The 72,089-nt window shown below is 34.8% G+C and overlaps 1 non-coding gene and 1 pseudogene across 1 annotated transcript; one reads left to right on the top strand and one right to left on the bottom strand.

Annotated features, from left to right (window-relative positions):
• The first annotated feature begins 20,727 nt into the window (after nucleotides 1–20,727).
• Nucleotides 20,728–50,440, top strand: LOC101089693 (annotated as a pseudogene).
• Nucleotides 23,878–23,984, bottom strand: LOC111560750. Its single transcript, XR_002742724.2, has one exon. It is a non-coding gene; the product is annotated as a U6 spliceosomal RNA (small nuclear RNA).
• Nucleotides 50,441–72,089: the final 21,649 nt, after the last annotated feature.

The raw sequence follows: 72,089 nt of genomic DNA, 5'->3' as shown, positions 1-72,089 counted from the left end.
GAAACTCCATATTATTTTCTATAGTGGCTACACCGATTTTTTACATTTTTACCTACAGTGTACAAGGACTTCCTTTTCTCACATCCTCACCAATGCTTATTATTTTTGTCATTTTGAAAATGGCCAAACAGACAGATGTGGGGTGATCTCTCATGGTCATATTGATATGCATCTCCCTGACTATTAGTGATGCTGAACATCTTTTCATGTGCCTGTTGGCATGGGTATGCTTTCTTTTGGAAAATGGTATGCAAGTCCTCTGTCCATTTTTTAATCAGGTTGTTTGTTTTTTAATAGTCAGGTGTGTAAATTCTTTATATATTTTGGATACTAACTCTTTATCAGATGCATGATTTGCAAATACATCCTCTCATTCAGTAGTTTGCTTTTCCATTTTGTTGATAGTTTCCTTTTTTGTGCAAATTGTGTAACTTGATGCAGTCCCATTTGTTTATTTTAGCTTTTGTTGCCCTTGGAAACACAAAGCTGGAACATAATAAAACACAAAGAAGGTGAGAAAGGCGGAGCCTAAATATATGCCAGGAACCACTAGATGTTTTATTCATATTATGGCATATAATCTCAAAATATGATTTATTATTATTATTCTATAACATTTTCCACAAATATATTCAACCATAAATTAATTAAGTGCTCACACCTCTGGGAAAATTGCTAAGAGTTATGATATGAAATCAAATCACAAGTATATACATACATATTGTACCACTTAAGGTCTCTATTGTGAACTTATAAAATATTTCCAGCTGGTAGGTAATGGTAGTGTACGATTATCAAACACTAATATATTAAACAATGGCACCTTTAGTCATGTTCCAGTGGCACAATAAGCCACTCTTATATAATAAACCCCTCCAGTTTTATTGTAAAGCCGGGAGCTGTTTCACTATTGTGAAACACACGAAGTAGAACATTTATTGCTATTATGCCAAATAAATGAAGTGAAACAACAAAGAGGCCTTTAAATGAACTGTGTTTTATGGCTAAAGCACACAGAAGATTAAATGAAAAACCAACTTGGAATTCATTCAGTCCTTTTACTTATTCGTTTGTCTGTGTGAGAGCACAGTCCATTCTGAACAGGAAGAGAACCCCTAAATTCTAGTGCTCTCTTTACTATGGCAAAATTATGAAAGAGTGTAAACCAAGAGCGAAGAAAATAGGCATAGTATATAATCTGAATTATATAATTTAAATACAGAGATGGACAGGAATAAAAATTGGTTATTTTCCAGCTTCATACGGACACAATATAGACAAAGAGGTTTAGATTTCACGGGGAAAAATGCTAATATTTCAGTATAGAGCACAACCACAAATAACATATTTTTAAATACCCTATTTAAATCCCAAATTCTTGGGGCACTTGTGTGACTTAGTCCATTGGACGTCTGACTTTGGCTAGGGTCATGATCTCACGGTTCATGGGTTCTAGCCCTGTGTCGGGCTCTGTGCTGACAGCTCAGAGCCTGGAGCCTGCTTCACATTCTGTGACTCCCACTCTCTCTGCCCCTCCCCTGCTTGTGTTCTGTCTCTGTCTCTCTCTCTCAAAAATAAATAAACATTAAAAAAAAATTTTCAAAATTAAAAAAAAAACAGATTCTTAAAACTTTAGTTTCCAAACGTTTAAAAATGTAATTTCTTTGGGGGAGGGGGTAAACTGTGATTTTTCTTTATATCTTGATAAATATCTTCCTATTTCCTTAATGCATGTCCCATATTTTTTGCATTATTCTTTAGCATAAAAGGTGCATGTTCCCATAAAATCAAGTTGCTAATATGGGAATATTAATTTGTGTGGACCTGTGTCAATGTTGACGCTAAAAAAGCAGTATATACTGTCATAAACAGTTGGAAAAAATCAATTGTCAGACATATTTAAAATCTGTATGATGTGAGGATGGGTTTCAATGCTGTTATTGAGCTCTCTTTATTTATTTTTTTTAATTTTTTTTAACCTTTATTTATTTTTGAGACAGAGAGAGACAGAGCATGAATGGGGGAGGGTCAGAGAGAGAGGGAGACACAAAATCGGAAGCAGGCTCCAGGCTCTGAGCCATCAGCACAGAGCCTGACGTGGGGCTTGAACTCACGAACCGCAAGATCATGACCTGAGCCGAAGTCAGACGCTTGATGACTGAGCCACCCAGGAGCCCCTTGAGCTCTCTTTAAAATATAACAACCATAAACCAGTTTTCTGGGACCATAGCATTATCTATCCATGAGGCCAACAGCAGTGCTCATTAATATCTCTGCTGATTATTCTCTAATTCTTTTCTTTCACAATAATAAATTAGAGCAGAAATTTGCAGGCCATGAGGCAGCAAAAAACATCCATCCTTCTCAGTGCTGGCTGAGGTTTGTTGTCTCTGTAAGTATGTTTAACCCCTCCCTTTCCTGAGCCACTAGCCTTCATAAATGCACAAGAATTTGGAAAGAAAGAAAGAAGAAAGAAAGAAAGAAAGAAAGAAAAAAAGAAAGAAAGAAAGAAAAAGAAGAAGAGAGAGAAGAGGAGGAAGAGGAAGAGGGGAGGTAGAAAGAGAGAGCAAAGGAGAAGGAGGAGGAAGAGGTAGAGGGGGAATGGGGCAGAGGGAGAAAGTAAGGGAGGAAGTGAAAGAGGGAAGGAAAGGGAGAAAGGAAAAGAATGAATGTATCTAATCCCATTGCTAATTGTATATTTTTCTTTTCTCATTGCTAATAGTCTTGGGGGAAATGTGGTTTATTTTAAACATCTCCATTCTTCTTTCAATTCCTTTCTTTTCCCACTGTATAATTGTCCAGGATATCTATCAACCTCCCTCCCATTGAATTTGTCATTACTTTGGCTTTGGGTACAATATATTTTCCTACTTCTTTGCCATATTTATAGTAGATGCTTCCATCTCACTCAGTGTTTCATATTCTGATCTAAGGTTGATCAAGATAGTCGATCAACTTTATTCTCACCAGTGTTTGTATACCCCATATAAATAGTAAACAGGTTTTAAATTTTATTTTGATGTTTATTTATTTTGGGGAGAGAGACAGACAGAGTGAAAGAGGGAGAGAGGCAGAGAGAGGGAGACACAGAATCTGAAGCAGGCTCCAGCCTCTGAGGTGTCGGCACAGACCCTGACACTGGGCTTGAACTCACGCACTGCAAGGTCATGAACCTGAGCCGAAGTCGGACGCCTAACCAACTGAGCCAGCCAGGCACCCCAAAACAGGTTTAAATCTTTCCCTTTTGTTCTCTCTCTCTTTTCCATATTTTTTTTCTCCTAAAATAAAGAAGAGCATATATCCTGAAAAGAGTAATCTAGTACTGGCCTCATTGGTGGAATTTTTCAGTAGTAATTTAGGTAAAACAGTGTGAGGATTATGTACTTGTCCTATAGGAGCTAGAATCCAATCAGGGTTGTAGAGATGTACCTTATCCACTAAGTGACTGCAAACATGCCAGTTGAATAATTAAAAAAATAACTTGGCATTTTGCCCACCAAAAATCCAACTTAATATGGATTCTGGGTTCTCATTACTTCCATGAGAGCTCTATATGAGCCCAAATGTAGCAAAAGGATATATATTATTTGGAATAAAGACACTACTGTTTTCTGGGGACTCCCAGGGAAGGAATAAAAAAGGAAAAATAAAGGGAATTGACTTTTCCTTTATCTAGATTGCTTGAAAATAGGCTATTTTAGAGGTCTCCATTCTAAAATGGTATGGGTGGGGTATTTTCAGCTGAGCCTGATGTTTACAGCATACCATAAAGTGTTTGAACAACAACAACAAAAAAGATACAGCGTGAATGTGTGTGCTGTACATGAGCCGAGGGAGAGAGCAAAAGGGAAAGAGCCATGGAGAGAATAAAAACCATATGCTACAAAATTAAAGCAATGTCTGAATCAGGGAAGGGGGTTTTTGGAACTTGTACTATTCTTGCAACTGTTCCATAAATTTGGAAATAAAATGACAATAAAAATTTATCAACACATAAAAGTTTTAAAATATGGAAGGAAAAAGAAAAGCCACGATGACTTTGGAAAAATGAAGAGGACCGGATCATTTAGGGCTTTGTGTCCCTCCCCCACCCCACCCCCCCTCCACCCCCTCCACCCCACACCCCACCCCGTCCACCCCCCCCACCCCCCCCACCCCCGCCATGGGCTGGGCTTAGATTTTACTCCAGCTTTATGAAAGTCATTAACTGATCTGTAGTGAAACCTGATTTGATGGAGGAGTTTCAGATCATTGAGCTACAACTTGGATGCAATTTGGGGGGGGGATGGGGTTTGGCTATTTGGTTTTCTATTGTTTTCATTTTTCCCTAATAATTGCTATCAGCTGTGTAACATGCACCTTTTTTCCCAATGGAAAGCAAGCTTACTTGTTGACATCTAACTAGTTTATAGGTTTTCAATTGCTTTTAGTTTTTACGGCTGTGCACTTAGCAGTTTCTTCCTGCCTGCAGGACAGGCTCCAAAAGAGTTGAGTACAGGATTGGAGAAGTCTCACATTTTCCATCCTCCCCCTCTTTGTTTGATTTTCTGCTCTAGTAGCTGAGAGAAAGGATCTGAGAAGGAAGGCAGTGCCTTGTTGGCAGCTTTTGGGGGATACTTGTGTTTGTTTTTTAGAATCAGTGTTTCTAAATGATAGCAACAATATATCCATGGGAGTGAACAAGCTGACCCCTTCACGCTACATCTCCTTGCTTAGTTTAGGTTTTAGTGCATGGCTAAGAATTTGACTTTAGTTCTCATTTAAGTTGTCTTTGTTAAGCCAGCTGGATATTTTCATCATTAGTTAGTTATATTTAAATATATTTATCAATTTTAACTGAAAAGCACTGGTTTAGAAAGCAGCATAATTAAAATAGGCATTTGCAGGGCCCCTGAATGTCTCAGTCAGATAAGCATTCCTCTTGATTTTTGCTCAGGTCATGATACCACGGTTTGTGAGTTCAGATCCATGTTGGGCTCTGCACTGGCAGTGTGGAGCCTATTTGGGATTCTCTGTCTCTCTCTCTCTCTGCCCCTCTTCCACCTGTGCTCTCTCTGTCTCTTTTTCTCAAAATAAATAAACATTTAAAAAATAAATTAAGTAAAATAGATCACATAGATCTTTTTTTAAAGTTCAAAAACATTTATTATATATAAAAATAAGACCATGTCTAACATATAATATATACAATTATGGATACAACTGATAGGAAAACATTTAAATAGTAAGAAAAATAACAAAATTATACTGAATTTATATTATGAGAGAACATATGTAGATGGTTGATTTTTTTTCTTGCTAATTTTTTCCTAGAATCCTTTGTTCCAAACAAAATGTCACACGGAATGCAATCTAAAATAGATGAAATCTACTATGTTCTGGTACTATGTTATTGGTGGTTAGCCTGAAGCCCCACCTCTTCAACCCTTCCCAATATCCATCACCTGCACACATGCCTCAAATCACTTCAAAGCTCTGCAGAATAATCTTCAATACTTGTCTAAATAATACTCAGTGTTTTCCATAGCTCTCATTTTTCTTTCTTAGAAAACATGTCTAAAAATTAGTGTAATCATTGATTAATGTGATATTATAATTAAAATAACAATTTTATAAAAACAAAATTGCCATTGATATTATATTTAAGAAAAACATGATATAAAATGTTTGCAATAGGACTTCAATTTTCTAAAAGAATAGAAATATAAAATATATTGAAGTAGACAAAAATGTTAGCACTTTTGTTTCTGTGTTGTGTGATTTTGGAGTGCGTTTTACTGTATTTTGAAATGTGTATGTTTATTCAATTATTTCGTAATATGTCACATAACCAACACAATATCAGGAAAATAATGTAAACTTAGATCACTCTCAAAATCACTGTGAAACTTATGTTTAAATTTTATTTAAATTCTTTAACCCATGGGGACCTGGGTGGCTCAGTCGGTTGAGCAACCAACTACGGCTCGAGTCATGATCTCACAGTTTGTGAGTTCAAGCTCCACACCAGGCTCACTGCCATCAGCACAGCACAGAGCCTGCCTCAGATCTTCTGTCCCCGTCTCTCTCTGCCCCTTCCCAGCTTGCACTCTCTCTCAAAAATAAATAAACCTAAAATATATATATAAATAATAAAAGCTTAAGTTAAAAAAAAAAAAAAACAACTCTTTAACCCAAACTTCATTCTAATAAAATTGGTTTTGGAATTACAAAATATTATAGTTGAAGGACACAGTGTAGATCTTCTACTTAAGGCTGTATAAAATCAGTGCTTTTGAAAACATTGTCATGTCCTTATATAATGAAACACTTCAGGAAATACCACATAGTATCCTTTGACTTTAGATATTTATAATCACATTAGAATTTTAAAGGCTAAAAAATTAGAGATTTTTAACTGTGCTTCATCAATTTTCCAAATTTGTTTTCATTTAACACTCGTACTTTTTGGTAGACAAGATGTGGTATTAGTAATATTGCTATAAACTGTACATTTTATAGGTGAGAAAACTTAAATAAAAGAATGAGGTTCCCTTTTACCACTGTGGCCTGGGTTAAAAAGAAAAATATATATTTTAGCTTTTTAGCTACATTTTTTACACTTTTACACTTTTTACACTTTTTAGCTACAATTGTGTACCATGAAGGAAAATTGATAGATAACTAGACATCTTTTTTTACTAAAAAAAGAAAAAAAAATGAGGCTCCCTGCCAGAGATTACATAATATGGGTGGAATAGGAATTAGAACAGAGGCTTTTAAATTAGGGTTTATAGTCTGTAGATACAGTCTAATGCTTAGTACTCAGCGCCAGCAGTTCCAAAAAATCTAGGGGCACCTGGGTGGCACAGTCAGTTAAGCCTACAACTCTTGATTTTGGCTTCGGTCATGATCTTACAGGTTGTAAGCCCCTCATGGGGCTCTGTGCTGACAGTGCAAAGCCTGCTTGGGATTCTCTCCCTCTCTCTCTGCCTCTCCCCAGCTTGTGTGAGCTCTCTCTGTCTCTCAAATTAATACATAAACATTTAAAAAGAATCCAGATCCTGAATATTTAGGACTTAATTGAAGGGACACTAAAAATTTTATTGTATTTCGACAAATAGTTCAATTTTATTTAAAAATTTTATTATATTTGCCACAGGCATCAGGAATTATCACAAGTTCATATACTGTCATCCTATTTTGAGTATTAATCCTAAAGAAATGGCTTTCATGCTACATAAATAAGCAAGAGTTGGTAATTGGGAAAGAGAGAAAGAAAAAAGGTGAATATAAAAATCAATTTAAAAATAATTATAAAGAAAGCTTATAATGTACCTGCATATGTGCTTAATTCAAATATATTTTTCTTTACCTTATTCACAATATTTCTTTATTCAAATTTTTTTAATTTTTTTTTCAACGTTTATTTATTTATAGGACAGAGAGAGACAGAGCATGAACGGGGGAGGGGCAGAGAGAGAGGGAGACACAGAAACGGAAACAGGCTCCAGGCTCTGAGCCATCAGCCCAGAGCCTAACGCGGGGCTCGAACCCCCGGACCGCGAGATCGTGACCTGACTGAAGTCGGACGCTTAACGGACTGCGCCACCCAGGCGCCCCTATTCAAATATTTTTAACTCAAATTCCAGAAGGACATTCAAGAGACTGAGATGGTCCCTTTATTTTTTTTTTCTTTTCTTTTTTAGCAGTGTTTGATTACATAGATACCATGATGTCCTAAGGAATTTTGTTCCTGACATCTACCATTTTATGGGAAGAAGATCCCCACATGCTTATGAAGGATTTCATAGCTTATATTTCCCTGTAAAATCATCATTTATATTCACTTTTGTTTAATGTAAATAATGCTATCTTAATGATGTCTTTACCTTCAAAAGAAATGGTTTTGAAAAAATAATTCATATAAGGAATAAAATATATGAAAAGAAAAAATGTTGGATGAACAATTTAGATAAAATTTGTTAAGAATCAAATTGAATATAAATTGACAGAGCCATTGTTAGAGCAATCTTCAGTTTGTGTTATCGTTCAGTTGTATTAGTTAGATAAAGTTACTATGACAAATGTATATTGGCTTAAACGTAATACATACTGATTTTTTACTGATATTGCCATCCAATTTTGGTGTTATTGATCAGTGGGTGGCTCTATTCCACATGTTGACTCAAGGATACAGATTTCTTTCTCCATGCAGTCTTTTTTATTTCTCAGTGCCCTATTATCAGCATGCAGCTGTGGGGAAAAGACAACTATCCCCTAAAAGTCTTAGACTGAAAGAGCACATATGATTTCTACTCATATTACAGTAATAAGAACTACTCACAAGGGCAGTACTAGCCATGGGAACTGGAGGCTTATTCATATAGTCCTTGGCTGGATGGACACTTTTTCGCTACAATTGTAACCATGAAGGGAAGATTGCAAATTGGTAGACAACTAGACACACTTGCCACTAAAAATATATACCAAGTTATGCATGATAATTGCAAACAACCCTTAATAAACATTTGCTTTTTACTAATTATGGTTATTTATGTTCTAAAAAGCTTAAATGACACCATGAACTGAACCATTTTTTTTAAATTTCAGATTTTCAGATATTAATAACAACATCTACCTAAAATGCATGTATATGTGTCTCATAGCATATCTGGACTAAAGTAGAAGTTATTGATTGTTCCTTTAAATAGTGCCTAAATGGACTTATATGTGACCTTCCTAGCCTCATTTTTCTTTACTATGGACAGTCACCCTTCTCTGAACAGGCCATTACTCTCTCACAAATGTACAGGATGATAAAATGAATTCATTTTCTTTGCCTGATAAACTCCACGTTACCCTTAAGTAGACCACTCAACTATTACCTACTCTATAAAACATTCAATGGCATTAGACAGAATGGATGCATTTCCACCCTGCACTCCTACAGCACAAAGCATTAAGTAACTAGTGGCAAAACCTAAAAGAAATTAACCTCCTAAAACAACTCTTTCTAAGGAATACTGCTTAATAGCACTCACTGGGGCAGATTACATTTTTCAAAAGTGGCCACAGGAATATTGCGATCTTACATAATCTTACAGAAATGGGGCAGAATCTGTGCAGAATTCTGCGCTTCAAGGACTATATAGAAATGATGTTGTATTACTTCCTAGTTTAGGTCATAAAGATGGTATGGCTTCTCCTTCCCTCCCTCTCTCTTTCTCTCTTGAAGAACATTTGTCCCTGGAGATCAGCCACCATTCTGAGAGAAAACCCTAAGTAGTCCTCCCAAAGAGAACATATGAAAAGAGAAACTGGAGGGGTGCCTGGGTGGTTCACATGGTTAAGTGCCTGACTCTTGATTTTGGCTCAGGTCACGATCTCACAGTTCATGGATTGAGCCCTGCTTTGGGCCGTGGGCTGACAGTAAAGGGCCTGCTTGGGATTCTCTGTCCCTATGTCTTTGCCCCTCCCTGGCCTCTGCGCACATGGGTTCTCTCTCTCAAAACAAATAAATAAGTTTAAAAAAAAAAGAAGAAAGAAGAAACTGGGGACTTCTAGCCAATAGCACTAACACTTAGACATGTGAGTGACATTGACTTCAGATGATTCCAGCCTCCAGGCTTCAAGTCTCCTATCTGTGCCCCAAGATTTTGTGGAATAGAGACAAGCAACCTTGCTGTATCTTGTCTGAATTCCTTACCTTCAAAAATCTGAGCATAATAAAAAGTTGATTTAGGGGCGCCTGGGTGGCTCAGTCGGTTGAGTGTCCGATTTCGGCTCAGGTCATGATCTTACTGCTTGTGAGTTTGAGCCCCGCATCTGTGTGGAGCGCTATGCTGACAGCTCAGAGCCTGGAGCCTACTTCGGATTCTGTGTTCCGCGCTCTCTCTGCCCCTCCCTCGCTCATGCTCTCTCTCTCTCTCAACAACAAATAAAACATTATTTTTTTTAAGTTGTTTTATGCCACTAGGTTTTGGAATAATTTGTTAAATAGCCAGAATTACTGATATTTTAGACACAAAACCAGATAGATTGACACACTTTGGATACTTATTAAATATTAAGAAGAATTAGAGATATTATGGGATCGTAAAGAGCTTAGCTAAGAACAACTAACACATACGATGTATTTAAGCCATAAACACATTACAATATTGATAATATAAGTATAAAATATCCCAAATCAACAAATTTAAAATCTTTGTGTTCTAATAATAATTTATCTTCTCAATAAGGAATTAGCAAAAAATCCCTAATGTGGTTCATCAAATGAATATGTCTTTATTCTGATCACATTCAGATATTTTCTAAGTTTTGTTCCTTCTCTATATGTCCATTCTTTGATTTTTTGACCACGTGCAAACTTATATTGGAATATCCCTCTCATGTATAAGACCCATATCCTCAGTCTTCATTAATAAACATCACAAAGTTCACTAAAAGTACCGTTTCAATCAATTAATTGCAACAAACTGACTGACTGCCTCTAACAGTTTCTGTGAAATAGCTGGCCACTTACTACCAGTTAGCCTTCGAGTGGTTCTCCTTTGTATCTTTGTGACCTGGCAGCTTTCAGATCTTAGTTCTAAGCCCAGGGTCAGGATACCATGTTCTGCCTATGCTGTGCTGATGGTCAGGATTAACTCTCATTCTGTTCAGCAATGAAAAGTACCTTCCTGTGTTAGAGGCTAATGATTGACTTTCCCGATTGGACAGCACAGAGATGCTGACCCTGTCTGTAAGGCATTGTTAAATACCTGTCCTGGCTGAGGAAGCTTTGGAAGCCATCTCTTTGACTCAGTCACCTCCTCTGCAGTAGGGATCATCAAACCCAATTATTTTTTATTTTGTTGTTATCCACTTGGCTAGAATCTCAGCTTCATAAGAGCAGAAAGCCTGTCCCATTGTCATGTCCACAATGCTAAGAACAATGTCTCTTATACAAGAGATACTCACTAAATTTTTTAAATGAATCTTTCATATGGAAATCATAAAGTTAAAATTAGTATCTGGTAATAGCACTGTTCTTTTAATTCTCCCCAATTATTCAGTCTGTAGTTGTTTTTTAATCTTTTCAGACATCCAGTTTTTAACTCCTCTCTTTTCTCTCAAACTATAAACCCTGCCATATGTTCTTTTTTTTTTTTTTTAAATAGGCTGTTCTCCACATGGGCCACTTCAACCAAGCCCCTGTTTCCACCCACAACTACAATATGTAAAACAGAGAAATGTGTCATTGAATACATAAAGCATTGTTAGCTCCCAAATTCCCAGTTTCCAACCTTCATGACCTTTTAGAGTTACCAGACAATTGTTCTGTTTTCCCAATAAGTCCAATCAGCCATTTTCTAGGCTATTTCAAGCCTTCTGCACCTACTCAATTCCCCCCTACATACACCATTTCTATTCACTCTGGATAGATGAGCCCTAAATGACTGACAAGATAGAATCCATCAGGCTCTTCATCATTTATCTGTGCTCTTGTGGAAACTTGTTGCTATCCTTCCATCCATCTGTCCAACCATCCTTTTTTCATCCCTAACAGATGAAAATGTGTCTCCCATCACATTTGCTCCAGATCAAACCTACCATCTACACCAGCCTCTTCTTCACTACAGAAATCTAACAAATTAATCCAAATGTTTTACTGTTCAACCTTTCACTTTTTGTTGGCTCTTCACTTCAACACTTAAATACAAACTTTCTTGCAAATTTTGTGAAAAAACAGATTCTTTCTTCCTTCTGTACCTCCCTGTAAATGCTAGCCTTTCTCTCTATCTGCTTTCAGAAATCAGCTTCTTGACTTGAGGTTTCTAATGAACCCCTCAAACACTTCACTCTCCTTCTTCCCTTCATTCCAATATGACCACCTCTTCATTGAGATAGTCACCTACTTATGGTGAATGTGGTTGGCATTAATTGGTATTTTTATATTTTATCACTGGACCACATGGTAAGTTTTGATAGTTTTAATTTTGCCTTGATGTTTTCACTTCCATTGATTCAAGTTATACCACTCTGTTTTTCCTGTTACCTCTCCAACCACTTCTTAATTTTCTTAATAAGTTTGATTTTTTCTTACTGCACCTTCAGTGCTTGCTGTTTCTTTGTGTCTTATACTATTTTCCTCTCTCCATTCTAGATGTTTCTCTGGGTGATATTGTCTGTATCCTGTTTTAATTATTATACCTGAATGCTGTGAAATTCTAAATACAAACGTTCATCCCAGATCTATATAATGGATTCTAGACCTCTATATCCAACTACCTAATGGACATCTACAGTGGGGTTTTCCACAATTCTTACAATTCATCTCAGTTCTCACAAGTTCTAATTATTACAAATTCTAAGATGACCTCATAATTTATATATCTCCTAAATTCTGTTCATGCCTCCATGCCTTAAATAGTTAAAGCATTTAAAAGATCTTTCTGTGGTTATGATATTTCTAAACCAGACTTAAATGCAGGAAATTTTGGTAAAATTGTGCAAAATGCATTCTCTACATATGTTGCCAAGAATCAAGGCACAGACTCCCATCTGTCCTAAGGAGCCACTGACCTTGAACCAATGTGCAATCAGTGAGAACCTTCACTTCCTACTCTCAACTCTCAAAAAGAATCACCACCAATTTACTCACTATATCCCTGGGATCTTCAGCATATTTCCAATGCTATTTTACAAAATGCAAAATGTTTCCTAAAAGCATCTTTTTGTTCAGTCCTACCATATATTCCAGAGGAAATAATCTTGATGAGGAAGAATTCATAAAGGAGAAAATAGAGGGAGATCAAGCAAAATGTAATTTATCATTTTAATTAATTGTTTTGTCATATTTACCCAAACTTAGTATTTTAACAAAAATCTTTTTTGTTTATTTATTTATTTTGAGAGAGAGAGAGAGAGAGAGAGAGAGAGAGAAAGTGCACACGTGAACAAACAGAGGGAGAGGAAGAGAGAGAGAGGAGAGAGAGAACTCCAAGCAGACTCTGAGCTGTCAGCACAAAGCTGGATGTGGGGCTCGAACTCACGAACTGTGAGATCATGAACTGAGCTGAAATCAAGAGTTGGATGCTTAACTGACTGAACCACCCAGGCACCCCAACAGAAATATTTTAAGTTAGCATGGAAGCCTATAATAATTTTATTGTTTCTTTAAAAGGATCTTCTAATCACTGATGTGTGAGAAATATAAATATACTTTCTATTTCTTTCACATGAAAGATTTTAGGAAAGGACTGTAAATCACCAAAGACACACTCTAGACCTCATTGATCTCCCATTCCAGGGCACATGAGCCAAACTGCAGCTGTAGATTTGCTTTTCCAAGGCCACGATCCATTACCCAAACCACATACAAACAGGTATTTTGGAATTCGATTTTTTTTCAGATTTTACAAAGATAACATGGTTCATACACTAAAAATTACTACTAAACAACTCTGACAATATCTGAGACCACACTCTATAAACATAAGCATTCATAGGACTTCAAATGAGATAAGTAAAGACTTAAACAACTACCTGTAAATTCAGGTCATGTTTTCCAACTAAATAGAATTATATCATACTGAAACACAGTGCATGTTATATTTTGGGGAACTTTTAGATTTTGAGCTTGAAGAAAAAAACATGTGGATCTATAATGAAAATGAAGATCAGGAACTTCAACATATAATTGGAAATGTAAGTATATAGTCTCTGTACTGCATAAAATGTGTTAAATCAAACTAGAAATAATTACCTTGTCAGAATTTACTTTTAAAGTCACAAGAAAAATGGGAAGAAAGAAAGCTAGAGTACATTCATAAAAGTTCAAAGTTGTTAGTTCTTGAGTATAATCCTGGTTTAGATAAAGTAATCAGCTGTTTAGTGTTTCACATGCCTAATTCCTAAAATGGAAAACTATCCTTGTTATCTTTTACCTCTAGGAAAGACCACCTAATCTCAAAGTATGTATAACTGAAGGTGAAGATCATGGATGAAGGGCAGCAATTTTTACCAGCTCTCTGGGCATCTCTTAGTCAAGCTGACACACAAAATTTAACATCACATTTTGAAAATCAGAAAAATAAGATCCATTTTGCTTTAAAATATTTAAAATATTAAAAGAATTTAGGGGCAGTTGGTTAAGTGTCCTGGCTCTTGGTTTGGGCTCAGGTCACAATCTCATGGTTTGTGAGTTCGAGTCTGCTGTCAGCACAGGGCCTGCTTGGGATTCTATCTCTTCTTCTCTCTCTGCTCTTTCTGCACTCTCTCTCACTCTGAAAATAAATAAATAAACTCTAAAATAAATAAGTAAATAAAACTTAAAATATTAAAAAATTTGATAAATTAAATTTGAATCAAATTAATCTGAAATTGTAAATTCATTCAGGTGATTGTCTTGGACAGACCAAACACAAGAAAATACATGGTTAATATCAAGAGAAAAGTGCATTGTGACAAGAGAACCTATAGATGCTAAAATGTTAGTAAGGCAGTATTAACATATTTATGTAAATAATTTTGACAACCTGGAACAAGGACAGCTCTAGGCCAAATGTACCCACTGCCTATTTTTGTACAGCTTACTGGCTAATGTGAAGTGATTGAAAAATAATAATATTTTGACCCATGAAAATTACATGAAATTTAAATTTTGGTTCCCATAAGTACAATTTCATAGTACACAGCCACATATGTTCATTTATATATTGTTGATGGCTGTTTTTATGCTATAATGGCAGAGTTGAGTAGATGCTGCACAAACATTATACGGTGGTTTCTTATTGTGCTCTTACACAAAACACAGATTTGTGAAACAGTTGTCACTTTACAGTGTTTCAAGTTGGACTCCAATTAAGTGAAATGTAATCTTCCAGAAAAGAATTTAACACTTCTCATTAGTCAATTTGTGTTAAAAAGTGTAGTAGAACTGTATTACAAAATAATAATCTATTGTTAATATACTTCGAATTTTTCTCTTGTTATTGAAGTATTTAATTACTTCCATGTTGAATCTTGGCCTACACAGCCTAAAATATTTACTATCTGACCCCTAAGAGAAAAAAAAGCTGACTTCTGGGAAAGATGAAAAAATTACTTGAAATACACATATTAACAAACAAATGTGATAAATAGAAAATTGGAATAGACTTCTATCTCTCAAATAAAATGAATTTATAATTTTAAAATTTTTCACAAAGAAAATTTTAAGCAAAGATGGCTTCACTGATAAAAATGTCGTGAAACAGGGGCACCTGGGTGGCTCAGTAGGCTGAGCATCTGACTTTGGCTCAGGTCATGATCTCACAGCTCCTGAGTTGGAGCCCCAGTCGGACTCTGCGCTGATAGCTCGGAGCCTGGAGCCTGCTGTGTATTCTGCGTCTCCCTCTCTTTCTGCCCCTAACCCACTCGCATTCTGTCTCCATCTCTATCAAAAACAAAAATGAAACATTAAAAAAAAATCCGTGAAACATTTAAGGGAAAATAAATGTATTTAAGAAAAATATATTTAAGGGACTCCTGGGTGACTCAGTCGTGAAGCATCTGACTTCGGCTCAGGTCATGATCTCACTGTTCTGTTGGTGAGTTTGAGCCCTGCTTAGCACTCTGTGCTGTTATCTCAGAGACGGGAGCCTGCTTGGGATTCTTGGTCTCCCTCTCTCTCTGCCCCTGCCCCACTCATGTTCTGTTTCTATTTCTCTCAAAAATAAATAAACATTAAAAAATAATTTAAAAAGAAAAATATCTTTGGGGCACCTGGGTGGCTCAGTCGGTTAAGTGTCCCACTTCGGCTCAGGTCATGATCTCACGGTTCGTGGGTTTGAGCCCTATGTTGGGCTCTGTGCTGACAGCTCAGAGCCTATAGCCTGCTTCAGATTCTGTGTCTCCCTTTCTCTGCCCTCCCTTGCTCATGCTCTGTCTTTCTCTCTCTCAAAAATAAACAAACATCAAAAAAATTTGAAAAAGAAAAATATCTTTAAGAAAAAAAATACATGTTTGTGTGAAATTATCTACACAAACTCTCTCATAAACTAGAGAAAAATGGATCACTTCCCAGCTCATATTATAAGGCAATAACTCTCTGACCAGACAAAAAATTACAAGGAAATAAAACTAAAGAATAATAACCCTTCATAAATCTCAACCAAAAAATCAAAATTAGCAAATGAAATCCAGCCATATATAAATGGATAAGATATCATATCCAAGTAGGGTTTATTTAAGCAAAGCAAGTTTGGGTTAACTGAAAAAAAAATTAATGTAATTTACCATATTAAAAAATAAAAGAGAAAAACTTGATGGCATTTTCGTTAAATGAAATTTTTTTTTGATTAATTTAATACTCATTCATGATAAAATCTCAACAAACCATAAAGGGGCTTCCTGAGTCTCATTAAAGATGATCATATATGAAACCTATCATCACACTGAGCGGTGAAAGGCTGAATGGTTTCTCCTTAAGATTGAGAACAAGCTAGAAAAGCCTACTCACACTTCTTTATGTTCTAAGTTGTTCCATACACTTATATGATTCTTCTTATGTCAATACAACACTGTCTTGATTGCTGTATTTTTCTATATAGCACACCTGCAAATCAAGTATGAATCCTCAAATTTGTTATTTTGTTAAAAGTATTTTGGGGGTCATTCTAGGATACTTTGTCTTTCTGTATAAATTTTAGAGTAAGATGGTCAATTGCTCAAAAAAGAAGGGAATTTTTTAATGGGAATTTTTACTGGTATTTTGTTAAATCTGTAGATGTATTTGGGGAGAATTAGCATCTTAACATTACTGAGTTCTGATTCATGAATATAGGATCTCTTTCCTTGTATTTAGGCTTAGAAAGCATATAATTCAGAAATGTATAGTGTTCAGTGTACAAATCTTGCACATATTTTGTTAAATTTAATGCTAAATATTTCATGTTTGGGTATTGCTCATAGTATGTTTGTTTACATTTCATGCGCCAAATTTTTCTTTGCTGGTATTTAGAAATAATGACCTTTGCGTAATAGCCTTCTATTTTGCATTCTGGCTAAATGCACTCATTATTTCTAGTGGTATTTTTTGTAGGTTAGTTAAGATTTTCTAAATGTGAAATTTTTATTCTGTTCCAATTCTTATTTCTTTCATTTCTTTTGGTGCCTTATTGTATTGTCTGGGATGATTATATGGCACACAACAATATTACATTCTATCTATATTTCTGTCTTCTTCAGTATTCCATGTAGCATACAAAATATTTTCTCATGTTTGTGGACTGCTGATCTCTACTCTGATCCCACATATTTCCTTACTGTTTACTATTTTTACTTCTTAATTGATTCTATTTTTTCATTTATTTTATTTTTATATTTGAGAGAGAGGGAGAGAATATGAGTGGGGGAATGTGATGGAAAGAGGGAAGGGGAGAGAGAGAGAAAGAGAGAGAGAGAGAGAGAGAGAGAGAGAGAGAGAGAGAGAGAGAGAGAATTATAAGCAGGCTCCATGCTCAGTGTGGACCCTGATGCAAGTCTGGATCCCACGATCTTGGGATCATGACCTGAGCCAAAATCAAGAGTTGGACGCTCAATTCACTGAGCCACCCAGGCATCCCTTTACTTCTTATTTTAAAGACAATGTTTACAATTAAGGGAGATTTGAACTGTCAAATTTTATTGTGGTACTTACTATAAACCCTCTACACTCAGGCCTCATCTCCTACCACTTTCCTCCTTGTTCTACTTCCACAGTGAATTTGTTGGTGGTCTAAACATGCCATGTACTCTCCCAATCCTGTCTTCACCTTTGCTGTTCTTTCTGCATGGAGCACTCTTACCCTAAATAGACATACAGCACATTCCCTTGCTTCTTTCTGGTCATGTTTCCCGCTCATGTTTCCTTATCAGTGAAATCTACCCTGACTACTCTATATAAACATAGCAATCACTTTCCAGAGGCTCACTTAGACCCCTGACATTCCTGGTTTTTCTCAATGCCATTTATTAACATTTAGTATATTGTTACATTTATTTTCTCTCCATGTTAGATTTGAGCATCATAATAGGTACAATATATATTTTGTTCATTGTGGCATCCTCATCAAGTATAATAGTGTCTGACAAATTATGGATACTCAATAAATATTTTGTGGAGGAATGAACAAATGAATAATGTATCTATCATTTCAATGAGAACTCAAAATACATTTTGTGTGTTTGTTCAATATATTAACAAGTGCTAGTTATGGTCAATGCAATGGCAAGATAATTTTAGGATTTATAGAATCATTTTTGAAAATACAATATTTTGAACATTAAACATGTACAGAAAGTGTATAAAGAAAATGAGGCATAGAACACTTATTTTAAAAAGTGGAACTGATAGCATGTATTTCATGAGTTGGTAGAGGAAAAGATAACAAAAGGAATAAGTTATTTCTCAAGTCCTTTATGAAACTCAAAGCCATTGCTTTCTATGGGTCAAGTTTTGACATATAAGAAAGCGTAATCCATATTTTCCAATACTACAGGAAATTTTTTTATACCTTATCTAGGCCAGAAGAAAGGAAAAAACTCACTTAATTCTTTCAGTGAGTAACTGAATATGATACACCCCACTTTCATTTTTACAACTCAGTTTAATTTAGATACCATAAAAGGACCAGATACTTTAAGCTATCGAAGTGATTACATGGTCATCGCAGTGGTAGAGTAATTACAGAGAAATACAAATAGGTTTAAAGGAGATAGCATTGCTGCATGGGGATGGATCTACTCAGCAGAAGACGGTACATTTCTGGTCAGATTTGCACTTTTTAAATTTTTAAACTTTTTTTAATGTTTATTTTTGAGAAAGGGGGGGGTGGTGACAGAGCACGAGAGGGGGAGGGACAGTGAGAGAGGGAGACACAGAATCCCATGCAAGCTCCAGGCTCTGAGCTGTCAGCACAAAGCCCTATACCGAGCTTAAAGCCACAAGCCTTGAGATCATGACCTGAGCCAAAGTCAGATGCTTAATGACTGAGCTACCCAGGCACCCCTTTGGAGGTCCCCCAAGGTTTTTACAAGATCACACAGTTGCTGCATGCTGTGTGGCAAATTCCCTCCAAGCTCCAGGATGAGTTCTGGCTGTATCATTTCTCGTTTATCATTATTTTAGAACTGACATAGAACTGACATGTAGATTTTTAAGTCTATGTAATACTTTTTAACTAAAATGTTAACAATAGTAGGAACTTATCAACAAGGACACATATTTTTCCCTGGGCATGGGAAGAGAGGGTGGTCCAAGAAAATCTACTTCCAAGTAAAACATGTAAACCTATAAGGAAAAAGACACTGCAATGATGTACCAATAGTAAGGTCTATGCATATAGGTTTGCCCAGGTAAATATTAAAATAAGACATGTTAAATATATAAAAGTAGAAAACAAGATTTTATTTCATTTTGATTTATATTGCAAAAAGAATGAACCATATTAAAAGAAAAAGAAGCAAAAAAAAGCAGGCATGAAATTTCTTACCACTGTTATTACACTGTTTCTGGGTAGGAAAAAAAATACATGTATACATGTATACATGTATCCACACATGCACATACACACACACACACACACACACACACACACACACACATTCACCAACATACAGAAGGTAAGAAAATATAACAGAAGGTAAATTATTTTTTCCAAAAACTGAGGTATTAATTTACCAACATGGAGAATTTACTTATCATTTTCAAATATAATTATAGCTTTTTTCTAGAGTTAGCCCTACATGCTCTTGTTCAGTGTTGCCTAAACTAACATTATTCATCACTTTTCTGGGTAATAATATTTCTAGGATAACTATGGACCTAGAGTACTTTTTACAGGCTTTTGTCTCATTTTTGATACTGTTCATTGAGAAGTTCTAGTCAATTCTATGTTAGAACTGAGTAAAAATTAACTAAAATTGAAATAAAAGTAAAATTTCAGAGTGACAACTGTGGTTTTCAAGATATAAATATTTTCAGGGATCTTCAGGAAACATATTTTTCTTAAAAACACCTGTATGAGATTATCTAGTATAAAAAATATTAATACAGGTTCATGTAAAGAAATGTATTTTGTCTTTATAAAGGAACCAAAGGTCTTTGAAATAATTATTATATTCTTATAACCCCAATAGTATATTTTTATGATTAACAATTTTATGAACTATTTAAAACCAGGGAGATTAGAAAAATAGAAATAAATCTCAATGAACAAGTTGGTAAACAAAGAAGCAGAAATACAAAGGTCAACATTAGCATTTCTGGCTAGATATATTAAGATCTTTTGTTCTTTTACTCAATTTGTTTAAATATTTTCATGCTAAAAAGTCAGAGTGATTCATATTAAAATTTCGTAGCAGAGTTTGTCTTCCACAAGCATGGGCTAAAAAATCACCTAAACCATAGAGAGCAACCAGAGTTGACAATGAAATTAGATTTTGTAAATGAACTATGACATGTTCATCTTTGATAATCTAGATTTAAATTTCAAGGAGCAAACTCATCTGCCCAATACGGTAGGCATATTAATGGCCTCTCAGATATGTCCACAATCAAATCCCTGGAACCTGTGAATGTTACCTTACACAGCAAAGGAAGAATAAGTTAGCAGATAGAATTAAGGGTGTTAATCAACTGCTTAACACAAGGAGATTATCCTGGTGGGTCCAATGTAATTAAGGGTCTTCAATGTGAAAAAGGGAGGCAGAAAACTTTCAGTGCTTGAGTGATGCTAAATGAGAAAGATTCCACCAGATATTATTGACTTTAATGCTGGAAAGAGATCAGAATTCAAAGGTAGGTGAGCAGCCTCTAAAACCTGGAGAATACAAGGAATTGGATTCTTTCCTAGATTTGCTACAAAGAAATGCAGTCTTCCTGACACCTGGATGTTAGCCCCATTAGACAGACCCATATAAGACTTCTAACCTACAGAACCATAAGATAGTAAGGATACTATAGGGGTGCCTACGTGGCTCAGACTGGTTAAAGTCTGACTTTGGCCCAGGTCATGATCTCACAGTTCGTGAGTTCAAGCCCCACACCAGGCTCTCTGCTATCAACATGGATCCGCTTCAATTCTCTGTCCCCCTCTCTCTGCCCCTGACCCTCTTGTGCTGTCTCTCTCTCTCTCTCTCTCTCTCTCTCTCTCTCTCTCTCTCTCTCTCAAAAATCAATAAACATATACAACTAATTTCAAAAAAAAGGATAAAATATTTTTGTTACTGAGTTTATGATAACTTGTTACAGTGGAAATAAGAAACTAATGCATTTATCAAAAACAGATATTAAAGAAAAGAAAATATTTACAGGACACCTGCATTCATCAGTCAGTTAAGCATCTGACCTTGGGTTTTGCCTCAGGTCATGATCTCGTCACCATGAGATTGAGCCCCACATCAGGCTCCAAGGAGACAGCTGGGGGCCTGCTTGGGATTGTCTCTCTCCCTCTCTCTCTGTTCTTCCCTTGCTTGCATGCTCTCTCTCTCTCAAAATAAATTTAGAAAAATGTTTGCTATGAGCTAAATTTATATTCTAATTTTATTTTTGTACAAAATAATGTATAAAATATAAGACTTAAATAAAATATAAGACTATTATGTATTTTTTAAAACTTTTTTTAATGTTTATTTATTTTCAAGAAAGAGAGAGGAGAGAGAAAGCATGAGCAGGGGAGGGGAAGAAAGAGAGGGAGACACAGAATCTGAAGCAGGCTCCAGGCTCTGAGCTGTCAGCACAGAGCCTGATGTGGGGCTTGAACCCAGGAACCATGAGATCATGACATGAGCCACAGTTAGAAGTTTAACCAACTGAGCCACCCAGGCACCCCCCAAATATATTTTTATATTCAGTCATGTTTTAGGACTCTCACCTCCTTTATCAGACCTTTCCTGAAAAACTCAAGATAAACCTAGTGTTTCACATTTTCTAGGTTTACATGAAATTAAAAAGAAAATTTATAAGTGTAATACATAACATTTGCATAATCAATCACATAAGTCTTAAGTGAATATTCAATGAATCCTTAAATTTTGAATCATTTAGAGCATTAACTGTTTTTTAGAACTTCAGCTACATTTAGAATATTATCAGAAATCTCAGAAGCCTTTTACATTCTTTTTCCAGAAGATATTCTTGCCAAAGGTAACTACTATGAATTTTAGTACCTTAGATTTGTTCTGATAGTTTTTGAACCTTATTTACATAAATAGAATCATATAGTATGTACTTTTTTTTAACCTGGGACCTTTTACTCAATATTATAAGTATTAATCCTTCATATTGCTTCATGTAGTTCATTTTTTTTATTGTTGTATGTTATTTTGATATATGAATATACCACGATGCTGATGGAATTAAAGTTGCTAATCAATTAACTTTAACATAGAAAGATTATCCCGAATTATCCAGTGAGCCCAGGGTAATCACAGATCTTTAAATGTGGAAACAAACACATGCACATACACATGAGATCATTAATGAATCAAATCTTTAGATCATTTTGGGGAGAGTTGACATCTTCACAATATTGAGCTTTCTAATATGTGCCTTCTAATCTATGGAACTCTATAACCATACCTCCAATTATTTAGGCTTTTAATTTTTCTCATATATCTTTTATATGTGTGTGTGTGTGTGTGTGTGTGCTTACTGTTCAAAAGAAAACACAAAGACAAAAAAAATTCATAGTCAGAGAAGACATGTTCCCTTAGATTTGTAGATATTTTTATTTGGATTTACAGTATTCTGTCAAATACCATTCCCAGAGGTAATAAGAAAACTATAAATAAACTGCAATTCTACATATATATATATATATATATATATATATATATATATGTATATATCTCAAGTGGCAAATTTACTCTTTTGTGATATCCTTCTTTAAATGTAAAGGGAAAACATTTTTATAGTGTAAATTAAATTTTCCCTCCTAGACTATCTCAAACATCTGCAATGTAAACTTTAGCTTCTATGCTTGAAATAGTTGCTTGACAAATAACATCAAGTTGTAAAATGTATTTTTATTTTATTAAATTATATGATGAAAAGGTAAACAGCATAAGTTTTTTTTTTGCTTTTTACTTCCTGTTTTTGTCTTTCTAGCTCAGTATATGTATATATATACTTTTATATGAAAAATAAGGTGGCGATATTAAGTCATTTCTGAACTGATCTTTCATTCTTAACAACATATTGTTTTCTTGGAGTTAATAATTCTTTTACTTCCGTTTACTTATTTTTTTTATCAATTACTATTTTTTCCTTGATTTGCTGCATCAGCTTTTCAAATGCATAGAAATATATTACTTTTTTACAAATGCCTAATCTTATCAGATAATCTGTCCTTGCAAGGCCCACAGGTCTCGGGTTCTAATCTGCAACAGGAAGTAGATTTACAAGCCTGGGGCTAGGTTGTGGTCTGGGATTCCCTCTACTATTCTCACTTGTTGATCGCTTATTTCTTTTTGAAAGAAATGTCCTATTTTCTCTTAGTTTCATGCTTAATTTTCTGAATCAGAATCCTTCAGTTGATTCATAAGGAAGACTACATAGGATACAAAATTGACAGTCTTTTCACATCTTAAAAATATTTTTATTCATCTCTTGCTGTTAATTATTTGGACTAATATTTCAGTTTATGAAATACATTTCTTTTAGTCACTACATATTAAATACACTAAATGTATTTATTTTGCTTTTTGTTCCCCATTTTGGTCCCCTTGGGTCTTTTTGTGGTTTTTTTTCTTGCTTATTTTCCATGTGGTTTTTTTTTTTTTTTTGCTCTGTTATCTTTGAGCCCTTCTGCTAATTTTATTTCTAAATTTTAGTTACCATATTTTATTTTATTTATTTTTTATTTTTTATTTTTTATTTTTTTTTGTTTTTATATGGAATGCTTCACGAATTTGCGTGTCATCCTTGCACAGGGGCCATGCTAATCTTCTCTGTAAAGTTCCAGTTTTAGTATATGTGCTGCTGAAGCGAGCACTAGTTACCATATTTTAAGTCTTTCAAGGTGTTTCTTGTCTTCAAAACTTTAAAGATGGCTTTTATTTTCTTGTTTTATGGAAACAATACATCTTATCTGTCTAAATATGGTCGGTATATTGTTTTGCTCTGCTTCCTGCACCAGCTTTCTTCCTTCTACATGTGTGGTTTGTCTCTTTATTTTAGTTTGTTTTTTATTCCTAAAGATCGATTTAAATGTTTGGTCTTCTTCGGCTCTCTTTGTTTAAGATAAGGCACTGAAAAGGTGAGGGTGGTGCCTATGTGAAAGAGTACATGAAGGACATGTCTGTGACTTTACATGGGATCCAGTCTTCTCGTTTTGAGATTGTCATATCTCAGACATGATGTGATGGCCTTTTTCCTGGGGCAGCTGTTTTGCAAGATTTGGGGATGGGGACCATGAGCTACCTATGTATGCCTACTTTTGTTAAGAACGTAAAATATATTTGTAAAATGATGCCAAAGTTTAATAGCTAAATTTGTATTATATCATTAACTATAGCTTCAAACCTCATGTCCCATGCCTCTGAGTTTGGTGTCCTATGATGTCTGGAGTCCTTTGGTTCAATTTCCTCTGTGAGAAAAACTCACATTTTTTAATGGAGGACACAGAAGTTTAGGTATCTTGTTACTTGGTGTGTGATACTCTGTCTTCTTTAAGTTTGATATATCTTAGGGATTCTATAAAGGATCTGATTTCTATGTTAGTTTCTCCCTTTTCCTGCTTAGATTGCAAATTCTTTGGGTCTCAAAAGTCAATATATATTCTTTTTTTCTAGTTTTTATCTTTCAATAACATTTTAAATATTTTATTCACTTTTTTCCTATCTCTAGTTCACTTTTACTCCTCTAATGCCAATTTATTAAGGTTTGGGAAAGAAGAACATATTAAATATGTAATATGTTTTTCTTGAGATTGCTCTATTTCTAGTCACCTTAAAAAGAGATCTCAGCCATTACTGTGGCTTTAAAATTATCAAATATGCAATTAACTCCAAAAACAGTCACTTTATTTATGACATCACCACTATCTCACAGCCTTCAATGTCTGTGGTATATTGACATCTCACTGAATGGTGTATTGCCACTGCAAATGCCACTACCAGCTTTAACACAATTTATTAATTCTCCAGCTTCCCACTCCTGTTAATGTTTTTCCAGTTTGGGTTAATAATATCACCTTTGTCTTCATTAACTACATAAAACATTGTGTGGGAAATTTTGTTTTTACTCTTACCCCATAGTCACTGTGTTTTGTCAGCCTTCACTTCTGTTCTTATTGTTGCTATTTCGAAGATCTCTCATTTTATACCTCCTTGACTACTTAACCTTAGATTTAATGTCCTTGTTTATAAAATATAGAGAAGTGAGAAACAAAAGTAATAAATATGCATTTAGTGGTATACATTAGTATATGTTTTTTTACCCATAATCAAATTTAATGTTCACAATGTTCTTATAATGTAATTGTTCTTATTTTTAAACATTTTCAATGAAATATTACAAGGATATGATAAACTGAATTAAATGTATTAGTTTTAAGTATATACAGCTCAGTGAATATTTACTTATACACATACCCAGGAAAGTTCCCTTGTGCCCCTTCTTAGTCAGTCCTGACCCCCAAGCATCAAACATAACCATCATTCTGACTTCAAACACTATTTAATAGTTTTATCTGTACTTAAACTTTGTATAAAAAATCATAATACATGTACTATTTTGCGTAGAGCCTCCTCCACTGGAACATAATGTAAATTTTTCCATGTTTGTGTACTTTTTAGTAGTTTTATTTTTAAATTTCTTTGTTATAATTTATCTGTTCTGCTGTTGGCTTGACATTTGAGTTGTTTTGATTTTTAAAATATAATGAGTAATATTACTATAAGTACTTTGTACATGTGTTTTGTGAGACATACGTAATATTTTAAGAATTTATCGAGAATGAGATTACTAACTTAAATGTATAGTTGTGATTATTGCTGCTGTCTTTAGATTGTGTCTGGAATCATCTAAAGCCTCAACTGCACTAGGTATTAAGAATGACTCAATCATAACAGACAGTTAATACTGTTTGTCAGTTGGGACTTATTTCAAACAAATCATTTACACATTACATTTGCTTCTATATGTTGTTTGAGATTCTCACAGAATGGACACTGGGATCTATGAGGGAATGCCCAAAATGAGCATTCCAGGATATCCAGCAGATTGTTGCAAAGGCTTCTGATGGCCAAAACTTGGAAGCCTCAAAACATCATATCTGCCTACTCAACTGTTCCAACCAGTTGCAAAGGCCAGGCCAGTTCAAGAACAATGAAGATAAGGTTTGAATGCTAGGATTAGGAGACCGTCTTTGGAGACCAGCTACCAAATGTATAACGTTTTGTAAACACCCAGTTTTCCAAAAGAGTTACACTAATGTATAGACGCTCCAAGCCCTCCACACCGTCATTAATACTTGAAACTTACAGTACTTTTAATTGTAGCCATCTTGGTGAGTGTGTATAGGCATATAATTGAGATTTTAATTTGCATTTTCCTAATCAGTGTGTTACTGAGCAACTCTAAATCTGACCACTTGAATGTTCTCTGATGTAAAGTGTTTACTTAAATTGTGCCCATTTTTTATGATGATGTTTTATTTTTTTTTATTTGTAGAGATCTTTATATTTGAAGTACATATTCTATGTCAAATATACCTATCACTCATACCCTCTTATATGTGGTTTGTCTTTGCCATCTTGGTAATGTCGTCTATTTATGAAAAAGTTACTAATCACAATAAAATTCAAAATACTTTTTCTTTTATATTTAGAGTTTTATATTCTATTTAAGAAATTTCATCTACACCAAGGTCATAACAATATTTTAGAAAGTTTAAGTCTAGAAACATTATATTTTATGTTTTTTATTAAGGTCTATAATCCACTCAAATTATTTTTTCTATTTGAGTTGTAATAAAAGTTCATTACATTCCATACAAATATTTAACTGTTCCATGACTACTGAAAGAAATATTCTTCCCTCTCCAAATTTCAGTGGCACTTTTGTCATAAATCTGGTGACTATATATGTTCAGTTCTATTTCTAAAGTTTCAATTATCTTTTTGTGGTCTGTCTATATGCTTTGCCTATGTTTTGTTATATTTTTCCCTAGGTACCTATGTTGGTGGTTTTTAAACCTCTAAGGAAAGTATATATGATAAAGTCTAAGTAATTTGCACCAAATTAATAGCTGGCAAGTGATAGAACAAGGAATTACACCCACCCCTGTTTGCCTAAACAGTTTGTGTTATTGATACCTCCTAATACAAATTTCTGTGATAATAATATCACTTTCACATAGAATTAGAGTGTAAATTAAACACAATAACAAAAGTGAACCCTCTTTACTAGCTGGAAAGCACTAAAACACCAAATAAATTATTAAAAGATAGATGTATTTTTTACTGGCTCAGAAGGCATCAATTGTGAGTCCTGTCTATATTAGCTATATGGCATTGAGTAAGGTACTTACATTTTCTGTGACAGAGAATATCTGCCCTCAAACTATGCTTCTTAAATCCTTGCATAAAGTTAGACCATACATTTTTCTAACATCCTTTGTAGGTACTTATGACTATGTGGTTAAATTTTGGTCAATGAAATATGGGCAGCAGTGATCTACAGCTCTTCCAGTTCTGTCCAGTAAAAAATTTCCATGCATTTTCATTCACCATCTACCTTGCCTAATGTGCTGGTTGGATATTAATACACAGGACAAATTCAGAAACCACAAGCTGAAAGAGCCTGAGCTTTCATCAGCCTGCATTCCAGGATGTCTATGTAAACCAGAAAACTTTCCCACATACTTGATTCTGTAAGCTTCTATCAGAAACACCATGAACAAGAAACAAATGTCTATCAAATCCACTCTTTCAGATTTCAAAGCTTACCTGTTTTATAGCATACACTATATAATATTTTGCATTTGATCTGTGTAGTATTTTGCATTTAGTTTGGTACCCATATAAAATCTCTTTTTTTTAAATATTTAAACAATGTAAAATTTACCCTAAATGTAAAATTTAGCAGTGGCAAAATAAAAAGAATAAAAAAGGAGGGAAACAATCTGTTTTAATAAACAAGTAGTTGCTTATAGTAAATTTTAGATAAAATGCATGTTGAAAAATACTCCCTCATCTCTGTCTATTGCATTTTATTACACACTATAAATCCTAAAATTAATTAGAACTGCACAAATGATAAAAATAAAATTCCCAAACTAGAAACATTTGTTTCAATGTCAACCAAGATACACTAATATGAAATTTTATAATGCACTTTCAATTTGAAAATAGCTTCTCTGGTATTGAAGTTTTATATTGGGGCTCTTTCCTGGGATAAAAACTATATATTGTTTATAGTAGCATTCATGTGTAAAATGTAGTTCAGAAAATATTCTATAAACTTAATCAAGCATACAATTTTGCATTTTAAAATTACTGGTTCCATTTTTTTTTTTTTTTTTACTTTGTGGAATGGTTAAACGGCTAAGTGTTCAAAAAGACTCAGGAAAGTAGCATATTAATTCTTGATTTATTTAAATCATTTTCCTCTTTCTCTCCATCAGTATCAGAGTCATAAAAAATAAAAAGAAACACATAAGAAGTAGTTCTGTAGCTGTTACATCTCTCTCGTCAGGAGTACAACTGACTGTGGTGCCAGCATCCCAGCAGTCGCCTGGGGCTCTGTCGAAGATTTGTCTGTTGAAGGATAAACCGTCTTTAATACATTGCTCTATTCATAATCTCTTAGATTTCTGTGATATTACATTATATTACAACTCCTACTTCAAAGATCTCAGAGTGCCTCACAGATGTCATGTATTTCAATCTCAAACTCCCTCCAAGGTCAAATCTGCAAAAAATTATTTCTCCTTTTTTGTGACAGGATTTCTCTAAACATGCAGCAACCATAATGAAGTGTTCAGCACAAACAACTTTCTCCCTGTAATCACAATTATGCGGTGGAATATGCAAAAGTAAAAATAATCATAAGATAACTGAATTTTTAGTTGTAATAATTTTTCTGACTTAAATTATTTCATCATGATAATTAACACAACTGATGAGAAAACTTTACAAAACCCTCATTATTCAGTTATATGCATACTTTAAAATTTATTCTTACAAAAATAGTGTTGCTAATTTTTTTTTTCAAAATGAGGCAGTATGTTCTGATGGAAAATGAATTTGATTTGTTTTGAATTAAAATCACCTTTCTATTTTGATTCTTTTTATTTTTTAACGTTTATTTATTATGTTGAGAGAGAGAGGCACACACAGAATCCAAAGCAGGCTTCAGGCTCTGAGCTGTCAGCACAGACCCTGACATGGGGTTCAAACCCACAAACTGTGAGATAATGACTGGAGCTGAAGTTGGACGCTTAACGGACTGAGCCACCCAGGTGCCTCTCTATTTTGATTCTGACACTAATTAGCTATCTAATGTTACTATGAGAATTATCAATTAAATATTGAAACTTTTGTGCACTCTATTACTGAAACTAACCAAACCCAACTGATAAAATGGGAAATAGGAAAAAAATATTTATGTATACATGTGTATATTTTTTATCTTAAAATTGCAGAAAACTAAGATCAGTATATAATAGCTACCACTTGATGAGCATCAACTAAGCATCAGAATGAATCAAATGAACTCTATTTACCAGCAAAGATAAAAGTAATATTTTGTAGGTCAGGATATTGAGAATCAAGTGGGCTAAGTAACTTTTAAACTCATCTAGTAAGTGGATGAGCTTAAATGTGAATCGAAGTTACTAACCTTTAAATTTTGTGTGATACTGTAGTGACATGTGCTATTTGGTGAATATCTCATATAATTTAGGAGAGAAAACCAGAAATATTTATAAAATCGCCTACAAACTAATGACACATATATTGAAATGCCCACTATTCTCTACCAACAGCAGTAGTCTTGGGCTTGAACAAATGTGCACACTCCTGGGACGCAGTAGACCAGGTTTATTTAGTTTTAATGAAACATAGAGGACAGCCAATATGAGCACACACAACAGAATGGCAGATGTGTCCTGGCTTTCAGGGCAGCTTCTGATTGTCTTCATTACTTGGCACTGAGACACACCTGATCAAGAGAGATGCAGCCAAGTGGATAAGGAACTTTTCAGTTTAGGGAATTGTCATCTCTGGCATCCCTTTAGGTCTTATGTGGGCACACAGCCTTCTAATAATGATATGACTAGCTCCTACTCTCTGGTTTAGCAACATTCCATCAGTTACTGGTTACTTGTCAATTCTACATCGTAAATTATCAATCTGAGCAGCCAGATGGCTACATGGCAACTTCAACAGGATTGTCATTTATTTTGTGTCTGATACATTCCTATATATTGCATGAGTAAGGAGTACAAGATGGATTATAAGGGAAAGTCAAATTCTCATGCATTCTTGAGGTTAGAGGAAGACTACAGGATGGTTGTTTAACCATTCATTTCAGATCCTATCAAGCTTATGCACCTGACTTAAGTGGAACTATATAAAGCCAATTCCTTTCTGCCAAAGGCTCCCATACATGCTGCTTCTAATTCTCTGTTGAGGTGTTAGTTTTCTCTTCATACAAAGTCTTTGCACATATATGTCTAATCTGCCCTTTTCAGGTTGAAAAATGTTCTAAGGGCAAAGATCTTGTGCAAAGGAAAAAAAAAAAAAAACATTTGGAGACAAGGAAACTATGTTCTAGTCATACTATCCCCTGACATGAGGACATCAAGGAAATATGTTTAATTCTCTGATTCTTAATCTGTATATTAGGTGGGATTGACTAGATGGTATCAAAACCCATTTACAAATCATGGGGCACCTGGAAGGCTCAGCTGGTTAAGCGTCCGACTTCGGCTCAGGTCATGGTCTCACAGTTCGTGAGTTCCAGCCCCACATCTGGCTCTCATTGCAGAGCCTGCTTCAGATCCTCTGTCTTCTTCTCTCTCTCTCCTTCCCCCTCAAAAATAAATAAATAAACATTTAAAAAAAACTATTTACAAATCAAATATTCTTTATTTCTGTGAGTCTAGCAAAACACTTAAGTTGGGTAGGAGATTTGGGATGCATTCTATATAGCAGTATGCATTTTTGTTGCTGATGGCAGAAAGAGAAACTTAGGGACCAAGAAAGGCAGCTTGCTTATATTTTAATTTTCTATTATGTTTATTCTCAGATGATTGCACATCGCTGCCCATTGCCATGTAACTTGCAGGGCTTTCCTATGGGAGGAGCATACTTCCTGTTCTTGTCAGGCTTGGTCATGAGAATTTGTTTGGCATAAGAATTTGAGTAGAAGTGACATATGACAGTTTTGAGGAGAACCTTTAACACTCATTACATGTTTCAGTAGCTTACTTGAACTTTTCCATCTGTTCCAAAGCCAGCATGCCTCAATAGTGTTGATCCCATTGAAAACACATACCACTAAAGCTCAGCAAACTTGCAGTCTAAATGTAATGAGAGAAAATATATCTTTGTTTGAAAGCCACTGATAATACAGTCATCAATTCCAGATGATTCAATAAACAATCTCAAAAACCAGATTTCTACATAGCAATATCTCAATACCTTCCATGTCAAAAGTGATTCATGTATGTATCTCATTTTGCAGACATTTGTAAACCTATGTAATTTAACTTCCCCAGAATATTTGTGTGCATGTATCTGAACATAATAAAGCAATTCATCCTGACACAAGAACATAAAGTAAAATATTATTTGATATTTTAATGCATCAGATGAAAGATGCATCAGCTGACTGTAATTAAATTTATACTACTTATCTATTTGTATTTGGTGATTATCAAAATACCACATACTAAATTGTTAAAATTGGATGGTTGAAATAAACAAACTCATTTGGCAATCTTTTTACTTCACAAACTCCCTAATAACATCCCCCAAAATTGTAATTAGCATTGTTAGTGCCAATGGTTCATCAGAATTGATTAGTAATAGATTGTAATAAAGGAATAAATGATATATTGAGTGTTTAATCAATTTCAGAAATCTTTCTATGACTTTAAACCTTACTCAGATACAATATAGAAAGTAACATTAAGTAAATATTAGCTTACTTTCAAAATCATTAAATCATTTATTTAATGATTTTGAAATCATTTAAAATTCATTTTCAGATATTTTTTCCAGATTGGTTAGAAAAATATACGATCAAGATACTATATGCAATAAGTGTTAAAAATATAGATATAACCATTTTATTTATTCACCTTATATAAAAAGAATTAATAAAAGAAACATTGAAATATTGCTAATTAGGCTGGTTTTAGGATTCCCTCCACAATGTAGGGCAAGGTAGCCCAGCACCCCCACACTTTGCTGCCTCCAGCCTTAGACTGTCCTGCAAGCTGAGCCCTAGGCTCACCGCTTCTTGCCTCAGCTCCCAGCCTCTAAGTGGTGGCAGGAGACAAAGCTGTAGATAAAACTTGCCTACTGTTCAGTTAGTTACACAACCAGCGTATTTCCTAGAGAATATATCCTCGCTGTCTTTTACAACTACTCAGCTAGTGTATGGTAGACGGAACACCGGTGAAATCTGAGTTTATGGGATACAGCTGGACAAGTAGATTATGACCGATTATGTCCCCGATCCTGTCTGCAAAAAGATGAATTCTTAATTTGTTTTTGTGAGTCCTGCATCTTTTGAAAATGTTCAAGCAAAGTGGTACCCTGAACTGCGACACCACTGACCCAACACCCCCATCATCCTGGTGGGGACTAAACCTGATCTCAGGGACAACAGACATGATTGAGAAACTAAAGGAGACGAAGCTGATTCCCATCACCTACCTGTAGGAAGTGACCATGGCTAGGGAGATGATGTTGTAAAATACCTGGAGTGCTCGGTTTTCACACCTGTGAGGCCTCAAGATAGGGTTTGGTGAAGCTATTCTGGCAGTTCTTTGCCCCTCTCCTGTCAAGAAAGAGGAAGAGAAAATGCCTACTGTTAGAAATGTCTGGGGGCGCCTGGGTGGCTCAGTCGGTTAGGCTACCGACTTCGGCTCAGGTCATGATCTCACAGTCCGTGAGTTCGAGCCCCGTGTCGGGCTCTGTGCTGACAGCTCAGAGCCTGGAGCCTGTTTCAGATTCTGTGTCTCCCTCTCTCTCTGACCCTCCCCCGTTCATGCTCTGTCTCTCTCTGTCTCAAAAATAAATAAAAAAATAAAATAAAATAAAATAAAAGAAATGTCTGGCCCTTCTCCTGCTCTGTCCTCCTTGGAACCTTTTTACACTTTTCTCAAAGACAGTGGAGCTTTCCCACCCAATGCCAAGTTTTTGTTATAGTTTAGTTTTTCTATAAAATCATTTTGAACCAATCAGTAATTTTTAGGTTTTCTTTAAAGTGTAAGACTTTACACTTTCACATTACATTAAAATTTAGCCCTAAAATGGCAAGCTTCCTTAAAGCCTTATTTTTCAAAAGCTCTTATTCTTGCTCAGATTGAGAGCTGCCAAAACACCTTGGGAACTAAATTGCATTGTTGTGCTGAGAGCACTAAGCACTAAACCATTAAAGACCTCTTTGTCTTTAATATTTTTATTTATTTTTGAGACAGAGAGAGACAGAGCATGAGCAGTGGAGGGGCAGAGAGAGAGGGAGACACCAAAGCAAGCTCCAGGCTCTGGGCTGTCAGCACAGAACCTGATGCAGGATTCGATCTCATGGACTGTGAGATCATGACCTGAGGTGAAGTCGGACTTTTAACCAACTGAGCCACCCAGGAGCCCCAAGACCTCTTTGTCTTTAAGAAGAGACTGCAGAATCTAAAGCTTGGAAATGCAGACACTTCCTAACTAGTTTCTGATAAGAAAGTTTAGAGCCTCCTTCATGAAATGTTAACATTTAATGCACCCATAATTTATCAGACTGTGTCCACTCCCTAACACTTACTGTAGGTCATAATGGAATGAGTGTAATGACTCAACTCTTTAGATCAATCTTTTTGATTTTGCAGTGAGATTTAAAACAAACAAACGAATGAACACAAACTTTAGTGTATTTGTTTTTGCTGATATTTTGAACAGACCTCACTCCTGCATCCCTCTGATGAAGTATCTGCTCTAGCCATGCGCACGGGGTGGAGTGGGCTTGGCACCTGATGTGATCAAAGAATAAAGACAATATTTTGACAAAATCTGGAGATTATTTACACTATAATTCATCAAAATGTGTAATAATTAAAATGTGTAAATGTTTCGCCAGTAAAAGGTTAATCTCTGTCAAATGCAGTAAATGAAAAAAGGTAGGTATTATCATTAAGTGTTTTAAGCTTTTCGGTTTTTCAGTAAAGTTGCTAATCAGCTAATCATAAAATGGAGGTTATCTGGAATTATTTTTGTGGACCCATTGTAATCACAAGGTCCTTAAAAGTAGAAGCAGGAATTCGAAGGGAAAATCAGAAATGGCAGCATGAAGACTGGCACAATACGGCAAACTTTGATGATGAAAGGAGGGGCCATGTGTCAAGAAAAATTGAACCACTAGGACAAACAAACAAGAGACAAAGAAATGGATACTAGAGTCTTACTCCAGAAAGGAGTGCACCATAACAATGCTTTAATGTTAGCCTGTGAGATCTATATCAGACTTCTGATCTACAGAACTGTAAGATTTGTGTTAAGTCACTAAATTTGGTATAACTTATCACAGTGGCTATAGAACGTTAATACATCTATCCAATACATCTCATTGCAGTCTTGAGCAGTATGAAATTTTATTATATTCAAATTATATTGAGAATAAAAATAGAAAAAGAAGAAGAAAATGGAAAAAACTAAGAAACAAAATTGAGATTATTTACATCCTATCTGTAAAAGGGGTCTTCCTCTTCACATTGTGTCATAGACTCTAAGGATAAAGTTCTCTTTTGGCTAGCAAAAGAGTGGACACAGGATTAAAATAAGAGATGGCTAATGTCCAGGAAAAAGACAAGAGCCCCAAATAAGGGTCCTTGCCCCATATTTATTCAGATCAGAAGGCTTACAAACGTGATGGGCATGCACAAAGAGACAAAGAAAGAGTGAACATTAACTTGGGGACATGAGGGGGGAAAGGGGGTTTTGAAGATATACAGTGTTTGGGGTTTGGGTCAATATAAAACAAAATCTGGGTGCCAGGCAGATGGGTAGATGGTTGTTAACAGCAGACAGGAGGCGCCATGCCTGTTTATCTTTGCTAGCCTAGGGGTTGAGACAGATGGGGGAAATAACCTCAGGGTTAATAAGACACCTTTTCTTTTGTTAACCATCTCCACCCCAGGCTGCTTTGCCTACAGTTCAGCAGTCCATAGTCCAGTTCATCAGTTTACCTAACCTGGCCCTATTCTCCTATGAAAGCAGCTTTCTGCAATAGTACTAAATTGGGGGTGCTTTCACCCTGAATATCTAATCTTGTTATTCCTATGTATTGGACACTTTTGCGCCATTTCTATTTCAGGCCTTTGCCTCTCTCTCTGTATCCCTTCCCTATTTTGGGGTACTTTTGCATCTCCCTATCCCTGGCACTTTTGTGCCTCCCTATTCTCAGAGTGTCTTTACAACCCCCTATTCTTGGAGTGCCAATCTGTTTTACCCAAATTCGGGTGTGAGCATTTTATGACTTTGTAATTTCTTTATGCCTTGTTAACCCCTTGGTGTAAGCTGAGAGGATTCCTAAACTTATCCACCACAACATTGTTATAACTAGATATAGTCACCTACATTTTGCAAATTACAATAAATGTAACTGGTATAATTTAAACAACCTTCTAAATTCCAATTCATTCAGTAAACTGCTAGCAAATTACTTTTTTAAAACCCTTTTTATTTTTTATTTCCTTCTTTCTCAGAAATATTTGCTAGCATTACATTAGCTAAGGAATAAAATACCTATGTTTTAATATGGTACTTTATACATCTAACATCTGGAGTTAGCTTTTTAATATCTCTTCTAGTATTCTGACAAGAGAATTTTCTGTTCTAGTTGATCTGGTCTACACTTATCCAGGTGTTGTTTTTTTGTTTTGTTTTGTTTTGTTTTTTAAACTTTCATATTAGGTTACTTTTTCTAACTTTGTACCTCTATACAAATCTACTGTTTATGGAAAATTTTTGAATTTCTGATGGCCATTCATTGACTCATTCAACAAACACATATCCATCTAGTAGTATAGATATATGATAGTGTGTATCTATAAATAGTATGTCTATAGTACAGCTCTATATCTGCATATATAGTACAAATACATAGATAGCAGTAACGTAAAGAATCACTTGTTGTGAGGAAAAGACAGAGATCAGGAGACTGGTTTTGAGGCTAACCTTTTTCCAAAGAAAGGAAAATGCATAAAGATTCATACTTATTTACTACTGCATTTTTAAGTAGTGATGAATGTACCTAATGTGTTTAGATATCTGCAACATATGTATTGTTATATCAAAATACCTATGATTTCTACTGGTGACAAAGCATTAGTTTGTAATCATATTACTGTAAGTTGTAATCATCATAATGGAAATTGCATTGTTGTGCTGAGAACACTAAGCACTAAACCATTAAAGACCTCTTTGTCTTTAATATTTTTATTTATTTTTGAGACAGAGAGAGACAGAGCATGAGCAGTGGAGGGGCAGAGAGAGAGGGAGACACCAAAGCAAGCTCCAGGCTCTGGGCTGGAGATTGGTGAAAATGAAAACATAATATTTCCCATCCATGTTCAGGGATCCTTCGAGTTAGATCTACAGATCTCAGTTTGAGGACCCTGTGGTCCAGGCCTAGATCCAATGATCCAGGATTAACTTTCCATAAATGCCTTTCCTTAAAGTGCAAGTCATGATTTTGTGGTTCGTCAATTTGAGCGTTGTGTCCAGCTCCTTGCTAACAGAATGGAGCTTGCTTAGGATTCTCTTTTTCATTCTCTCTCTGCCCCTCCCCCTCTTGTGCTGTCCCTGTATCTCAAAGTAAATAAACTTAGAAAAACAAAGACTATGAAGAACAACAGTCATTCAGTATAGATTTATAAGTGATCCAGATAATGCAATCATTCTAGCAGACTTCAGAATAAGTATGGTTAATATGATCAAGGAAATAAAGGACAATATAAAAAATTCTACCAAAGGACTTAAAACTATAAAAGAAGAACCAAGTGTATATTTTAGAACTTAAAGCTACAATAACTGAAATTAAAATCACCAAAGCTCACAGCATCACTTTATTGAAAAGACACTTCTCTCTTTCTATTTTGAGTTTCCAGAGTAATCAAAATCATTGAGCAACTGCCTCTTTTAGCTCTTACTGCTTCTTGTCACTTTTCCCCCAAGAATTCTTTATCTGCTCAGTCTCTAGAGTCTTCACCTCCTAAAACTCCTCCTATTATATGACTTCAGCTGTTACACCACCCAAGATTTCCAGATTAATGTTCTATGTCATCCTTCACAATTTCTGATCAATTGCCTTTGAATGGGTATAGTATTCACAACAAATTTGACAAGTATTTACTTATCAACATTTTTCTTGACCTTTTAAAAAATTGTTTCTCCAAAAAAGAAATAAGCTCCTTGAGTATTTGTGTTCCTTTGAAACCTAAAGTATTCAATGCTGTGATTTTCATATGGTAGACATACAAAATATATTGACAAATACAACTTTTACGAGAATCCTTATTTAGTTTAGTGACACATTATTACAGTTTCAGAACAAATGCAAGCATTCTTAGTATTTATGAAAGTGTCAGGTTTTCAAAATTAATCTTTAATAATCTTTTTCATTATGATGACATCATTTAAATTGTTAATGTTTTAGAAATGACTTACTTGGGAAACTAAAATGTCAATTTTAAAGATCCTTTAGGCAAAGCAGATTTTTTTTTAATTTATGGTCCTTCATTTTGAAGCTAAATAGATTATTTTTTCTCATGTTATTACATTTCACCATTTTAATTATTGAATGTGTTCAGAGATGAAAATGACTATGAAAAGAAATGCCTGCCTTTTTTTTTTTCTTAACAGGCATCACTTACTGATTAGTTTGCTCTAACAGGTACTTTGGGAATGAAACACAGTTATTCTGTGCTTACAGTCTATTTGTCTTCTGAATTACCAGACATAGTCACTAGGCATCCACTTATGCAGCAGAGGAACTAATATTCCTGATGAGGGCAATACATAAGGCAATCTATGCTCCTAGTATGGAATGTGTATAAACAAAATGCAAAAACTAATCAAGCTAACTAGAGTATGCAATGATGAAATGAGATGAGGTATATGAGTTCACTTTTTAACTGGGAAAGCAAGGCACAAATGTAAGCTACTAGAAGCATAATTATTCTCATAACTTCTGTTTAATGGTCTGTTGAATTTAAAAACACCTCCAAATTTCATATTAAATGTTATATATTGATAACAATTGTAAAAATATTTCACATGAGTGAAAGCTCAAAGGAAAATGGCAGGCCAGAATGTTTAGCACCTCAAACACAAAGAATCGTAAAAGGGTGGGGGAAGAATGTGAGAGAAAAAAGAAGGGGGGAAGGGATAAAACAATTTTCACACAGGATAGTATGGCTGAAGTTGAAAAGCAAAGTAGCACAAAAATATTTTATGTAATTATTATTATTATTATTATTATTATATAAAGCCATCGGAGTTGAGCTCTGATGAGCTTAATATGAGTAGTTATATTTCGTACAAGTCCCAGTGTACCTCAGCACTCTGTAATCAACCACATCACATTTCTCTACTGAAAGATGAACAGCATTTTCAGAGCTGTTTAAATGCTGGAAAAGAGTATATACAGTTATACATTGGGAATACCTCATTCAAAATCATGAATTCGAAAGAAATCCTTTGAGTATATCTTGAGATCTATGTTTGAGATTATATTATGAGGTAAAATAGGGTCAACTGGCCTGTTTTGAAGAAACAGACCCAAATATATGTGCTTTACTCTTCTTTTCTCCATGTACATTTCCCTGCTTTAACTTCCATCAGATTGTGGATTTTTATGTAGGCAGCTGCTCATCAGCAGCTTTTTAAACCACAGGATGATAGGAAGCATATCAGTTTAAAAACATGTCAACACAACTTTAATTTCCTCCACGCTTTATTTACCCTTCCATTCATATGGCTTCATAATATTAAAAATCCCAAAAACCTTGTTTTATAATATGACCCAACTCAAAAGTACACAATGGGAAAATGCATTCTCTGGTTTTAATATCAAGACGTCTCATGTTAGCCCCAATGGTTGTTCTTTGCTTTATAATAGAGATTATGACAATAACAATTTTACTTTTATTTTCTTGGTCTTCAAAGGTTGAATATGAAACATTAATATTTTGGAAAGTCTGTTTTCTTCCTTCACCAAGAAATTCTAAGATTTGTCCATCCAAATGATTTTTGGCCTTTAATGTAGTGAATATATTTCAACCACATAAAAATATTTATTTGGGAGTGGTCTAAGGTAAATACATCCAGTTAAAACGGCTTAACTATTGTATATTACCATTGTCTTCAAACTTGTTCTTTTTATATGCTTTAATTTTGAAGGATTGCTTTTCCCTGCATTTATTGGGGCTTTAGCTTTTTTTTTTTTTACATTAGTGACCTGTATAAGTGCTAAATGGAGGCACAGAGACATAATGTCTTTAGGAAAAGAGTCATACATTTGGAGTGAAATGTGTTTGCCTCTTAACTGTGCAACGTTTAGCTTATGAAATATACTTAAATTCTAAAAAATCAATTTCCTTAGTTAAGACATAGCACAGTTTACAGAAAAAATGTAATCATATGCTTTCTTTATAAATCACTAGCTTAATAAGCACATAAGTTTTACACATGAAAGCATTTTTAATTATAAAAGCCTTAAAGTACATAAAATAATACTTTAATAGACTAGGCTGTAGGAAGTATATTTATACATCCAAAGTTTGTGCATTCAAAATAAAAGTGGATAATATTGGGCATTAAATGTGAAATGATAAAATAGTTAAGAGTCTATAAATTAGTTCATATTGAATTCACTAATTGACAAATAAGCATATTAACTAATTTCCACTATTTTAGGAATACTAACCACCTTGCCAAGAGCTTTATTTTTAATTTGTAGTTAAAATAATGCAAGTTTGGAAAATTTCATTTGAAATGTGAAGCAAGATACAATTAACAGGGGAAATGCATGTGCAAATTAATGGTTGTTTTCATGAGGGGTTTAATCTTCATGTTCATTGAACAGTAGGTGTTACTATAATGAAATCTTGATCCTAGGTGTATAAAATAAAGAATACATACTGTTTAAACTAAAATATTTTGATTTACTTTTATACTGACTCTCTTCCATGTTATATTTCTGACTTTTGTATGAGAAAGTCAAAACTCATTTCAGGCTTAAAAGAAATTCAGGTGGTATTAAATAAAATTTCAATACTTTTTAACATGTCTTGTAGGTAGATTTTATTTAAAAGGAAACAAATATGTAGAGAATTAAAGAAATATATTGAGTTTACACACAGATACTGCATCAAAATTAATTCCATGGAGTCACTGAATATTGAAAATACATAGAAAGAAACAATAAAATGAGGTATGTGTAAACCTCCCAGGTTAACCTATAGTAGATGCTATTTTTAATAACGTCTCTAAATAACTTTCTCTGCCTGTACCACTTGCTTTCAATCTACAAAAATTAAAGACAATTTCATGATTAATTTAAAGTAAAGTAGCATAGTCTGTCAAAATACATTAGAAGATAAAAGCATCTAAAATTGTGGAACAACCTTACTTCTTTCTTAACAACAACAACAAAAAACAATCAGCAACATCAATATTTTAAATGGTAGTTTTTAAATATTTGCTTTTGCTAAAACAGTATGAAGATATACATGTGTTGTTGCTTCAGTAGGAATACTTCCAATAAATTAATTTAGTCTGATTTCCTTATCAACATTTGTAAGGTAATTAATAACCCTTGTTAATAAGGTAAAAGTATAGAAGCTAACACATATTGGCAAATTCATTATTTAAACATAATGGATGACATTTAAAACTATATGGTACAATAAATCACCTGGATATTCTTTTCACTATAAACTAACTTTAAGTACACAGTTTGAAACACATTTTGATGAGTATTTTATCACATTGCCATCAAAGGAAAAGCCTCTTGGTGTCAAAACCGCTGTTTCATGTCTATGTAGGTTATTTGTGTCTGAGCAAACTCATTTATGAGTTTTGGGCAACTTTGTAGGTGAAAAACTGTTCTATGCCATGAAATTATGACTGATTTCAATATTATTTTTGTTCTGTTTTGGGCATATATACAAACTATCTCCTTTCGTTTTTTAAAATTAAACCAGCTTTTAGGTATATTATTAATATATTTAGATTTAGATCAGAACTTGATTTTAAACTTTGAATATTTATTATATAAATAATAAATTTATTATATAAATTTCACTTTATTATATAAAATGTTTTATATTATGTTTGCCTGCCCAAGGCCACCTGTACCGAACTGAATAGATGTGAATAAGATGCACAAATTGTATTATTGATCAGAGAAGAATGGAATGTGATGGACCTTCATGATGGGAATTATCAGAAGAACCCACTCTGTGACAGGGCAGGATATTTTTATCAGTTGTCACTGTGGTCTGTAAACTTACAGGGGAGCATATGAGAAAGCATATACTTTCTCCTTGGAGGAAGCAGGGCACATAGACAGTTTGTAAAACCCTCACAGTTGGTTTCAATATTTCTACACAATAAGCCATTGACCTAGAACACTAGTTTTCAAAATACTAGTTTTAACACTACTTAGTAGTAAAATCAGATCCATTTGGAGGACATGGTAAAACACAAAGTTGTGGCCCAACCCCAAGATTCTGTTTTGGTAATTCTGTGGTGGAGTCTCAGAATTCACAATTCTAGTAAGTTCCCAGGTTTTGTTGATGTGGCTGGTCCAGGGCCCATGCTTTTGAGAGCCACTGCCTGAGAAGGTACTGTCTTTCTAAGGCCCAGCCATCCTTGTGACACAGAGTCAGGGGTGGGGGATGTTTTTGTTTTTTGTTTTTGTTTTTGTTTTTTCCATTGATGATTCTACTCTCAATGATGATTCTACTCTCTGGATCTTCAACTGATATTAGATACCTAGGTCTGACTTTTTCTATACCAGAAAGATAAAGGGCTGACAATTTTTATATTCTCCTACTATATCTATCATATAGTAGACATGAGGATACTAAAGTGGGTTAGCTGGGGTCTTCTAACTAGTATAACCTAGAGTAACCTAGTGGAGTTGTAAAGAGATAATACATGATAAAAATGTTAAGTCCGTGGTAAGAAATGTTCAAGGAATATAGAACATAGAGGAAAGGCAGCTAATGCAACAGGGGAATCTGAGTCAAAAAAGGCGTTGTGAAGTTGCATCTTAAAAGATGAATGGCAGTTGCCCAGTGAAATATTTTTAGCAATGGAATACTCTGTGATGTAACCTAGCCCACTTTTTCTGATATGTGTGAAACAAGTAGGATGAAAAGAAATTTTCTTTAGAATCTCCCCACAAAATGATTGACTCTGGGCTATGCCTTGTTCTTTTCTTCCTCTTTATTATCTTGCCCCAGTTGGAATAAGTTTTTGTTTGTTTTTGTTTGCTATGTTTGTTTATTTAAGTTGAATTGGAGTTGTATTTGTATTCCCAAACAAATTCTAACTTCATTAAAAAAAAGTATAAGACTTCTTGACTCACACTTGGAAAAATTACATCTTCAAAAGTTCCAAATAAATTTGTAGGTGTTATTTTTCAATCATAGAAAGAAATAAGAATATAAACACAAACAGGTTCACTCATATCTCCTACCCAAGGAATAATGGATCACAGGAAGGATACAGACATGAATCTGGTTTCTTGTTGCCCTGTGCTTGTGCACTATAGGAGTTAATATGACAGCAAGACTGGCTCTGTCTTTTGTAGGGAAAAATCTTAGCCATTCTACAAGAGTACTTATTGACACTTCTGTCTCTTCCACCACATACTCCTTAGGAATTTGATGGGATTTTTTGTGTAGGAGAAAATAAAACATAAATGTTTGCTAACTAGAGATAATACTAGCAAGATATTTACTGGAGTCATACTGGTTTTAGCCAAATCAATTTGAGTTTAAAGCAATTGTTCTTATATATTTCATTACACATAGAAGCAAAGATTACAGAAAAAAAAAAAAAAAACATTCCAAGCAGAGGAACTATCATGTGTAACAGCATTTAACCATAAATCTGAAGATAAACCCAAGTTGTTATTTTTCCCAGAACATAATATTAGGATAGAAGCAAGGCTATAGTGAAATAGAACAAATCATACTGAGGCCTATGTATCATCAATTGAGACATTGATGAATTCCTCCTATTTGTGTTCATGGTGTGTGTGTGTGTGTGTGTGTGTGTGTGTGTGTGTGTGTGATAATTCCATATAATGCAGCACTACATAGTTATTAGAGATACTATATTTGAATAATAAAAGTAAATCCTGTGTTAAAATAAATGAACACTTAGGTTGTAAAATTGTATATATTATCTTCACTACATTTCCACTCATTTGTTCATAAAATATTAATTAAGAACGCTATCATGTGTCAGGCACTGTTTCATAACACTGAGGATACAGTGTCAAATAACACAATTTCTTGCCCTTACCTAGATTATATTCTGTATCAAAGAGATGGCAACTAATTTGGAAAAGAAGAGGAAACAGATAGTGAAAAGTGTCATGTAGAGAAATAATCTAAAGCCAAATGATCGCAAGTGTAGGTGTTTGGATAGGAAGATCAGGAAAAGGGTAACTCAGGAAGTGAATGTATTATTTATCTATTACTGAGTAACAAATAACCTAAAATGTAGTGCCTTAAAACAATAAGCATTTATTTTCTTAGTTTCTATTGTTTAGAATTTGGGCATTGTTTAGTTGGTTGCTTCTGGCTCAGAGTTTCTTCACAGATTATAGGGCACATTTCAGCTAGGACCCTGGCCTCATCTGAAGGCCAACAGCAGAGGATCACCTCCAGGATTACTTACATGCTTGTCAGCAAAGCACAATGTGTCATTATGTGGGATTGTACACATGGCTGTCTCACAATATGGCAGGTGGCTTCCTCTAGGGCAAGAGTTCCAATAGAGAGTGCGCTTAAGTTGAAAGCCACAGTCTTTGTAACCTAATTTCTTTTTTTATAACCTAATTTCAAAAGTGACGTCCCATATAATTTCTGCCATATACCTATTTATTCTAAGCAAATCAGTATGTCCAAATGGACTCAAAGGAGTAGAATTACACAGTGGCATGAATACCAGGACGTAAATATCACTGAGGGTCACTTCAGAGCCTGCCTAACACAGTAGCATATAAGCTGAGGTCTTATTGCCAAAACAGAAATGAGCCATGACAAAACCAGGGACAAAAATTCTTCAAGTAAGGCAATGACATCATGCATTTTGTAATACCATTTTAACACAATTGTATTTATAGACCCAGAAAACATACACACACAAATATTTTTACCTGTGGCCCTGCCACCCTGGGGTGGCCCGCCTCAAGGTCTAATATGTCTTATTATTCCGTTCACCTTCCTCCCTGGCAGTCCCCCCTGACATAGCCTCTTTCTGTTCAAGTCACCACAACTTTCCAGGTTACCTTTTAAGTCCATCTGAGCTGTACTACTCTTCTTGCAGTCCATTTGGCATCTTTGCCTTTCTAAACTCTGAAAATGCCGGCTGCACTCCAAAACCACATTTTGCACTCTTCTCTGTTAGCACTGTGTGGTGGTCCTACAAGTGTTTGCAGCTGAGTGATATCTGGTGCATCAGCTGTCTCTATGAATCATTCTCTTAAAATATCCCTTATTTGGAACACAGGGAGAGAAGAGGAAGTGCCACAGTGTTGCCTATGGAGAGGGACATCAACGTTTCTTAAAGAACCAAATTATTTTAATTTTTTTGTATTTATATACATAAATGAATGTTGAATGATAGATCAGGAGAGAAAAATCAGTTTTCCTAATTCAGAGCATATCCTATAGATGTATATTACATCTCTATTTGGAAGGAGGAGGTACTAAAACACTAAGACAAAAATATTCCCACGTAACCTCCTGTTACAGTATCATAAATAAAACCTTGATGAGAAACTTTGGTATAAGTATATGATAGATGGATGGCCAGATATATAGAAGGATACACAGATACACAGATAGATCGATTAGATGATCTAGAGATTTATTTTCCATATTTAAGGTTATTTAAAGAGAATTGCCTGTGTAAAGAATTACTGGATAATACATATGAAACATTTTCTCTTCATAAAAATATTTTTTAGAAGAAACACTGGACTATTATCTCATGAATAACACAACTAAAAAATAAAAACAGAGAATAAGAGAGAAATAATGAAATCCAGGGTGGTGTAGCGTCAATATTCCTAAGGCGATAAAAAAGTTCAATAGGGCATGAGATAGGAAAGTATAATTCAGCTTAAGATACCATTTTTAAAGATCATAAAATTGGAATATAATATGTAAGAGCAACCCTCATACATTTCAAGGATGAACTTCCTTCAGCATTGAGTGAGAGAGCCAATACTTGGATCATAAATTTCTCTTCAAATGTCCTCTTGGAACATTCTCTTCAGCATTACAGTTTGTCCTATTTCTTCTCATTATGATGCAGTCACTGTTCATGTTGTTGCTGGTCACTGCTTAGAATGATAAACTTTGCCCTTCAGAGGATTTAACTCCTCTCCCCAAGTGTCTGAGTGAGTTGGGTGAAAGGCAGCTTTCCTTTTCTGTCCTTTTTCAGACATTCTCAATCTTCTGTTTACTTTTCCAAATAATTTTATTTTTCCTCAGTCAAGATTCCATATGCACATCAGTCATTTTTTTTCTTGACATTCCATGTTTTTGTCCACAGAAGTATTACTAAGACATAAACAAAAAATAATAGATTTCCTAAAACCTTATTTCATCTCACCGGTGTAGGCAACAATGTTGAATTTATCGTTGTATACTAAGTGTTCCTGCAAATTTAAAAACCATAACAAAGCAATTTCTCATAACTGGGAAAGTAAGCATGATTTATGATCATACATTTAAATATGAAATCCTTATATCTGAATGAAAACAATTTTGAAAGATTCAAAAAAATTTTTGAGAAGACTAACAAGTTTACATGAGGTTGTACATAAAGAGAAGAAACATGTTCTCTAAAAGAAAAAAAATGTTTAAGTATGATCAGTAAGAACAACTAATGTTTCAGGAAAAACAAAGCCTTTAAGTTTTTTCCTCTACACATTTAAAAAAAAAAAAGAAAGAAGAAACTGGGATCTGGATATTGCACATTAATAAAATGAACATGTAGAATACTCCTGATATAAAGCTTTGGTTATTTAGCTAAAATAAAATTGTGAAACTTCTAAACATTTCATAAAGCTTTTAATTATATAATGTTAAAAGTATAAAGTACAAAAGACATATGATTCTGTATTGCCTATAAGAAACTAAATTGGTTGAAATTTCTAAAAAAGGAAATTAACATGGGAATACCATCTGGCTGGGTGATGTACTTCCTGTTATATGAATTCTAGAAAAATTAGAAAAGCTGACACTAAAATATGCGTAATGCAATATTGTTTTGAACACTATCATTATAAATGATAGTTAACATTTTTTTGCCCGTTTTTTGTTTTTTGTTTTTGTTTTTTGCATAGCAGGAACCAGGGTAAGTGTTTTATATGTAAGTCTTGGGAATTAGAAGATCTTAGATTCAAATGTCAGGTGTGCCACTCATTATATGATCTGAGGCAATAACTTAGTCCTTGTGAAATTCATCTCTAATGTGTGATAATAATAGCAAATAGCAAGAAGTGTGGTATATAAGTTAAATGACACAACACACATGGAAATCGCTGGTAAAAAAATTGTTCTCTTTAATTGGCATTTCTAATCTGCAGGAATATGATGAAGCCTGGTTAATTTTTAAAACTCAATAGTTTCAATATTTATACTTATTTTACAATTTGCTGCTACACTAAATGTTAAAACTAAAACAAGTTTCAGAAAAAAAAAACAATTGCTAAAGGTTACTCAAAGGGAAATTATATAAGCAAGGATATTAGTTTATAACTATGCTACATGTATTAAGTCAACACTGAATGCCTGTCTAAAGAGAAAAAAAATATAGCCCAATCTCAAAAAATGTCTCCTATGATTAGGAGTGTTCAAGACAGTGACAAAACACTTCAAAAAAAAAAAAACAAAAAAACAAAACAAAACAGCAAAGGGATGCTGTCTGCAATTATGAGTCTTTTGTTCTTTTTCTTGTCTCTCAGAAGATTAGGCACTGGGAAGATGAAACTCCATAATACAGGAAAATGTAATTGAGACAGCAGGTTTAGAAAAAAATATATAGAAATAAGAAAAAATGATTTAGGCCGAATATAACTCTCTTTCTTGAGTAAGGTAGTTCAAGAACAGAGAGTTCCTGTGTGGAAACTCTTAACAGAGAGAATAAAGGGAGAAACCCTCTTTTAATTCATACAAACAAGAAAAATACAAGGAAACAATTTTAATGGCAGTAGCAGATATTATTTATTTCAGTGATTGGTATAAAAATCATCCCAAAATGAATGCATAAAACAACCACCATTTTATTGTTAGGGCAGGAATTCTGCTAAGGCATACCTGGGAAGACTTCTCCTCATCTCATACCTGGGATCTCAGTTAGAGAGACTCAAATAGCTGTGGGTGAGTTGTACAACAGAAGACAAGAGTTATCTTCATACTCCATTCACATTTCTGTCATTTAGGCTGAGATGATTTATAGATCGCAGTCAACTAGGAATGGTGACCTACCTGTGGTTCCGCCATGTGACTTAAGCTTCCTCACAGCATGGTGACCACTGAGAGGTTGGACTTTTTACATAGTAGCTGAGGGCTACCATGAGTGGGTATTCATGCAAGCATGGCAAAGACTAAAGGTTCAGGTAAGGAGACAGAAAAGTCACCCCTTCTTGGAAGAAGACTAAAAGATATAGTCATGTTTTTAAAACATCGTATCGCTATGTGCCACATTCCCTCAGACTACCTCTGATTTCAGATTTATGTGCAAAAGGCATAGTCCCTGTGTTGTGGCTTCCCAAGGGTATCCTCAGGTTTGGTGATTTGCTAAAAGAACTCACCGAACTCAGAAACACTATAATATTCATGGTCATGGCTTATTACAGTGAAAGGATATAGGTTCAAATAAGCAAATGCAATTTATGCATATGGCAGAGTTCAGGAGGAAGCAGGCATGAGCATCCAATTGTCTGCTCTCAGTGGAGTTGAACAGACAGCCCTTAATTTCTCCAGAAATTAAGTGTGATAACACTTATGGAGTACCGCCAATTAGGGAAACTCATCTGAGCTTTGGTGTCCAAGGTTTTATTGGGGGTCAATTACATAGGCATAGAAAACCTGAATGACCGACCTTAACCAGTGTCCAGCCTCAGCCTGCCCAAATATCAAACTGATGATACATTGTGTCCTAGGGTCCCAGAAGAAAAAACAAACAAACAAAAACAAAAACAAATTCACCATAAATTGCATTGTTAGCATAAACTATCTGCATGGTTCAAGGGCTCAGTACAATACTAATCAGGCAGGATATTCCAAGGGTTTATTGGTTTTCTCTCAACTGCTGGTTAAGATTCAATCATTTCTTTAAAATGAGCCATGTTCAAACAGCCCAGACTGTTGAACAGCCTATTATCGCACAGTAGCTATATCCTTTTGTGTTTGTGCGTTACTGCTTTTGAGTTTGTAATATGGATTTTTAAATTATCACAGTCTACTCTAGGGTAATAGTATACTTTTTAACATGTAGTATCAGTAAAATACAAAAACATAAAACATTCTATTCAAAACAAAGCAATTGACAAAATCTACCTGACAATATTAAATATGGGTAAAGATGAAATAGATGAGTGAGAATATAACATAAGAGTGTAGGGGCACTTGGGTGGCTCAGTCAGTTAAGTGTCTGACTCTTGATTTAGGTTCAGGTCATGGGACTGAGCCCCACACTGGGCTCCACACTGAGCATGGGGTCTGCTTGAGACTCACTCATTCTCTCTCCCTAAGCCTCTCTCCACTGCTCATGTTCTCTCTTGCTCTCCAAAATAAAATTTAAAAAAATAGTATAAACTGGTACAACTGCCATGGGAAATAATTTGTTATTATTTTATAAGGAAACATAAGCATAATTTATGACTGGGTATTCCCCTATTATAGATATATCGCAGATGAACATATACAGATACATATGCTATATGCTCATGGTAACATTGTTCATAGCCGCAAAGTTCTCTTTCGAAAATATAACGGATAGGGGTTTCTGTGAGTTACATACACATTTGAATGTGCAGGAACACAGGGAATAATGTACCAATGAGTCCTTATTTAGGAATCTAACCTAGTGCCTACAGTTTGGAATCTATTGCCCGTTCTCTGGTAAAAGGGACTCCAGGCACTAGTAACTGATTATGGGATCTGGGGCATGTAAATTAAAGGGAGCTTGGGATATTTCTTACTTGAGAGCAAGTAACAGAGCGGAGTAGGGAGGACATATACAAAGGATATAGGATCAAGTTGGAAGGAGTTGATTCATGCAAAATTTGGGACAATTTGAACATTAAGAAGAGTAATGTTTTCAATGGACTGTCACATAGGAATACATGTAAAAGACACAGTGAGTCCATATTGATATACAGAAAGGGAAAAAGGACAGAAAAAAAAAAACTTCCCTTATAGCATTTGTAGTGATTGTTATATCATCTCCTTACTCTGAAAATTGTTATTTAAAAGAAACAAGTCAAACTCTAATTCTCATCCTCAGTTGATGAGAACAGTTCTTCTAATGGAAGAATGCCAACTAAGTAATATAGAAAGGATAACAGAATTTTTTTTTAAAAAAGCAAACATATGTAGCCCCTGGTAAGTAATTGATTCAGGTGATGATCATCAATAAATGTTGAAAACATTAGATATTCACATAGTGCTAAAATAAAACCCTGGTAAGTAATTGATTCAGGTGATGATCATCAATAAATGTTGAAAACATTAGATATTCACATAGTGCTAAAATAAAACCTTATACAGTTTTTGCTATTCACAAATTGGAATACATAGCAGTGTAACATTATTAATACAGGTTCTGCCGGCCTGATGTGTTTCGTGATGGCAGGACACCTGTGAAGAGTCCACACCAGATGAAGTTTCACCTGAACCTAATCAGTTCTTCAAATCTACCTTCCAGTTTTTCGGAAATTCAAGGGATGGAGAAATCAGTTTAGTACCCAAGTGCACAATCAGACAAATCCAGACTACGTAACATTCTACAAGACAACAACCCTTGTTTCTTCAAAATGAAATGCCATGAGGAAAATGTAACAGGGTGATCTCTTTCTTGATTAAAGAAAGCTAAAAAGATATACAGTATACAATGTGTGTATGTTGAAAAAAGCTTTTAAAAAGAGATTTCTGGGGTGTCTGGGTGACTCAGTCAGTTAACCATCCAACGATTTCGGCTCAGGTCATGAACTCACTGTTTATGGAATCTGGCCCTACATCGGGCTCTGTGCTGACCGTGCGGAACCTGCTTGAGATTCTCTCCCATTTTCTCTGCCTTTCCCTCACTGCCACTCTCTCTCTAAGAAATAAATAACTAAAATAACTAACCAACCAAATAAATACATAAATAAATAGATAAATAAATAAAAATAAAAGTTTAAAATACAGTTTGTAATTATGAAGACATTTAAATATATTTATTTTAAAACATTGAAAATAAAATATGCCTGCCTCTAGCTTCTCTCAGTCTCCATACATTCTTCACATTGCTGTCAGAATTAACTTACCAAAACACAGATCCGACTAAGATATTTATTCCTCAAGGCTTAATTTAAATAGCACCTCTTCTGAGAAGTATTATTTAACTCCTCAGAAATAATCCATTGCTTTGTTGTTAGTTAGTTTGTTTTTGTTTTGTTTTAATATCCCCAACTACACAGTTGATACTCTTAGTCTAGTTTTATCCTCAATTTAAAAATTTTTCTTTTCCAACTCTAATTAATGTCTTTTGGTATACAAATGAATGCCTGAGATTTTGTCTGCTAAAACTCAAAACTTAATTTTATAATATCCAAGGTTATGAAGTTAGAAATAGTAAAAATTATTACATTAATATTAATATGTAGGTGTTCAGTGTTTTGAACAAACATTTCATACTTTATATATTAAAAATAATAAACACATTTTAATAAGCACATCTAAAATATTTATTCTTAGACACTTTCAGCATTTTATTTTTAAGCATGAAATCAAATAAAAATACAACTTAATTAAAAATCATTGGGGCACCTGGTGGCTCAGTTGGCTAAGCATCTCTGACTCTTGATTGCTGCTCAGGTAATGATCTCATGGTTTGTGAGATCAAGCCCAAATCGGGCTCTGCGCTGACAGCGTGAAACCTGCTTGGGATTCTCTCTCTCTTTACTCCTCCCCCACTCACACTCTCTCTGTTTCTCTCAAAATAAATAAACTTAAAAAAAATCATCATAAGGGGCACCTGGGTGGCTCAGTTGGGTAAGCATCCAACTTGACTCAGGTCATGTTTTCATGGTTCATGAGTTCGAGTGTCACACAGTGCTCTGTGCTGACAGCTGGGAGCCTGGAACCTGCTTTGGATTCTGTGTCTTCCTTTCTCTCTGCCCTTCCCCCACTATCTCTCTCTTTCTCTCAAAAATAAATAAACATTAAAAAATCATTATAATTAGCCATTGTGTAAAATATGAAACATAAATTTCATAATTTATATTTAAAAATAAGCATTGCCTAGAAGTCACATATATTACTTTAAAATCAGAAATATCTACATGAAAGTTACTATCAAACAACATGATACAGCCTAGTACATACATTTTGACAAAAACTATGAAAATTGATACTCAGGGTCACCTGGGTGTCTCAGTCGGTTAAATGCCTGACTCTTGATTTTGGCTTTGGTCATGATCTTAAAGTTTGTGAAGTTGAGCCCTGGGATTCTCTCTCTCTCCCTCTCCCATATGCATTTACTCTTTCTCTCTCAAAATAAATAAATAAATTTTTTAAAAAAGTAAATTTATATTTAGAGAAGTTTAACCTTTAAAAAAAATTTTTAATGTTGATTTATTTTTGAGAGACAGAGAGACAGAATATGAGCTGGAGAGGGGCAGAGAGAGAGGGAGACACAGAATCCCAAGAAGGCTTCAGGCTCTGGACTGTCAGCACAGAGCGCAATGTGGGGCTCAAACTCATGAACCACGAGATCATGATCTGAGCCGAATTGGATGTTTAACTGACTGAGACCCCCAGGCACCGCTAAGCTTTTTTATTTCAAAATGCCTTTGTAATAATACAGAAATTTTATGCTAAAATCATAAAGATTTTAAAAGACCTTTTTGGCATTGTTTTCTTCCTAAGCTGTTTTTAAAATAATGTATAATAGATGTGAGATAAAATCCCTCAATAATAGAAGAAATTTTGGACATCTAAGCTACTGTAATATTATTTCTATATCTGGATCATTGATTCCATTTCTGTTGGTTTCTTAGGTTGCTACTATTAGTGACATGTTAATACCATCCTTTGTTGAGAGAAAATTCAGGTAATGAGAGTTTTGCATTTAATTAGCTCTTATGGATTTTATAGTCTGGATGACAAATCAATTCCCTTAATACACAAAACTAAATGAAAAACAAACACTACCTCATTTAGGCTATTGATTTCCCCCATGTTTTTGCTGTCTCACTTTTATTTATTTATTTTTTATATTTTTCTTGTCATGCTTGAATTGAGGCCTAAGCTTCTTGCCACAGTTGCTACCATTTGAGTTGTCCTAAAAGTGATATAAAGTACGCTCCTCTTGCTGACCTTCCTGGCCTTAGCTTAGAATTAGATAACTTATTCCCTCTCTTATACCAATGGCAATGCTACTCTCTTCATGAAAAGCTACTACATCCATATGTATTAGATAAGGCATAAAGCACTGGCTGCTATGTAATGCTTTTCTAGCACATAGAGCTTGCTTACTGCTTATATCTCAGCTCAGGGGACAAACAAAAGGCTTGAGAGGTCTTCCATTTGTTCTGAGGTCTTAGTTTATTCTGCCAAGTAGAACTACAAACAGCCTTCTATTATATATAGTTTTTGATGATGAGTCTACAAAGGAAATAATTTAAATGGCTTCCTTCTTGATATATTTCTCCTTACTTAAAAGAAATACACTTAAAAATAAATGGTATAATTAACCGAAACACTAAAATACACTCACAGACTCTAGCCTTTGCTTGAATCCTCTGTCAAGATTCAAGGGTGGTGCCACAAAAATAAATATTATTTTCTAAATAGACACTGAAACGAGAAGGCAGTTGTCTTTTTTCTTTTGTCAAATTGCGTTATCCACCACTGAGAAATAGCACAGCGATTCTAAAACATTTCCCTTGTTGTCAACCGCAATAATGACAGTAAAATGTGACAACCTTTTCTATAATCCCATACATTTACCAACATATCCTGTGATATTCATGCACATTTAATTGTATATTTATATTTGAGAGACAGCTTGTGCCAAGTATGACTTAACTGACAGATCACTCTTATATTTCGGGATGCCATTTTCTAGAGGCAATATATCATAGTGGTTAAGAACTTGGATATTGTGGCCATTTCTTCTGGAAAATACGATTTGTGATAATATAGAATATTCCCTTCATCTCAGTACATTTTAATAGTCTTAAATTATGTTGTTTCCTAAAAGGAAGTTTTAAATTCTTACCTAGTTATTATTACATTTTAAATGTACAAGACATAAGTGATTCTTAACATATATGTAAATATTTCTGACTATAACAAGTAATTTTCTTGACAAACAATTGGTTTGAAAATGAGAGAAGCTTATGAAAATTCAATGTTATTCATGAGAACAATGACTCTTAAAATTGTGATAAGATAATAAAATACAGAAGTCACTTTGGCTAACTTCTTTAGCATAATTTTTTAAGCTTTGTGATTTTTCTTATAACCAGACAATAAAGGAGTCTTTCTGGAAATCTTTAATCACCCATGCTGAAATTAATTACTTCAAACTAAAGATTAGCCATAAGCTGGGTAAATGGTTTCAGAAGATAATATTATGAAACCACATAGTACTGACAAGAGATACCTAACATAGTAGAGAAATTAACATGGTCTGTTCTCAGTGAACTAATAGAGATTCAGATAATTTGAGTAATGAACACTTACATACCTGGAAACTTTATAAGATGATAAAGGCAGCTGTGGTGTAGAAAATTTGACTCCCGGGTCAAAATGTTACACAGTAACATTTTGAAATTGATAATTAAACAACCAAATTTTCCTAGATGGCACAGGCACATTTTTCTACATGAAGAAAGTTTATCTGTGTATTTTCAGTGGAAATCATAAAAAAATAATATGCTCTAATCGTTTAGAATGATGTCTTATTTCAAATGGCTTAATGATTTCCCACTCTAAGCTAAAAACACAAAGTTCCGGGTGAACAGGCTGGCACTCTGTGGAAAAGTTACAACTTTGTCTTATATAATATGGAAAAAAACACAACAGCAACAAAAAAGGAGATGCTTGCCTTTTATGATAGTTGAAACCCACGAGTGAGAAGAAGCTGATTATAGATACCGAAGTTTAGAGCTGGGTAGTTTGAGAAGTTGAGCAGACGCCAGAGGTTTAAAAAATAAATTAAAAAGGCTAGAGAGATGAGAAGATTTAATAGCCGTTTTGAGAGCCTTTAAAGCTCAGAATCAGCAGCAAAGGTATACTAATAAGTTACTTAATACCTTTATTCCAACTCTTACTAAGCATACGCAAAAACGATGGTTAGGAAAAGAGAATGGACTGAGATTTATCATAGGTAATAGGAAAGATTTAAAAAACACAAAAATAAGCAATAAAACAGATTAATGGAAGTGAGAGCTGTGGTTAATAATATAGTCCTTCCGTTTCAAATTGGGTTTGTATTTCTTTTACTACTTAATTCTAACATCTTCCATCAGTTGCTTAAAAAGAGAATTAAACAAGTGGGGAGACATTAGCTAAAGAAAGACTGGTATTTTTATGTCTTAACAAGCACAATTAAATAAGCTAACTCGTGTTTAATTAAGTTAGCTATCTTGAGTTTCCACTTCTACCCGTGTTGGGCACAGATCATTCTACTCATCCCAATTACTCACATCTGATATGACTGTTCAACTGATAGCAAATTACAGAACTAAACACAGAAATGAAAATAATTTGTTACTTGCACCAATAGCAAATGTAAGGTGTTTGGGAAACCTTCCGTATCCTATTTCTACATGCATAGCTGGTTCTGTTATTTATCATAGAATTTACCACACAATAAATAAATAAATAAATACTTGTTACTTTCATGTCACAGATTGTTTTTAAATACAGCATAGCTGGAGCTGGGAAAGAAAGGAGAGATAAAGCTACAGTTTCACGAACTAGGTTAAAAAAATCCGTAATCTCCTACATCACCATAGGCATGTGACAAAGCACAGAGTATGTGCTTATGCAGTGCTGAATGCAATTACAAATTTATATGGGTATATATTAAATGTCCCCTATATACCATCAATCTATGGTTCTGGTAAGAGTTGCCTTAATAGTCCATCCCTAAAGCTCTTGGCTATTTAAAGACCTTGGGCCTTTCCCTTCCTTGCACTGTGGCTTGTTAGAAATGAGAATAAGGATGAGGTAGAAAATGGATCAAAGTAACCCCAGATGCTTCTAGCAGTTCTGCAGAACTTCTCACACACTGGTGGTGTGCCTTGCTTGAATTCCCCCACAAAGTCCTTGGCCTAGTAAAGAATCAGAGTGGCCCACTCCTGACTTTTTAAACCTGTAATTCAATAGTATTGTCCCCCTCCCAGGCTCCAGCCGTAGACAATTGAAAAAGCAAACAGACAGGGGCACCTGGGTGGCTCAGTCAGTTAAGTGTCCAACTCTTGATTTCTGCTCAGGTCACAACCTCACATGGGTTCAAGCCCCATATCAGGCTCCATGCTGACAGTATGGAGCCTGCTTGGGATTCTCTCTCTCTCCTTCTCTCTCTCACTCTGCTTCCCCCCCCCCCAACCACTCATGCATGTTCCCTCTCTCAATCTCTCTCTCAAAATAAATAAACTTTAAAAAAAAAAGAAAAAGGAAACAAATAAAAAGTACCCTATCCTTGTGACATCCAGTAATTTTAGATGATTACCTCTGCAGGTAGCTCAAAAAATTAGCAATTTCTTTCTTTTTTTTTTTCCTCCTTATTTTACTACCACACTCCTATTTCTTAATACCTAGAAATAGGTCTAAATAGAAATTTCTTAGGTCTAAATTAGTAGACCTCCATTGTCTATAACTGTGCATGTGAGGAATATGTTATATTCCCTATCTTTATCGATGAATCACCATTTAATAATTTAATGACAAATGTATGAGCTTCTACAGGTGTTGAGTGGGCTGGTGAGAGTATAGACATATATGTGTAGAAGGAAAACAACTTTTATAAGGTTGTATCCATATCTCCAGGAGATGTACAATAGTTGAAAAATACACCCCACCATGACCACTACCACCACCACTATGATTTCAATAAAAGTCCTTGGTTTCAAGACCAATAAAAGGCAATGGCAGAAGCATGAGGGAAGAGTTTTGAACTTCAAGGAGAGTTCATGTGTAACCTTAAACTGTATTACTACTGCATAGGGCTCATTTCCTACATGACATACAAATCACCCTCCATCATGTTTCCCGTTGTCCTTCACTGAAATTTAACTTCTACTGCCCCTCTCCAGTCTGTCTGTTTGTTTGTAAAACCAACTGTTAAATGAGAACGTTTGACTAGATGCCCACTTAAATGTTTCAAGTACTCTGACAGTTGAGAAGGCTTTGTCTGCTCAGGACAGATGGAAGCTCTGTGCAGGGTGAGATGGGATGTTACCTGATCCACATATTGGCACTTCAAGGTCTACACTTCTGCCAAACAAGCTAATAAACATTATCATAAATGCACCAGACTCTTCAAAACTTTCCCCCTCCGCTTTATCCAGAAAGAAAGAAAGAAAGAAAGAAAGAAAGAAAGAAAGAAAGAAAGAAAGAAAGAGAAAAAGAAAGAAAAGGGAGGAAGGAAGGAAGGAAGGAAGGAAGGAAGGAAGGAAGGAAGGAAAAGAAAGAAAACAAAATCAGTTAGGTCTTGATTAAAATATAAAAACAAGTTCTTATCTGGATGAAATCTATTTGAAATTGCTGCGCATAGACTAGTAAATTGAAAAACATCTGTTCACACTAGATGGTCAGCTCCTTAGGGACCAGGAACAAGGTTGTATCCAATTTTATGCATTCAAAATTTAGCTATTTGATAGTTTATGTCAAATATTTAAATAGTATCATATTAGGCACTTTCCTAGGAGTTAAACCTTCCATCAGGATGGTACAGTTTGCTTGCTCCAAGAAAGACAATAAAGCCAATCAGTTTACTACCTTTTCCATAACTACTCTGCTGGAGGTATAGACAGTGCTTTATGGGGGCACAAGCTTCAATTCCATGTTGGGATGTCCAGGTCAAGGTTTCCTGGAGGAAGCCACACTTGAGATGAGATATGAAGGATAACAGAACACAGGTAAATAATGTATGTAGGAGTGAGACATGAAGTGCATTTGAGGAAAATGTAACAACACCATGACACGCTGGTATGTTTGGGGAAGTGAAGGTAGAAAACAGGTTGAACTTGAGAAGGAACACAGAAGGAAGGATTTTGTTCTTTATTCTGAAACATATGGGACCACAGAAGGATTTTATTACAGGGAGTTGTATGATCATCTTTGGATTTTATAAATATCCCTTTTGCACCAGTGAAATTTATAGGAGTGGAACAAGGCTGAAAGTAGAGGTACACTTTATATTTTACTAAATGTAGCATACTTATATTGTTCAGATATTGCATCCTATACAATTTCAAATTGGCTAAGATTATCTATTTCCTTACCAAGGAATTATGATTAATAGTTTTATATGGGTTTGGTACTTGGTACTTCCAGCCCTAACATGGTCTTGTCCTGTAATATGTGCAATGAAGAGCCCTTGCATTTACACTTAATACACTCTGAAAGACAGCCCTTCTGTCTTACCCCTAACTTGTTACTCAATGTATACACACCTCTCTCAAGAGCAGCAGGCAGGGCTTTCACTAACAAAAACAAAAGTGACTCAGACTTGAGCAGGTAGCAAGGACTTACCTTCCTCTGATGGTGGTGAGAGAAGCATCATTGCCAGTTGGCAGTGATGTGGGGAACAAAGGCAAAAGGAACATAAGTTTCCTTCCAACTTACAGCCCATTGGTAAGTCCTCGAGATAGGCAGACTGACATTCCTCTAGGAACCCAGCTGCCTAGATGTTGACACTTTGCTAAGGGCAAAAGACAATCTTAGCCTGACCCCTTAGGATCCTGTGAGTCTACTTTAAACGTACAAAAATTCCTTTGGACGATTCCTTTATCTCTAGTACCCCAAATGTATGTTAGCAATCATTTTCCAAGTATATGGCCCACTAATGTACATCTGAAAGGTTTCATGATGGAGGGTTTACTAGCAATAAATAACCTTTTTCTAACAATAGCTAATCCCCTCAGGGTTCTGGAAACCTTGTTTCCAGAATTCTTGGAGGCTTGTGCTGTTCCTAACCCTCTTCCAACTTGAAAGTATATAATCAGTCACCTGTCACAATCCCAGTGCAACTCTTTCTGCCCTAGGGTCATGTCCCCATGCTTTAATAAAACCGCCTTTTAGCACCAAAGACATCTCAAGAATTCTTTCTTGGGCCTCAGCTCTGAACCCCAACATTTCCACATCAGCGGGGCAGTAAGCTGTACAAGAGTGGCCAGTGACTTAAATTGCATGAAGTTCATGATTCATTTGGTCTGTTTTTTTTTTAATTTTTTTTAATGTTTATTTATCTTTGAGACAGAGAAAGACAGAGCATGAATGGGGGAGGGTCAGAGAGAGGGAGACACAGAATCTGAAACATGCTCCAGGCTCTGAGCTGTCAGCACAGAGCCCGATGTGGGGCTGGAACTCACGGACCACGAGATCATGACCTGAGCCAAAGTCAGCTGCTTAACCGACTGAGCCACCCAGGCACCCCTCATTTGGTCTGGTTTTGATGGAGTCACCAGGGAATGTGGAGAGTTTTCTTAGGAGTACACAAAATATGTGCAGGAAATACAGACTTGGGTTCCCTATCTGCACTATCAGATAGCTCCACATATGGGAAAAACCACTACACGGAATTCCTATACTTAATTGTGTAAGTAGGATACATTTGATAGAGTATGATTTTTTCAACACTTGAATTTGGCAAACTCCTTAACAGAAATGTATAGGTACCATTTTAATGGTTATGTCTCATAAAAGTATTTGTTGAAGCAGGCACTCTGGTTGTATCTTTTTGTGCCTTTTACTACAAAAGTATACTGGTTGTGCAAGTATATGATCTGAAATATTTATATACCTTAAAGAAAAATCTTAGGTTGAAACTCTATTTCTGCAGCATTGGCTCTGAGCTTATCAGGTGAACTTCCATTAAAAAACAAAAGGAAGTATGCCGGATGCTTTAAATTGGCTTTCCTAAAAACAGAGGCAGCATTCTTGAGAAAGGAATTGATTGAGGGAGTACTCTCAGGAGAGGAGTGTAGAAAGCAGGGAAGATCACAGGAAGAAAGGTAAACAAGGACTTTGTCTTAGCAGGAGATTAACTTCAGCCTGGCCCCCTGGGAAGTTCTGGAGCACAAATCACACCAAAGAATTTGTCCCATCTAATGAGGGGAAGCTAGGCTTTTTTTTTTTAATGTTTATTTATTTCTGACAGAGAGAGAGAGAGAGAGAGAGAGAGAGAGAGAGAGAGAAAATGAGTGGGGGAGGGGCAGAGAGGGAGACACAGAATCCGAAGCAGGTTCCAGGATCCGAGCTGTCAGCACAGAGCCTGACGCAGGGCTCGAACCCACAGACCGCGAGATCATGACCTGAGCCAAAGTCCAACGCTCAACTGACTGAGCCACCCAGGCGACCCGTTTTTTTTTTTTTTTTAACTCCTTTGGTGAAGAGGGTGAGGTTCTCCAGCAAGACAGGCAGAGCTATTTTCTGCTTGTTGAGAGCTATTCTCTAGAAGGAGGGAGCAGGTAAGAGTGTGAGAGCAGCAATACCCACCAGGGCCGGGATGACATCATCATCCTGCTGAAAGGATGGGGATGAGGGACAAAACAGGTCTATTAAAACTGCAAACCAGATTGGTGCATTTACAAGTTAATTTTCCACGGGTGTCTAGGTGGCTCAGTCGATTAAGCATCCGACTTTGGCTCAGGTCATGATCTCATGGTTTGCAGGTTCAAGCCCTGCATCTCTGCCATCTGCACAGAGCCTGCTTCAGAGCCTCTGTTCCCCTCTCTCCCTGCCTCTGCCTTGCTCGTGCTCTCTCTCTCTCTCTCTCTCTCTCTCTCAAAAATAAATAACACTTTAAAAAAGTTAATGTTCTAATCATTAGATATGAATCTTCCACAGAATTTCTCTGTACATGTGCTACTAGACTTAAAAATATATCAAATTTAAGTGGTAGCTTAAAAATTATGAAAATACCTTCTTATTATTCACTGATTCATCAGTCCAAATTACCCAGTTATCTTTCTATTTTAATTGGAAAAAACATACTGTTACCCTTTAAACATTAAATGCCAATTTTCAAGTTTTCATGGTGCGATTTTAAATCCTTGAAAAATAGGAGTTACATTGGAAGTGCCAAGACAGCCTTAATTATATAACACTGGGAAAAGTAATGCTCTAATAGCTAAATAGTAGATTGCATTTCAAGTAAAGAAACAATAAAATTGTAAACCATGAAGTGCAAGTGGGAGGATGAGACGTATGCCTCATGCATTCAGCCTTGACTAAAGTGACAATTTTGAGACCTAGTTGGAGCCTTAATCAGATAACTTTATCAGGTTAAACAAAACAAAACAAAACAAAACTGTCATTCTCACTGGCCATTAAAACACAGCTTTTAAAATGGTGTGAAAAGGGAGGTATCTGGGTGGCTCTGTCAGTTAAGGGCCAGGCTCTTGGTTTTAGCTCAGGTCATGATCTCAAGGTTTGTGAGATCAAACCCCACATCAGGCTCTGTGCTGACAGCATGGGAATTGCTTGGGATTCTCTCTCTCTCTCTCTCTCTCTCTCTCTCTCTCTCTCTCTCTCTCCCCCCACCCCTTCCTTTGACTCTCTCTCCTGCTCGAGCTTTCTGTCAAAACAAATAAATAAACATGAAGAAAAAAAAAGAGGGAGTGGGAATCCTGTTTCTTTTCTTCAGTTACTGGCACGAGAGTTTGCCAGCAGTGTCTCTGTGTTCTAAGAGCCCAACTCAATTTCATTTAGGTCTGTTTAACTTTTTCTCAGAAGTAATAAAATTAAAAACACTAAAGAGTTTAACTAGATAACATCCATGGAAAAAGAAAAACTAAAACCTTTCACATTTGCAAGATTTCTCTTTGAGGACTAAGTCACAAGTTTTTTCAAGGAGGGATAACTTCTAAATTTAAATAAGTGTTGAAAGCCTCTGAAATAAAAGGGAGGAAACCTATTTGTCCAGTGTAGTTCACTGTAGCTGAAAAAACTATATAAAACTATTTTAGTCTATTATAGTCAGTGCCAGGTTTCCTCTAAAGAATGAAATAGAGTGCAGACCTAAGAACAAGAAGCATTTTTGGTCATATAAAGATTATTCTCCCTTTTGAAAATAGCACTTAGGAAAACTATAATATTTAGTTATTATTGTATTAGATTCTACTGGCTGGTGGGAAAGATTAAAAGATTAGGAAGGAGAGATGCACATGAGATTTGGTCTCTTACTCTTCTATCTTGTTCAGTTTGAGGTTTTAATTCCCAGTAAATGGCTTCCTGTCTCTAAGACAAGAGTGAAACAAGTCTAAAAAAGAGTGAATGATGGGATGAAAGAATATATATTTATATATGTTATATTCACATCATTTATTCACACACACATTTTACACAAAACTTATTCCCAACTACAGAAATATGTTAACATTGTGTTTTCACTCATTACAAACAATGAAATCCAAATTTATTTTCATAATCAGGTTCTATTCCCCCCATATTTACTATTTTTTGATGTAACAGAGTATGATAGGAAATAGTACATTCATAAAAGTTTTACAGACTTTTACATTTCTGAGGCCTCCAGGAGTTAGATGACTTTATTACATTCGCATAACCGGAAGTAAAGACCCGGCTTTTCATTGCAGGGACCTTGACCTTTCTATCATGTGGTGTTGATAGCATCACACTCTCAAGGGCAAGACAAGTACTTGAGAATTTTGGTAGAAGTTGAGAGATAGTACCTGGGTGAGAGATGTTACCTGGGAGTACCCACACTGACAAACTATGGGGAAATGGGAATGTAGGAAATAGATGTGGGGAAAAATAAGGCCCTAGAAAAAAATTATAAAAGCAAATATAAATTGTGCAAACCTAAATATAAAAGTAGATATAAATACAACAAAAATAAATGTAATAAATTATACATATTTATCAGAATTGTTTTGCAACTTAATGTATATTAGAGGGCTGATAAGGTGATTAAAAAATTAAGCCAAGTCTAATTGATGTATAGTATGAATGTTTGGATTATTGGTCCCCAGTCACATCAATGTGATGGTTAGGCTGACTACACACATTCCTAGAAGCATGTTAATAAGAATTGCTATGGTCATTTTTTTAATGTTTATTTATTTTTGAGACAGAGAGAGACAGAGCATGAACGGGGGAGGGTCAGAGAGAGAGGGAGACACAGAATCTGAAACAGGCTCCAGGCTCTGAGCTGGCAGCACAGAGCCCGACGCGGGGCTCGAACTCACGGACCGCGAGACATGACCTGAGCCGAAGTAGGACGCTTAACTGACTGAGCCACCCAGGTGCCCCAGAATTGCTATGGTCATTAAGAAACTTGTACTTCCTGGGACTTTTCAGTGGCTCAGTTCATTAAACATCTGGCTCTTGACTTCAGCTCAGGTCATGATCTTACTGTTCATAAGTTCGAGCCCCACACTGGGCTCTGCACTGACAATGTGGAGTCTGCTTAGGATTCTCTCTCTCTCTGTCTCTCTCTCTCTCTCTCTCTCTCTCTTTCTCTCTCTCCCTCTCTCTCTCTGTCCCTCCCCACTCGTGTGATCTGTTTCTCTCTCTCTCAAAATAAGTACATAAACTTAAAACAAGAAGAATAAGAAGGAGAAGAAGACGAAGGAGAAGCAGCAGCAGCAGCAGCTTGTACTTCCTTAGAATTATGAATTCATACCAAAAAAATTCTTTCCTGTAAAAAGCAAATGGTTACTGAGAGCAACAGCCATACTTCACTGCCAACTCCAAAGGTCTAGTTGCTGTGTTTCTTGAAGAATGTGGTTTTGTTTATTCACCTTTTACTGACTGCATATGCAATTTTATTCAAAATCTTTACAGATAAACATTTTCATTCTTAAAAAAAGAGTACAGGTGACTTTATAATTTATGAGGTGAAAAAAATTCTTACGATTATAGATTATGATAACAATCTGCATGCAAGATGTCTTCCATTTAGTGTTTTTTTTTTTTTTAGTCAGAAGAGATTAAAGATATAAAAGGGTGGGGGGAGAGGAATGAGCTAGCAATCCACGGAATACCACCAGAATTCGCCTTATTCTTAAAAACATTTAGAATTTAATGAACTAGAAAATGAGAAAAAATAGTAAAGCAACCCACACAAAACCCAAATCATGTAGGAAATTAAACTATTTATAAATGTGGCAAAGCTTGATATAAACAAAATGGGAATTGATTTTTAAAGCTCGAGCTTCTGAAAAATTAAATATAGTTTTAAAAATGCGTATCAGTATGCATCATACACGAATAGCTTTTCTTACTGACACTGTTGCAGATGTCAATAATCCCTTCATACTCAATAAATGTTAACATATATGAAAGAATTCTAAACATCTAAATTTCCTATGTAATTGTACAGTAAAACTAAATGTGGATGCTTACATGTGTAATTCTTTCAATAAATGGACAAAATTTTAAAATATTGTTTAAAGTTCATTCATAGAATCTGAGTTAAAAACTTAAGGAAAACAAAGGGATAAGGTCATGGTTCAATTTTGTGATTTGCTGATTAAAAATATTGCCTATTAGGAAATATCCCACAGTATTATGCACAGACACTTATTTGGAACTAATTACATTATGTTGTGATTAATTCTTTACAAGTTTGTTTTATATAGGAGTCTGCATTAATATGAGAAATATTTGCTACAAGGAGATAGCCAAATTCTGACCAGATGAGAGAAGTACCTTGGGAAGAGCCAAAAACAGTAAAAAACATACAGAATTCTGGGAAGAGTAGATTGGCAATTTTATAATTACCACAATGAAAATTCTAGTTCTCTTTCCTTTTTTTTCACTCTCTGTTTATGGAAACATAATAGCCTATTTAAGTGGTTATATAGTACTATTGAAGTTATATAGTACTTGTATAATCATCTAAATACTTACATGTTAAATATTTACCTGAACATATACATCTAATTTCAAAACATAGTTAATTTCAAATTTTTGCATGATTTTAAAAATGAATTATTTTGATACTTAATAAATTTTAGAAGACAGTGCTGTAAATGGACAGCTTGATAACTGTAACATGATTGAAAATAATATAGATATAATCTTAAATAGAGCATTTGGAATTTAGGCCTATGTTAAATAACAAAGTACAATAAAATTAATTTTAAAAATAAAGATTATGTATTCCATTATTCCCTCTCTTGGCATTATATTTTGCTCAGTTGAGGTCAAATAAAAACATGAACACTAGCAAATAAAATTTTTCTACTAAGAAATATAAATAGGTCAGTTCTTCTTTACAGTGTCTTTATGGTCAATTCTTTGTTTCTGTAATTTGTATTTTAATTATTTTTTTCTTTCTGAATATAATTTTGCCACTTGACTTTATACTTACTTACTGCAAGATCATTGTAACTGAGAAACAAATCATAAAAACATCTCTAGAGCGTTCATTCATTTTCACAAACTGATTATTTGATCAACTAATGAATTAATAATAAATCTATTCCAAAGAATATATCATTTGCCATTAATTCTGAGGCTGTTTCTTATATGCAGTAGTACCATGTTAGAAATAATGGAATACTAGAGCTAAAAGAATGCTCATCAATTTAAGTGAAGAACTCAGAATACTAGTTCAGTATAATAATATGATCAGTATTACAGTTTTGAACTTAGAACATTATCCCCTAACTCATTTTATTTTTAAAACTGCTTCAGGTTATTAAGCAGTGGCTCAATTCCAGAAAGTCACTAATATTCTCCTATAAAATTATTGAAAAAACAAGCTTCTACTTAGTGAAAAAGAAATATTTCCAAGGATAAATAATTACATCCATCTAAAATTGGTAGAAAATTCGAATTCACAATTGAAGATAAAAATAATAGTCAATTAAAATATTTTAATGGATTAGAAAATCACCCTTAGCAATTTATCTTTTTTTTTTAATTTTTTTTTTCAACGTTTATTTATTTTTGGGACAGAGAGAGACAGAGCATGAACGGGGGAGGGGCAGAGAGAGAGGGAGACACAGAATCGGAAACAGGCTCCAAGCTCTGAGCCATCAGCCCAGAGCCTGACGCGGGGCTGGAACTCACGGACCGCGAGATCGTGACCTGGCTGAAGTCGGACGCTTAACGGACTGCGCCACCCAGGCGCCCCAGCAATTTATCTTTAAATCAATTGGGTGATATCTATTGCCAGCAGGAAATGATACTTCGATGACCATATTCTATAAGTGGTGCCATGAATTCTATGACCTTCTTAGTCTGCATGCCAGACCCCAAACAGTGTTTCAGATTTGGACTGCTTAATGCCAAGCTGTGATGTAGTACTGCTCCACTCAGTCATATTAAGAATATTTCTAATTAATTATAACATATTTCTCCCCTTCTTAAATACCTTCATTTAGCCATATCAATTTCAGATGAATTCTTAAAATGTGCATTTGTGTTCAAGTATGCTTAAGAGCCACACAGTTAAAAGGAAAAAGGATAATGCTAATTATCTTAAACCAACTTTTTCATATATCTTATTGTAAATATTCTGTTCTGGCAAGAGAAAAAGTAGGTGGAATCATTTTCCATTACACATGCACACAAAATATATTGAAGCAGCTAGATAAAACACTCTTTTCAGAATGTTAAGGAAATATTTCATATCTTTGTTCTAATAATCACCTAGCAATACCTACAGATAACTCAAGATTTTAGAAGCCAAAGGTTTTAAAAATTAGACAGAAGCCTCAAGCAGAGCTCTGAATAGATTTTATAAAGTTTCAGGGTTTGAAAAATCTTTTAAAGGTGTTCAGTAAAAGTACTTACATGGTATTTGAAATTTTTCTAACAGATCCCCACCAACTGGTTTCACAGTCAGTCTGAAAATCTGTGACAGAGAACCCATCATCCCTGAGGCATCCCATTCCATTAAGACTATTACAAAGTTCCTCTTTATAAGCCAATATTTGCCTTCTTGCAGTTTTCAGTAGCTACACCTCATTGTGCAACATAAACCAGTATTTCACCTGGGTATCTATTACACAAATGTAAGCACTATATGGCCACATGTCTCTTTACTTCTCTGCCTCACCACTATTTTTATGAACTTTATGAACTACTTGATATCTTAGTCATAGTCTGATCATCTTTGTATCCTCAGCCCTTAATATGGAGTTATGCATGAGGTGAATATGTAGAATAAATGATCGTTAAATGAGTAAATTGCATCTAACATGTAAGCTCATTTCAAAAACAAGGCACGTTTATGATGTGGGTATTGTGGAAAATGTGAAAAGAGTACTAAAAAAGTGAATTAAGGGAAAGCTATTGAGAGGCATGGTCAATAGTTCCAAATATTTTCCAGATACTTGAATCCAAGGAATGGTCTGGGATCCAGATTATTTGACTTGGACACATGGGACATGGATGATATCCAGGCAGAAATATTTTGGGTTAGAATGTGTTTCAAGAGAAGTAATAATCAGAAATGACATTTTGATATTATTTGTTTACATCATTAGTAAATTATGATCACTTCAAAATCTAGTAATAGTCAACCTATTTCTCTTTGGGAAGGCAGAGTAACAGAGAAAAACCTCCTTGACATTGATCTTGGCAATGATTTTTGGATATAACACCAAACATGCAGGCAATAAAAGCAAAAATAAACAAGTGAGATTACATCAAGGTAAAAAGCTTCTGCACAGCAGAAGAATCAAATGACAAAATTAAAAAGCAAACTATGAATTGGGAGAAAATATTTGCAAACCCATATATCTGATAAGAGGTTAATAGCTAAAATAAATAAGGAACACATATAAGAGAAATTAGATTAAAAATGGGCAGAGGACTTGAATAGACATTTTTCTAAAGCAAACATCCAAATGGCCAACCACGTATATGAAAAGATGTTCGACATCACTAATTATCAGGGAAATGCAAATCAAAACCACAAATGAAATATTACGTTACATGTATTAGGATGGTTGTTATCCAAAAGGCAAGAGTGTTGATAAGGTTGTGGAGAAAAAGGAACCTTTGAACACTGTCAGTAGAAATGTAAATTGGTATAGTCATTATGGAAAACAGCATGGAGTTTCCACAAAAAATTAAAAACAGAACTACCATATGATCCAGTAATCCCACTTTTGGGTACATATCTAAAGAAAATAAAAACTCTAACTTGAAAAGATACATGCACCCTTATGTTCTTTTCAGCATTATTTACATAACAAAGATATGGAAACAACCTAAGTGTCCACCTATGGATGAATGGATAAAGAAAATGTGGCTTTACTCAGCTATTAGAAGGAAGAAGAAGAAGAAGAAGGAGAAGAAGAAGAAGAAGAAGAAGAAGAAGAAAATCCTACCACAACATGGATAAAGGCTCGGGTGGGGATTATGCTAAATGAAATAAACCAGACCAAAAAAAAAAAAAAAGACAAATACTATATAATCTCACTTATATATAAAATTTTAAAAGAAAAGAAAGTTGAACTTATAGAAACAGAGAGTAGAGTAGAATGGAAGCTGCCATTGGCTGAGGGGTGGGGGAGAGGGGGAGATGTTGGTTAAAGAGCACAAACTCAGCTATAGCATGAATACTTTCTGGGGATCTAATATACAGCATGAAACTATAGTTAATAATACTGTATTGTATACTTGACTTTGGCTAAGATCTTAAGTGTTCCCACCACACACACACACACACACACACACACACACACACACAGTAACTATCTGAGGTGATAAAGGGGTAAAATTAACTTAATTGTAGTAATAATGTATAAAATGTAGTAACAATGTATAAAAGACCAAAAATGTTGTATACTTCAAATATATACAATTTTGTCTGTCAGTTATAACTTAATAAAGATGGAAAAATAAGAATAAAAACATTTAAAACACAAAAAGCCTATAAAATAGTTACTACATGACATACACCTAGAGTTTTTAAAATCTCCTTAGACAAGATTCTTGAAAAGTGGATCAGAATTCTTTATCATATGTGCTTGCACGTACATCATACATCTTAAAATTTTTATTGAAAATTTGTATTGTTTTTTTAAATAATTTAATTGAAATTCAGTTAACACGCAATGTTATATTAATTTCATATGTACAACATAGTGATTTGACAAATCGCTCCATTACTCTGTGCTCACACACATTTTCCTTTTGACACTGCCACAATTCTTTAAATACCTCCCGTTGTACACACTGGCAGAAAGAGATACGTCTCTCTGATATCCAGTGCTCCAGACCGGTGGTTGTCAAATGCTCTGTCACCATACACTGGAGTGCAGTGGAGGCTAAAAACGCAGAGGAGAATTAGACCAGACAATACTGCATGTGTCCCCACAGCCTCCCGCTCCATCTGCTATCTCAACTGTGCACGGCTGAGCCTCTAAGAGTATGAAGTTGTGCATTCAATACCCGTGTGAGTCAGCATTCACGCTGCTGAACCAGACATACCTTTTCCTTCACCACCACGAAAATGGATTTAACAGGTGAGCAAAGGTGCTAATATCTTTATTACTTCTCAATTCTCATGCCCTCAGATACATCTGTCATTAAATAAAATTGTGTTATTTTCTTAGATACTGCTTGTTTCAAAAAGACTGAAGGAGTTTTACTGAAGTAGACTGAGATGCCTGCTTCAAAACAAGAGAGTAAGGAAATATGCCGATCTTTCTCCATATACATATATACATACATGCATGCATAAATAGCTTCTTGTAACACCAGAAAATGTTACTAACAGGGAAATACTGTACAAGACAACACATGTTGGAGGAAAATGTCATCAGTATACTTCTCCAGATAGATGACATGTCAGATAATCATATTGCTGGATAAACTAATATCTGGAGTTAGGAGGGAGGAAAAGGAGAGAACAGTCTTTCCATAAGGGAAATGCAGAAAATGCTAGGTTTACAACATTCTGTCATTCTAAAATTGGCATTTGTAGTAGGTTCTCCAGCCTGCTTGCCTGTTCCCCACCAAAGCATTTCAAAATAAAAATTGTAAGGCGCTACTCCTTCCTGCATACAGTATGCTTCCTATTTGTGGAGAGATAGATTGCAGATTCACAGTGTTACAAAGAAAACGCATACTAGCTCTTATATTAATGACACATTACTTCATTTAAATTTGGAGGAGCTGAGTGAAAGAAAAAATAAGCACATCTAGGCATGTTTTGGTGAAATTCTATTTTATTTTTTATTTTTATATAAAAATTTAATGATTATTTACTTTTGAGAGACAGAGAGACAGAGCACGAACAGGGGAGGAGCAGAGAGAGAAAGGGAGACACAAAATCTGAAACCCAACTCCAGGCTCTGAGCTGTCAGCACAGAGCCCAAGGCGGGGCTTGAACCCATTAACCAATGAGATCATGACCTGAGCCGAAGTGGGATGCTTAACCGACTGAACCATCTAGGTGCCCCTGGTAAAATGTTACATAATCAAAATAAAGATAAGAGTCTAATAGATTCCAGAGAGGAAAATACAGAACCAAGATCTTCATCATCAACATTATGTGCAAAAGAGAGAGAGAGAGAGCACCCATGCAACCAAATTTATGAGGAATTTCGCTTCAATTTATGAGGAAAAATATTTTCAAGCTAGAACTCTATACTAAGCAAAATTAAATGAAAGGGCATTTTTAGACATAAAATGTCTCTGAGATTTTCATAAATATGTTTGAAAATGTATTCTAGGGCTTTGAACAATATATATCATAGATTTGCTGAAAACACTTATTAAAGAAAATACTACAGCAACATAATATGGAATACATCAAAGAAGTGTTTTGAACATCCTAAAAACTATGCCACTAATATATATATGTATTTAATATATATATATATATTATATATAATGTATACATACACACTATATATAATTATATTATATATACATATTACTTTGCATATAGTAATGTATATGATATAGTATATATAGTATAGTTTTAGTAGAAACTATGGCACTACTCTATTATATATACATAGATTAGTGAATATAAACAAATCTGTGATAGGACATAGTTAACAGAACTACAAAGCATTTATCTCAAATTAAATCAGAAACTCAGAAGAATACAGGAAGAATACCTTCAAAAATAAATAGAATTAAACTACGAATTTCTGGTAAAACCAGTTAAGATATTAATATATTGTGTAATAATAATAAAAGAAATAGAAATGGAAGGAAAAGAAAGATTATGATCTAATCAATATAAAAATAAAATAGTCTGTAATGTTGAAAGCTAGAGCCCTTAAGAACAAAGAGTTTTTTTAAAAAATGTTGGGGGGTGTTCATGGTTTATCTAGTGTTGTTGGTTTATAACATAGATGATTAAGCATATTCATATTACCTTTTCTGACCAATGACTTTAATGTACATTTATTGTTGGGTTACCACAATAATGCTTTGTGTAGTTGATAAAATCAAAGATTACATAATTCAGATATCCCCTGCTTTCTGAAGGTTTGTGTTATACCACTTTCCTTTCAGGAAAGACCTACATTAACATCTGGTTTTGCTAAACAAAATAAATCTGTGCTTCATCTTGATTTGTTTTGTAGCAAGATGTGTCCTAAGGTATCAGAAAAACCTAGGACAGAGGTTATATTTTTGGGTTTAGCAGCGCTAAGAAAATTTTCCATGTGAGTTATAATGGTGATTGCTTGTTCGCTTTGTACCATTTTGGCTTATGAAAGTTTTTTATAGGAACATTCTACTTTTGGATAATGGAGTAAACCTGTTATTTATTATCTTACAATGAATGTTCCAATAACTATTTTTATAAAACTAATTACTGCAAAACTTAGGGGCCTAAGGCAAGCCTTTTATATGTCACTGAATATATTAATTAGAATTTGTCTAAAGTTTTCTCCTGTTTTTGAATTATCTCTTTTTCTTTTCCCCATGGTAGATTTTTGTTCTACCTTTATATTTCTCTGTCATACTAGTTACATATATGGTGACATATATGGTGATTTGTATAGGTAATATATCAACTGATTCTAGTATATCATCAAGGTTATAAATAAAGATAGCGGGAAAGATGGTGGAGGTGAGTTTCCTCTGCTGTCAGATGACTACTTCTATCTCCTAATTGGTTCCTCTCTTCAGTATAAAGTCTGAGTGATATGCAGGAGCAGGTTTTGTGTAATTGTAGTATTCATGTTACAGGAGGTGGTTCTGAACATGCCAAAGGTTTTC

This window comes from Felis catus, chromosome B2 (genome assembly GCF_018350175.1).
Source record: "Felis catus isolate Fca126 chromosome B2, F.catus_Fca126_mat1.0, whole genome shotgun sequence".
NCBI lineage: Eukaryota > Metazoa > Chordata > Mammalia > Carnivora > Felidae > Felis > Felis catus.
The sequence above is the reverse complement of the archived record's forward strand: the minus strand, read 5'-3'. Positions and strand labels throughout refer to the sequence as shown.